Consider the following 72,089-nt stretch of genomic DNA (forward strand, 5'->3'; position numbering starts at 1 on the left):
CCTAGGTCACGTGTTCATGGCCTCATGGCCGATAGTAGAGAGATACTGTTACACTGAAATGTCTCATGGCTGATACTGTTACACTGAAATGTCCTGGCATGGGGGGCTTGTTGTGGGGAAGGGAGCTGTGGCCCAGTGGTAACGGGCTTGCCTAGCACACACAAGACCGTGGATCCATCTCCAGAACTATCCAAAGGACACGGGTCTTTGAAGATGGGAGATCTTTGAAGATGGAGGATATCCCACAGCCAGTGTGTGGGTTCACCCTGGATGTCCTTGCTCCCGGGGCAGTGACTCAGCACCTGTCCCTTAGGGACTCAGTCTTTCTCGGGCTGGAGGCCGAGGCTTGGTAGGAAGAAAGTGTTGGGGTGCTGACTCACTGGCTGGGATTGCGAGGTGAGATCTACAGCTGATCTTCCGTTTATCTCCCAGTGCAAGCCTGCCTTCCATGCACCCCACGCCCCCAGTTCGTCAGCTTGAGTTTGGGACACACACAGCAAGGACCAATTTGTTTCTTGTTGGCGTCTCCCTGGGCAGACACGGAGCTCCCTGCCCTCCCCTCTGCTAATCCGACAGTGGTTTAATCCATCCTCTCTTAACCAGCCTCAAGGGTAACCGTGTCTCTTCCACTGTAGACTTCTTTCCTGTTTATTCTTTCCCAACGATGCTGCACCATGGTTCATCCTTTGCATCTAGGGTTGGGGGAGGGAGCGGTGCATCTTCCGTGGCGGGAAGGATCGGGCCCCTCGTGTGGTGAGAAGAAAGGAGGGAAGAAATGATTACAGACACTACCAAGATGCGTCTGCAGTGTGGGAAGCCGAGGCTCTTCCCTCCTCAAGGCTCTTGCAATTTTCCTTTTTAATGTTTTTTAGCATGTCTTCTTCCCACCCACCAGCATCATTAAAGGTGATCCTATCAACAGATGACACCGTTTTACTCTGAAAAAAACCCTTATCTTTAGATTCTCTTACGTTTAAAAAGCACAGCTTTCAAAAAATGTAGTTTATGAATTGGGTATATTGGAGCGTTTCTTTTATTCCACAACTCCAATGCCTGGGGGGCAGTGAGGTCATAAGTTTGGGGCCAACTGGAGCAACGTAATAGTGTACAAATACAAAAAAAAAAGCTGCAATCCAGCTTGGGCTACACAGTGTGAGCCCTGCCTTTCTGTCTCTCACACACAGATAGGTAGTTACAGGCACTGTGTGATATTTGGTGCTGGTCTTTAAATATCTCATAACTCAGTGGTATAGGTGATATAGACTGTGGTGTGGTAAATGTTTACGGTATACAGATTTAAGGAGTTCTGTGGAAATACAGGAAAGATCTGATTGGGAGTGCAACGAGATTCCCGGAAGAAGTGGCATCCCAGCTGAGCCACGCAGGTGAAGACTAAGGGGCAGACAGAACAAAGGGAGGTGGAGGGGTACCAGGATGGGGGGGGGGAATAGGAGGCTGTGAGTCATTCTGAAGAGACAGAGGGGGTAAGTGGTAAGAGCAGACCACGGGAATCCTTCTTGAACACTTCAAGGAAGCAAAGAAAAGGAGCGACACCCTGGATGTGGACTTTAGAAGCTTCTCACCGGCTATTGGCTCTACAGAGTATGCAGGGCACACTAGCAGGTAACAGTCGGGGGGGAGGGGACTACATCGGGTGGTATCCACTGGATTTAAGTACGGCCACGGACACCAAAAGCCAGTGCCTGGACCAGTGTGCCCATCGTGTGTGGGTAAAGCCATCCAACCTCTTTCCCATACGGTTGGAACCATGATCTCCCCCTTTTCCCTAGTTCTAACCATCCGGGAAGTAGGCCACCGAGTCTACATGCCTCGGCACACCCCAGGACACAGACCTGCAATTTCATTTCCTTCTTGTTCTTGAGACCTTGAAGCTCCCCGGTGTCTTACCTCTGGTTGGTCGTCGCTGGGGAGCACGGAGTGATAACTCGGCCCTGGGTCGTCTTGCTTTGGACCAGGCACACCAGTCACGTGTCTGCCACTGTGCTGTCTTTAGAGAGGCCACAAACAATCCCACTCAGCATCATGCGACTCACACCTTCACCTTTCAGTCCTGTCTGCCCACTGCCTGATGGCCTCTAGCTCCATTTGACCAAGGAATCTCGGGGCATTGTGATGATAACCAGACACCTGCAAGGAGTCTGAGATGCCGTGGAAGTCATATCATCATGCAACTTAACATTTCGGTAAGCGTCTTCATGGTAAGTACCCATTTGCACAAAGGGAAAAGTATTAAAGAGAAAAGTCTCTGCTCTGGGGGAGATGGAAGAGACGCTTCCGGGCACACACTGATCTTTCTCAGTTGTTTGGAGATCTTGCGGTGGGGACCTTTAAATGATAATGACGAGGTAGTCAGTAGGTACGTCAGATGAGAACGGTGCGGTGGCTTAAGGTTTCACTCCTACAGTTCTGCATTCGGACTAACTGACAACAGATTCTCCCTGGGCAGCTGTGTCGTCAGATATCTAGGCTTCACTGATTCCAGATGTCTTGGCCGCTGTTCTGTTGCTGGGAAGAGACACTACAGCTAGGGGAACCCTTGTAAGGGGAGACATTTAATTGCTTGGAGTTTCAGAAGTCAGTCCGTCATCACCAAGGCAGGGAGCATGGTGGCACACTCGGCACCAGAGCAGTAGCTGAATGATTTACATCCTGATCTCCGCAGGCAGGCAGGCAGGCAGGCAGGCAGGCCAAGAGAGCAAGAGAAGAGAGGGCAAGACACACACACACACACACAAGTACACATGCACACTCTCATATGCACACACACGCACATGCACACGCATACTCACACACACACTCACATGCACAAGCACACACGCGCGTGCACACACACGTTGGGAGAGGTACTGGGCCTGGGTGTAGGCTTTTGAAACCTCAAAGTCCACACTCAGTTATACATTTCCCCCAATAAGTCCACACCTCTCAATCCTTTTAACCCTTTCAAACAGTTCTACTGCCTGGGGACTAAGCATATAAACACAAACCTATGGGCATGGTGGAGGCGGGGTCATGTCTTATTCTCACCACCACACCAGAAGCCCGTGAGACCTGGAGCCAAATCCAGAGGGAAAATTGGAGGCTGAGGGTGTGTAGCTTGGAGGTGGGATGCTTGTCTGGCACGTGAAAGTCCCCCTGGCTCTGTCCCAGCACTGAAGAGGAGAGAGAGGAGAGAAAGCAGCAATGAGTTAGGTGTCTTTTCTAAGACAGATCTGAGAACCCATCTTCTTACAGTAGGACAAAACTTGTCACCATGGCTTGGATTCATGGGTGATCCTCTGCGGCAAAAATCACTCCATCTTCTGAGGTGACCTTTGCGGAATCATAAAATTGATCTTGTTTGACATCTGCGTCAGAACGCCAGCCCTTTACCTGGGGGATAAAGCTGGAGAGACAGGAACTGCCCTGTGCCTAGGTGGACGGAGGCTCGTGAGAGTTCCTGAACGTGACTCAGCCTCAGGAAGAACCCTGAGCATGCTGTGGTCACCCCTCATGGGCCCATTGTTCCTGGCATCTCTCTCAACAGTGCTCTTATCCTGCGGTGGGCTGTTGACAACAAAATGGCGGACCCCAAATGCACTGTGTGTAGACCCGTTCTTCTGTACATCATTTTATTTTATTTTATTTGGTATCTATGGGAATCGGTGCAAGGTAAAGCATACACAGGGGCCGTTTCTAACTAGGAAGGATATATATGGTTTTGTGAGCTTCAAAAGCTAAGTGATTCCTTAAAAGCAAACGGTTTTTGTTTTGGCTGAGATGGGGGTCTTCCTGTTTAGCTAAGGCTTGCTTCAAACTCAGGAATCTTCTGCATCACTCTTCTGAGTATTAGAATTCCAGATGTGTACTCAGCCACTCAGCTCCCACAGTTGAAGGTACCAAGAAAAGTTTGACGTGTGTGTAATACATGTATATGTATATGTATATGTATGACTATAGATAGCCTCAAGGAACGCACTTTCTAGCTCTAATGGTTTGACAAAGCCATCTTTGGGAATACTTGATAACCCAAGGAGTCAGAGCACTGATACAATGATTTTCAACTGAGACTTCCACGCTAAAACGTTTGATTTTGAGTCCATGACCTGCAAGCTGACTGATTTTTTTTTTTTTTAGCAAGATCCTTGCTTGACCTTTCTCTGTGCCTCGGGGTTCTCAGCTCTAGTACTAAGCAAGTATTAAGTAGAGGGGCAGGAAGTTGTGCGGCTGCATGGAGGGGAGGCACACGCGGCTTTCAAAAGAGTCCGTCCCCAGGCTTGGTCTCTGGCCCTTCCTGGGTTTGGTGCTTTGAGATAAATCCTTACAACCTCCCTGATTTCCTCACTTGTAATACAGCAGTTCCCGGGCCATCCCATGACACCATGCATGAGAAAGCTCTTTGCCAGTTGCTGAAGAGTCATAGATAGTGGTTTATTTTAATTTATTTTGGTTTTTCGAGACAGGGTTTCTCTGTGGCTTTGGAGGCTGTCCTGGAACTCACTCTGTAGACCAGGCTGGCCTCGATCAAACTCACAGAGACCCGCCTGCCTCTGCCTCCCGAGTGCTGGATTTAAAGGTGTGCGCCACCTAATTGACTGCTTCGGTAAAGCACCTTGGTAGTGCGTCCCTGAAGGAACCGCGCATTGCGTTCTCTGCTCTCGGCAATCGCTGATTGGACTCGGGTGGGGTGAGTGGGGAGATATCTCAGTTGGAAAAGAGCTTGCCTTGTGAGCAGGAGGACATGGCCCTGGAAACACACTTGAGAGAGCCAGGAGGAAGTGAGCATGCGCAGCATAAGGGCAGCCCCAATAGACGTGGCGCTATGAAAAGCGGGGAAAGCCCACGGGGTCTCAACCTTACACAATGGACTACGGGAAACCAAGGAATGATGGGAGGAGGAGAAAGTAGTCTTCTCCAGGGAAGATCATGCCAATCGGTTATGTAGTACCAAATGGTAAACTTTGAAAACACATGTGCAAGCAACAGCATACAGTAGAGCAAGCTATATTTAATATATATACATATATATATGCATGTATGTATGTGTGTGTATCTAGATATGTGCCTACAATGACAATTTAATGAGAAAATAAGTCATAAAATTCAAAAGAGATCTGTTGGGGAAGTCTTGTGCATTTGTCAATAAAGCACTGTCTGGCCTATAGGGAATCTAGATATGAAGGACTAGGAGTCCAGGAGGACTCTGGGAAGGAGAAACACAGAGAGTCAAGATGTAACGCCATGGGGATAGGAAGCCCGGAACCATTCTCCTGTAAGAGAAATACTTAGATTAACAATTATGGGGGCAATTACTTAAGTCAGAGCTAGCCAGTAAGAAAAAAAGCAAGGCCAACAGCTTCATAATTAATATAGCCTCCTGTGTGTTTATTTGGGGACTACAAGGTGGCTGAGCCCAGGCGACTGGCGGGGGATAAACCAAAGCGGCTGGCAAGGAAAAGCTGCCCATAACAGAGATCAAGTTGGGGAGTCTGGGAGGCTTTGGGAGGGAAGGAAGGGAAGGGAGGAATGCAATTACATTAGGATCCCAAAAGTTAAAGAAGAATTTAGAAGGTTAAACAGAGAAAGTATTGAAAGAATTTATTACACTTAGAGAATAAAAAAAACAACAGAAAATTGAAAATATCTAATAAAAAGAAAGGCAGGAACAGAGGCATGTGCTTGCAATACCAGTGCTACCGAGCTCAAAGGCAATGAGAAGCTGTGTTTAAAAAAGGAAAAAAGGCAGAGGGTGTCTGAGGAAATACACCGAAGATTGGCTGCTGGCTTTTGTAGAAAGAGAGGGGGGCGGGGGAAGAAGGAAGAAAGGAGGGAACAAGCTTGGATTCAGGCCAGTATTTTGTCTATAGAACGTCTTTAGATCGTTAGCATGCTTATTTGTTTCAACAAATACACACTGCCTACCGTCTACCAGGTGAAGCTTAAAACTGTCGGGCTGTGGTCAGGAGGCAGAGTCAGGCAGATCTCTGTGAGTTCGAGACCAGCCTGGTCTACAAGAGGTAGTTCCAGGACAGCGTCCAAAGCCACAGAGAAACCCTGTCTCAAAACAAAAACAAACAAACAACAAAACAAAACAAAAAACCAGAAAACTGTCTTTGTGAAGTTCATTTTCAGCAGGGTGTCCAGAGAAGAGCCTCGGTTGAGGCACTGTGGAGATCAGATTGGCCCGTGGGCCTGTCTGGGGGGGACTGCCTCCATCACTAATTGATGCAAGCAGCATCCTTAGGTAGGTGGTCTTGGGATGTTTAGGAACACTAGCTGACGCAGGAGCCTGGGAAGAGCCCAGCAACAACGCTCCTCCATGGCGTCTCAAGCTCCTGCCCAAACTTCCCTCAATGAAGGACCATGACCCAGAAGTGTAAGACAAGCAGCTCCCTTCCTTCTCTGAATTGCTTTTGGTCATATTGGTTGTCACAGCAACGGAGGTCAAATTAGAACACTGGGGACCAGGGAGGTAGGCGCCGATAAAATGAAGCAGAGTACTAACATCTGACAAGCCCTGTGAGAAAACCAAAGTCAGAATCTGCTCTGTTTTCATCGATCTTCATTTTTTTTTTTTCGACAAATCTGGAGAGCCACGAGGGAAATGGAAGTTAATTTGGAGATTAATTGGGTTTGCTGAGTTTTGAAGCTGTTCTTTTTAAACTTCTGGATCTCTTAGGAAACAACAAAAATGAAACAAAATATGCCAGCAGAAAATCAGAGACGCTCTTTACCATAATAGTAATAATTTTGTAGGAAACTAGTCCACTTAAAACTGATAAATACACAGATGCAGAACAAATTGTACAGACCTTTGCTGAGACACCATGGAGTGCACTTATTTTTCTGACTTCATTTTCCATTTTCAAAATGTTCCCAATCATTGGGGCACATGGAGCTCTGAGGATTAGGAGAGGATGACTGTCCTTCTTAGGCCATGTCTGTGGTCCCTCTGGCATGATTTCCTCTAAAAAAAATATTCAGTTGCATGATTAGATATAAAATTCATCTGTAGCACATCTAAATATATTAAACAAGCTGTTTTTTAAATGAAAATATATCTGAGTTGTTTTCCAAAATAAACAACAACAAAACCCAGCAAAATGTAAATATGTAGGATAAAGAGAAATTCTCTCTCTCCTACCCACTTGATGCCTCTTTATGTTTTAGATTTTCCTTAGAAATATTTTCTTATTTGTAATTATGAGTATGGTACGTGTCCATGCGCAGGCTTGCGCACATGAGGGCAGGTGCTCGTGGATGCCGAAGAGTACTTAACTCCCTGAAGATCTGTGAACTTCCCGGTGTGACAGTGAGCACCAGCCTGAGGTCCTCTGCAAGAGCAGCAAGCACTCTGAACCCCTGAGCTGTCTCTCTAGACCCTCTTTTGGTTTGACTTTGTGGTGCCCATTTTAATCTGCCTTTTCAGAAGTATTAACTGACCTTCTCGGGTCTGGGCAATGATGTTAACAAGGTGGATCGTGTGTACGAATTCTGCAACCAAGTAGTTCTTACAACAACCAACTTACTCATCTCTGGAAAGGTGAAAGACCCTCTCCTACACTGGTTGCATTTTGTTAACTTCGTTATTTTAGTTACCTGGGTTTAATTCCCCAGTGTTTTTTCAATTGAAAGATTATTATTTTGAATCTTAATGCAGTGTAGCTAGCTGCCTAACATTTTCACATCCATTCATTATTTAGTTCAACATTATTGAGCATCCATCCATGTTGGGTAGCAGTCAAGACATTTCTCTGATGTCAGCTCGTCGTGGGAACTTTACTGAAGGAGAACCATGGTGGGTTAAAAGAATTGCAAAGGAGTTTGACCCTCTAGTTTGTGGCTTTCCCATCCGTGTTTTACAGAGTGGTTAATCAGAACCACTTGCCAGAGGAAAGCCTAGGACGCTCATTCAGTGGGCATCCTAGCCTCAAGTACCTGTCTCATCCACACGGGGTCCCGAGGAGGAAGATGGAAGCAGGCGACCAGGATGGGCCACTGTAGTGTGTGATCCTATCCATGGACCCTAAAAGGATTTCCTGAATTTATGTGATTCACACACTGCCTGATAGTATGTTTAACCCGGGAGGAGACATTCAAAATGATACATCGCTGAAGTTTAAACAATGAAAGTAGTGTCTGTTGCTATTACCGTCTTTGGCCAACCTGGAATGGCTACATTGATATTCTGAGATGTTTTCCCACGGCTGCTGGGATCCTAGGGATGACTGCTGGTTGGTGTTTGCGTAGCAACTACTGCCCGTGGGCAGGAAGCACTGCAGCTTGTTTGCCTGAAAACACAGGTTAAACAGTAGCCAGAGAGGAGGCAAGCGCCTCGTTTCAACATCTGTGCAGGACAGGTACAGCCCCCGGGTTTGGGAATGGACTTACCTACTGGACTAGCCTGCCGTGCTCAGAGCGAATTGTGCATACAACAAAGAAGGATCGGACAGGGTGGGGTGTTTTTCAAAGCATGTGCTTGCATTCAATAGGTTCGTGCTTGCAATTCGAGATTTGGATAGCAGCATCCTTCTGGGGGCGGGGGGTCATCCTGATTTCCGGAAGCAAAGGAATTGCTGATACTATGCTTGCCGTTTCTCATCTCTGTTTGTGAGCACTTGCTGCTTGTGTATTTTCTTGTTGTTTTGAGACAATCTTGCTATGTTACCCCCCCCCCCCATAGACTGGTACTCACTAAGTAGCCCAGGATGGCTTTTGAACTCCAAAGACTCTTCTTGAGTCTCTTCCATGTTGGGAACATGGATGTACCACCATGCTTGGCTTTCTCTATATAATTTATATTATTAAAATGTTGATTTTGGCCGGGCGGTGGTGGCGCACACCTTTAATCCCAGCACTCGGGAGGCAGAGGCAGATGGATCTCTGCGAGTTCGAGGCCCAGCTGGACTGACAGCCTCCAAAACAATACAGAGAAACCCTGTCTGGTAAAACCAAAAAAAATGTTGATTTCATTTTTTAGGAACAAATATCTATTAAAATGATAAACGTGCTTGACGAGCTACACATGCCCCAAATCTTCCAACTGAAATTCTTACTCCCGCTCACCCTTCTTCTGAATAGTTAATTCAGAGCCAGAGGACTCATGAAATACACGGGGAGAAAATGATGTCTTGAGAAAAAGTAGCTCACCCTGGGTCACTGCTTTAGATAATGGAGTTTAACTGTGTCACAGACAGAGGTATAATGGCATAGCCCCAATTAAATTAAGGTGACAGTTCCCCTTTGAAGGAATGATTATGAAAACACTAATTACTCCTCATTTCCCCCGGCTATATTTTCCCACAATCCCTTAAAAGTTTGTTTTGTAGATATTGCTTGTTTTCTTTCTTGTGTGTATGGGGACATTTTGCCCCCAGGAGGTTCCTTCCAGATCTATTTATGTGGTCAAGAAGACTAGGTCCTGTGTAAGCACCAGATCTGGATAAAATCAGAACTGGATTTCTCAAGAATAAGAGACATTTCCCTTATTGTCTAGGATTGGAGACAACAAGTCACAATCTCTTAAACACTAAAAATGTGTTTGTTTCTACCTAAAAGGAGGAAAAAATATAAAAATTAATGCAGTCAGCATATTTAAAAATTCCTGGCAGTCTATAATTTAGTAAGGATATTTTCACTGTGCTCTCCACATGCCATGTATCCAAACATTTGCAAACCTTGCCTTTGCTCATATCTTCCCAATTGTCCATCCATCCATCTATCCATCCATCCCTCCACATATCTATCTATCTATCTATCTATCTATCTATCTGTCTGTCTGTCTGTCTGTCTGTCTGTCTGTCTATCTATCTATCTATCATCTATCAATCATCTATTTATCCATTTGTATGTTTATCTTTGTGTTTTATGTCTGTGCATGTGTGTATGCATCTACACACGCATGTGTCATCAAGACCTTGACCTCAAATGCCATTCCTAAATCGCTTCTCCACTTTGTCATTTATTTATGTTTGAGACAAGTTCTGTTAACTTACCTGGAATCCACTAAGTCAACTATTCTGCCTGGCCAGCAAGTACCCCTAGGGGCACTGCTTTCTCTGCCTTCCCAGCCCTGGAATTATAAGTGCATTTTGACAACCAGACCTCGATGTGGGTGCTGGGAATCGAAATCGGGTCTTTGTGCTTCACCAACGGAGCTAGCTCCCTCGTCTCTCGTTTGTCTTAACTGATACCACTTGTGGGCGGCTGCTCTGCTTCCAACAGATGCCGCTTTTGAGGCAGCCGCGGTTAGAATGTCAATTCCGACTCCCTTTACGGAGAGAGTGAAGAGGGGCGCAGAGCACGCCGTTGGGTCCCGTGGGATGAGTGAGGGTTGCAAAGCATGTGACAAATGTGTGTGGGAGTGTGCACACAGGTATGGAGGGAGAGGCGGAAGCGACCTGTATCCCAGGTAATGGTAGTGCCATCGGCAGAATGTTGCTTGTGGGTACTGGCACATCGGGAGACTGTATGGTTACCTAAACCGGGGCACAGGCAACGGAAAGCTGTATTCTTCGCGCTAATGGACTCGCTGACATTAAACGCCGGCAGCATTCTCCCGGGAGACATTCTACTTGTGTGGTGACCAGGTTGAGCAAATGGCACTACCAGCGACGGATTCAGTCAGCCAAACTGGTCCAGCCCAGCGGGCCAGAGGACCAGGCGTACATGTGGGAGGTTTGCCCAGACAGTTGGGAGCAGTGCACCTCGTGTAAACTGGCTCGGCCGCGGGTCTTCTCTCTGAAGTTGGCCACGCCTACTGCACGGGTTCTGGCCTGGCAGACTGACTGAACATCTGAAACCTCTTTTCTCCGTCTGCTGAGGTAGAGAAATCCTGAGCCAGAAATACGGAGTGTAGATCCAAGACACCGGCTTGGCTGTCACCATATAGGTATTTCCACAGGTCAGCCCCCCCCTCCTGTTGTTGGTGAATCCAGCCACCACAGAGCACTCCTGTTCCTGAGCCAGCTTCTACTGGTCTAGACCTGGAAGATGAGTGCCCCCTTCCTCCCGAGCTCCCGAGTGGCAAACCTGTGTCAGAACGACAGGACTCCTTGGCTTCAGGACGGATCGCTTTTTAACTTGTACATAAAGTACACAGTACCTGGTCTCCTATTTATTCTTTTATACCAGCCCCTAAATATAAGAGCCTAGAAAAGACACAGGGAAGGCAGGGCCAGGTTATGGAAAGGATTGTCCTTTGGCAACTGATCCTTGGGTTACTGCTTTTACTTTGGTTTTGTTTCCCTTTGAATCTGACAGCACAGGGTAGTGGCTTGGAAGAAAATGGCCCCCAATGGAAATGGCACTAGTAGGAGGTGTGGCCCTGTTGAAGTAGACGTGGTCTTGTTGAAGGAAAGTATGTTACTGCAGAGGTGGGCTTTGAGGTCTCGTATATACTGAGGCCACACCCAGGGTGACAGACTACTACCTGTGACCTGTGCAAGATGTAGAACTCTCAGCTACCTCTCCAGCACCATGTCTGCGCGCATGCCACCATGTCCCATCATGATGGTAACAGACTGAATTTATGAACTATAAGTCACCCAGTTAAATGTTTTCCTTTATAAGAGCTGCCATGGTCATGGTGTCTCTTCACAGCAGCAGAAACCCTAAGACAGAGGTTGGTACCAGAGACTGAGGTATTTGTGTGAGAGGCCAGACCATGCTTTTGTTTGAAGGAATATGGATTTTGGGACTGTAGAATAGCCGGGCATTGGTGGCGCACGCCTTTAATCCCAGCACTCGGGAGGCAGAGACAGGTGGATCTCTGTGAGTTCGAGGCTAGCCTGGTCTACAAGAGCTAGTTCCAGGACAGCCGCCAAAGTCACAGAGAAACCCTGTCTCGAAAAACCAAAAAGAAAAAAAAAAAGGCACTTGATGCCTTAAGTGCTGCTTAATGGTTCATCCTAGAGAAGTATGGAAGACAGAAGTGCTGAGGATGATTTGAACTGTTGGGGCTGGCTCCAGAGGTTTCAGAGGAGAAGAATTTCAGTATGCTGTTTAGAGATCGGTCTTGCGATATTTTGCTGAAGACTGTGGCTGCTTTTTACCCTTGTCTGAAGGAGTCTATCTGAAGCCAAAGTGAAAAGATTTGGATTAATTGTGTTGGCAGAGGAAATCTCAAACTCTGTCATGTGGTTATTAGTGTTCATGCTTACAAAGATTTATAATGAAAAGGAGCAAGCTAAGAAAGGAAAAATACAGAGTGTACAATTTGAGGAGAAAAGGGGCACCAGAAAGTGGAATGGAGCTAAGCCCTGTGTTCAAGGAGACAAACAGATTAAGAGATGGAATAAAGGGAGTGGTGATCTCAGGGCAAGATCCCATTCAGCTGGAGCTTCAGACTTGTGAAAAGGAATTAAAGAAAAGTTTAGAACCTGGTGTGAAGGTGCAAACCTTTAATCCCAGGACCCTGGAAGCAGAGGCAGGCAGATCTGAGTTTGAGGTCAGTCCTGTCTATAGAAAGAGTTCCAGAACAGCCAAGCTCAAGTAGTTAAAGAAACCATGGAAAACAGAAAGCTGGTGAAGATATGATTGAACAAGGGGCCAGGTTCCAGCCCTAGCAAGTAGTGGATTGTGGCAGCTTTGGCCATGTGGTTCTGGCATCCCTCGGTAAGATAAGACCTTATAGAAATGTGTATATTAGTAGTTATGGGCTAATACTTAAGACAGAACTAGCTAGGGCTCTCATGAAACCCTGGACATTGGCTGACAGCATTGTAACTAATAGGGTCTCTGTGTGTTATTTGGGGTTGATACGGCTCTGGGACCAGACTGGCAGGAAGAATGCTGGTTACAGGAGTGTGTTTATTTTTCTGCTGCAGGATGTAGCTCAGTTGTAATGCACTTGACCAGTGTAGATGACATACTGGGTTCAACCCCAGGGGCAGAAAACAGTTTTTAGTGTTCAATGCTGTTAGGACGGAGGGATGAGGGTCAGCCAAATCTGCCCATGATGCCAAATGCCGGCTTGAAGCATGACCCCAGATCAAGGAGGATGTGTGTGTGTGGACATCAGGACAGCACACCCTCACTTGGAGAATTAGTGTGGGAAAATAGTAGGCTTAGATGGCTTTTTATGATCACATAAATTACATTGTACACATACAATGGTCAGAAGGTTGTCTCCAGTGACCCACCCTGTAAGCTCAAAGGAGATAAGGGCAATAATCCAAAGGAGAATTTATGGATGAGATATTTCTAAGTTTTAAAAGATACCTTTAAAAGGTACTTACACACCTTTTAAGAAGATTCATGTGCTCACCTGCTTGTGTGTGTGTGGTGTGTGTGTGTATGTGTGTGTGTGTGGTGTGTGTGTGGGTGTGTGTGTTCATGCACAAGTGCATGTGCTTAGGTGCATCTCAACTGACTACTTGAGTTTGTGCTACTTCACTGAACTTTTAGTAAGTTAAGTGCAACCTAACTGCAGTTAGACAGAAACAAAGAAATGAGGCCCAAACTGCTCATCATTCCTAGTAAGCAGGAGGCAGCAGGAGGCATCCTGTCCTGGCGGCTCTACGTCTCTTGAAGCAGTGATCTCTTTCCATGACCGCATATTGATTCTTAATATATCAGGGTTGCTTCTCCCTTTGACAGTGAGCTTGGAAGCATCGAAGGAAGTCATACACAGTCTGCATTTTCCTCGCAACTCAGCTGAAAATCACACAGCTGGCTTGAGACACAGCCACCACATAGACCGCTCTGTCACTCTGGAAGTCTTTCCCCTACCAGCAAAATTGTCTTTTAGACATAAGAAAAACTAATGTCATACTCAGTAAATACAATGACCTTGGAGTGACATATGAACGAGAAAGAGTGGAATATGATTGCATCTGGGGCAGAAATATTATTTAAAACGTGGCTCAAACATACATATTAGCCATCAGTAAAGGGAACAGCCTGGAATGAGAAAATGGAAAATGTGTTTCCAACTCAAATAAAAATAGCTAAAAGAACTCCCAAACCCCATCTGTGTGATTAGACCCTTGGCTCCCTGAAACCTAACAAGGAAACAAGAACCTCTGAAATGAGTGTCTTGCAAAGCATGGCCCCGGGAATTGGACTTAGCTGGAAATTAGACCTGTGGCTGAAGGGTATTATTGCTCATGGGCTGGCTCACTAGAAGCCAAAGAATTATCAAAGCTATCCAACATGCTTCTTTCCGGATAATCAAAATTCCCCTCCCTTCTTGCAACTTTCGAAGTACTGCTTATGCAGTCTCATGCAGGGATCCCACAACGCTGGGATTGCTTCCTTTAGTCTAGGTGAGATAGTTTGACCGCTCATTTACTCACGCATGCACGGACCATCATTTGTGCCTCCACGCATCAGTATGGCCACACTTACACGGATTCCACGTTTATGGAGCACCAACCTTGGCCAGGGGCTCTGCTAGCATGCGGGAAAGAAGCAGGCATGGCGTGCGTCTATGTTGCTCTACATGTTACGTTGATTTATTTAATCATTTCCTGCTCTTTATGGCTGATGAGAATCCATATTTAAAAATCAGTGGGGGCAAAGGCACCTCTCTACCCCCCACACCTCAACTAGATGATGGGGGTTGGTGGCAAGTGGGGGTAGCGGGAAGAGAGGAGGGAGGGGTAACTGGGATTGGAATGTAAAAAATAAATTAATAAGAAAAAGAATACATGGAAAAGGAAAAAAATCAATGGGGGTAAAAATATTACTAGGACTGAAATCCTATGAAAGCCAAAAGGCCTTTTTCAATATCCCTATAGGAATTAGAAAGTCAGTCTGTCTCCAGTCTGGACTTTTAAGAATCAATCCCTTCTCTGATGCTGAAGTCTAGGGACACCTTCCTGTTCCATCCAAAGAATTTCTGTAGTTTCTAGACCCAGTAGACACAGGCTGAGTCAACACTGCCAAGTGTGTGAATGCCAATATTTAGTACATGAGACTCGACTCACAGACTCAACATCTGAGGGAGTTGATCGTTAGACTGAAGTCTGGCGTTCTCTTCATTACCTAGGTGTACTGAAGGGCAGAGGAGCGTGGGAGAAAACGTGTAGGCATTACCTACCTGGCAGCTGGCACGTTGACAAACTGTTCAAGTCTTAGAGAACTGGTCAGTAAGGCAGACATGACATCGTTGTTGTGTAGTCTGTCCCCTTCTCCTTGTGAATGGGCACGAGATCTTAGGGTTGGCAGAGCGCTTGGTGGTTTTCTCCTGGTGGAGAGAGCATACGCTGTCATTTCCTGTACTTATTTTAAGGAAATATTCAAGCTTGCACAGATCGTTGGCACCTTGTATCTTGGTCTATCCTGTGGTTCTGCAGAAGACTTTCTGACTCTGGGAAACTTGTAAAGAGCAGAAATTTGCCTGTGGCAGTTCTAGTGGCTGTGAAGCCTAAGACTGAGGTGGCATCTCAGGTGAGGGACTCGTGAATGCGCCATCTCGGAACTGGAGACAGGAGGGTCAGAGAATGTGCAGCCTGCACCCAAGAGAGAGGATCAAGAGAAGATATGGGGTCTAGGAGAAGGGAGGGGGGGTCTAGGAGAAGGGAGGGGTTCTAGGAGAAGGGAGGGGGGTCTAGGAGAAGGGAGGGGGTCTAGGAGAAGGGACGGGGTCTAGGGCGTGTTTCCCCTAGGGACCCAGCCTTGCCATTTTCAACACACTCATGGTTGACACACTTATGAGAACAACTCCGTGTGACTTAGTCATGTTGTCAAAGCCTGCCTCTCGGTGCTGTTGCTTTGGGGATTAGGTTTTCAACATAGGAACTATGGAGGGTACACGCAAACCACAGTGCCTATTTCCTATGGTTTTTTTTTATTCTGTATGTAAAATGTATCTTTATTATTATCTACTCTTAAATCAAAACTCACACGTATTCGTGTCTTCGAACTAGAAGTCCTTCAGAGCTTAGCTGAAAGTCTCAGCAGTTTTCTCTGATGCCAGTTGACAATTGGTTAGTGCTCGCTGTTTATTCTAGTTCTTTGTTATGTCTCTTAAGTTTCAGTTTTCTGTGGAGGATGAGAAGTTAGGGCTTTCACCACTCCCAGAACACACACAGACACCTCTACACACTCAGGCACACCCACCCCCCACACAGATATACACAAACACACACATACACACAGATATACAGACAGACACATATACATATGCATACACACACATTCGCACACACAAACACACACACAGATCATCCATGCACACACAAAACACACAGAGACACATATATACACTCATGCATGCAGTGCATGTTTGCACTCACACACATGCTTACAAGATACACACACAGACACATATGCACATGTATGCACACGTTTACACACAAAACACACAGATACATACATGCATGCATGTACACACACGTTTGGACTCACACACATATGCACGCACAGATACACACAGACACATATACACATGCATGCACACATTTACACACAAACACACACTGATACATACATGCATTCATACACACATGTTTGCACTCACACACATGCATGCACAGATATACACACATACACATGAATGCACACGCACACATGCATGCATGCATGCATACACACACACACACACACACACACTCAGGCGGAGACTGGTTCTGAATTTTACATGATCCCTTCAGAGTTCTTTGCTGTCACGCCCTGTGTTTGCGGCAGAGATATTATACCGGGATCTCCATGTCATCTTTGTGAATTTCTTTGCCTGCTCTTCTTTGATTACTTGTTTTCTGGATACAATAACTTAAAAAAATTAATTAGACTCCCTTGTTCCAGATGCTCCTTTTCTCCAACGGCCTCCTGAGAAAAGGCACAAAGAGGAATGCCTGAAGTCCTCCTTTCCCAGTCCCCCCTCATAAATGAGGGTGAGGCTGCCCATAGCAAGCTAGGTTGGGAACTGTGTCCCACTGAGAGCTACAGTGGCATCTATCGATTATTTATCTTTGCTCTTCTGCAGGTTATTGAGAACTCTTCTGCTACCCTGCGTATTGATCATTTGGTTTTGCCCTCAGAAGGCTTCATGAGTCGACTTTTGTTGCTAGTGTTCTGAAACGTAAGAACAGTGTGTGGGGGCAGAAGTCTTGTCTGCTTTTTCTGTTTGTGCTTACAAATATTGTTACTGTAGAAACTCCTGCGTTTCCGTTTTGTAAATCTTACTTGCACCATTCCCCAGATGTTTTTCCCTCTCTGTTTTTTTTCTAACTCAGGTTTCCATTACTTGATTCTGAAACATATAAATTAACATCCTGCTTTTAATGTTTTTTTTTTTTTGAGCCCAGGTTGGAAGTAGCTGAAGCCGGCCTCAAACCCGTTCTGTAGCCAGGGCTAACCCTGAACTTCCAATCTTCCTGTCTCTACCTCCCAAGCGCTGCATTCACTGGATCTGTGTGTAAGGTGTCTTCCCGCCAGCTGCCTGGGTCCTGCTGCTGTTTTAGCCCCCAAGTAACACACGAGACACTATATTAATTACGAAGCTGTTGGCCGTTTGCTATGGTTTCTTAATGGCCATCTCTGACTTAATTATTAACCCATGATTACTAATATATGTTTTTATAAGGTCTTACCTTACTGAGAACGCAGACTTGTGTCCTCTCTTCCCGGGAACCACATGGAGACCACACTCCTCATTGACATTTCTCAGAATCCTCCTAGACTCCTAGTCCCACCTATCTTGTTTCCCTATTGGCCAACAGTGCTTTATTTACACCAACCGGACATACACACAGAAGGACCTCCCCATCATCTGCGCATGTTAGAAATGTACTCTACCAACTGAGTTGCATATGGAGGCTCTCAAAATATTTTTTTCTCCCTACTAGTTGTCTATTTGTATTTTGCTCATTCCTTCTAGAATGTTCCCTGAGCCCTATTTTCCAATCCATATATTTTGATATTTTCTTATCTTTTATTACAAATGTTGTCTGAGATTACTTTCTGGGCATATTACGCCAAATGGTACAGCTAGGTCGCGTGGTAGATTTACTTTTAGCTTTTTGAGAGTTCTCCCCACTGATTTCTGTAGGGGCTGCACCGATTTTCAATCCCAGCAGTCCTGAATGCGGCACACCTGGCACCGTATCCTCGGCGTTCGTTGTCGGTTGTTTTCTGGATTTTAGACATTCCGACTGGGGTAAGTGGAAATTCTAAAGAGCTTTAATTTGGATTTTCTTAACTGACAAGGCTACTGAACAGTTTTAAAGATATTTAGCAGGCATTTTTTTTAAACTTCTTCTTTTGAGAACTCTCTGTTGATATCCTTAGCCTGTTTTTAAACGGAGTCATTTGTTTCCTGGACTGTTTCTGTGTTCTTTATGTATTCCGTATATTAACCCTACTACTAGAAGTACAGCTGTCAAAGATTCTTTCCCACTCTTAGGGTTTCCTTTGAACTCGGTTGATTGTTTCCTTTGCTGAGTAGATGCATTTTAGCTTGCGAGGTCCCACTTGTCAGTTGTTGGTCTTAATTTTTGAAGGAAGGGAATCCTATCAGAAAGTCCTTTCTTGCAGCTGTATCTTCAGGATATTGCCTATATTTTCTTCTAATAGTTTTAGTGTTTTGTTTTCAGATTGTGGTCTTTGATCCATTTGGGCACAGTGATAAATACGTGTCTAATTTCAGCCACCTCATGTGGAAATCCAGTTTTCATGGTGCTGCCTATTGAGGGTGCTGTGTTTTTAATTTTCTACCATCAGAATGGTCCTCTCTAGGGACTTTCCTTTTTATGTTGCGAATATCGTGATGACTCCTAATTTTTTCTCAAAGTATTTGTGTTTTTTCTTTAATTCCAAACCCCGTATTTTTCTACTTCCAGCATTTCAGATCTCCTGAAATGCCCACTTGTCTTTTGTATGAGCTGGCCTTAACCCGGAAGATGTCTGTTGAGGGGGGAATTGCTTCTGGAAAACATTCTGAGTGTCAGTGCCTCTTGAATACAAATATTTACAGGTTCCTCGGGAGACAATGCTCTGATATACCTCCCGAGGAGTGTCATTGTCCTTACTAGGTTGTGAGCACCAAGCAGGAAGAAAGGGAGGAAAAATGAAGGGTTTCTCACACCTCGGAATGTTACCTTCCTCAGTTTCTCTGTGTTCACTCTGCTCATGACCTTGGGGCCACTGTGACCCTTTTCACAAGGGTTCTGTGTGTCTCTGCTCTATGCTCACACACTTTATGTGGTGCCATGTATGGCTTTTCCCTGGGGAGAGGAAAACAAACATTGATTCACAGATGGATCACCCATGGCAGAACAAAGATACGACTCGACCCAAACCTAGCCCGGCTGGCCAGTGAGTATATTGGGCTACTTACAGAAACATGGTTGGAGAGATCCTCATAGTACTATGGATGACTTGGGCAGATACAGATGTAGGCATAGATATGGGGATGCATATGGATATGGATATGGATATAGATACATATCATGTAGATATAGACATATATGAGCTAATGTTGGTGTTGCTTCTACGCACCTGTGAGTAGGGATGATCATTCCGGATCAAGTACCCTATGAGACGGATATTAAGCATGATCAGGTCACCATTTGAGGCATGGTGCTGAGTTTTCTCTGTGCCTAAATGCTTTTTTCTCCCTCACCCACTTTAGTTTTCCGCTAGTTTGAGAAGGAAGGAACATGATCATGGTGTTTTGCAGAACTGGAGGGGACATGTGGGGTTTTAGAACCCTTGCACAGACATTAAACCATTCCTCTCATCACACTTACTTCAAAAGCACACGGTGCTGCTATTCCTGACGCTTCTTGGCATCGCCAGCTGCTGGCTGAGTGACTGACAACACATCTAGCCTGTGTCTAACGTTGCAGCTTGTCTCTGGTCTTCTATGTTAAGGACTAATAGTTTACAACCTCTATAGTGTTTTGAGACAGAAGGGACAGGAAACCCAAGCTCAAACGTACCCTTTTACCCCAAGTCCAACTGAATAAAGGGTTGATGTTCTCGTATTCCTTTGAGGGTAAAGGGTCTCAAGCTGTTTACAAAAAGAAAAACAAAACAGAAGCTCCATTTCTGAGCTAATGCCGAACGATCTGCAAAGGCCTCCGTAACAGCTTTTCAGGACCACAAATAACAACATGTAGCTCCACCAAGCCAGGAAACACAGAGCTAAGTCGTGGGCCAAGATTGTCCCCAGGGTTAGGAAGAGATCAGATGAGACAATATCACCATGTACTGTGTAACCATTGGCTTACCATGTTACAGGGCTCGGCCAACTACTACAAATTTGGTAATTCTGTGACTCCTGACAGTTCACTGGCTTTTATAAAATATGTGTGTTTTTCTCTTGGAAAAGTTCCCAAGTCTCAAGGCAACCCGAGGAGACCGTGTGGATTGGAGCCATTGCCTGTAGGTTTCGAGACTGGTTAGAATGCGTCTGGCAATTGAGAAATTGCTAATCTTGTTCCAGCTTCACAAAGCCTCACAGTTCACACCATGCATGCTGCTAAATTCAGGTTTGCAGCTCCGAAAGGTAAGGAGGCCCCACAGCATGCCTAACTGCAAAGAGCAAAATGGCGTTTCTAGGCAAATCGCTTAACAAGAATGTGCGCTGGGCACGTAAAAAGCCTGGCTGATTCCCCTCATTCTGTGTCCCACGGACCTAGCTGTGGTGGCGTGCGGGATGGCTGGTTACTCTGGGTTGGGGAAGTTCTCCATATTGGCAATTTCCAACACACACACACACACACACACACACACACACACACACACACACGCACGCACGCACGCACGCACGCACGCACGCGCGCACGCACGCACTTCTGTCACACTGTGGCTCTAACCCTCCAAAGGAGAAAGCACACTCCAAACTATTGGCCCAGACGCTTAACACGCCTTTGTTCACGAACTCATAGGTGACTCGGTGGCTTACTCTCAGGTCTGTTTCTTTGCCAGATTTCCTAATTCCACTTCCAGGAGAACAACTTCCCAGCGGAGTCAGGAGAGAGAGAGGCGTCGCCATCCTCTTAGAAAATAACTTTCCGGGTGAAACTGAGAAGATGGATGATGTCATTAGGACAAAAGCTGTGCTTTGAGTGGGGGGGGGATGGAGACGTGAGCTGTGTGACTGTGGCAGCGGGAGTCAGGCATGCTTAAGTGGCTAGCCTCTGCCACACCAGCTCTGCGTGGCTGCCTTTGGACCACTGACCTCTAAACTCACCATCGTCTAGAAAAGCGGGGTGCTAAGACGCAGCGTCCTGTAAGGGACAAAGGAGGCTGTGACCTTATGCTGGCTCATCACCCTGTAGGGGTTTGCTCGGGTGCACTGTTGCTGTGGATGGCTTGTCTGGCTGAGGATAGCTGGGAGTCGCCGGCGAGGCTGCATGAGACACGGCCCCCGCACAGGACGACCCTGTGTCTTCTTTCTGGGGAAATGTCAGGGCTGTCTCCTGAGACGGCAGAGAGTGACTCAGTGAACCTGAGGAGGACGATGCAGTGTTGACATCAAATATTTACCGAGCACACACAGGGCAGGCGACGCAGATGGATTCATCTCTAGGATGAGGCAAAGCGCTTAAACCTCATCTGAGCATGTGCACGCTGTCAGCCAATCACTAACGAGGAGGTGCCTTAGGAAACCGGCATTATCTCCTTGGTGCCTGCCAGGCTGGAATCCTATCCCGCCACTTTCTCTCCCCTTGCTTTACACCCACACAGTTCATTGGCAAAGCGCTGTTATCTCCAGATCTCTGAGATAAACAGTTACAGTGATGGGGGGATCTTGGCTCCGGCAGGGGCGTGTTTCATCAAATCCACACACACTCAGCAAGCATATTGCGTGGAAAGACCCCCAAATTCACTGCTGGCTTGGAGCCTTTGCTCTTGTCTAGGCGTTTTTAATTCCAAAGAATAATATGCCTTTCTCTCTCTCTGTCTCTCTGTCTCTGTCTCTGTCTCTGTCTCTGTCTCTGTCTCTGTCTCTGTCTCTCTCTCTCTCTCTCTCTCTCTCTCCTGTGTGTGCATGTGTGTGAGTATATATGTTAATACATACTTGACTACACTTGTATCTGTCCCAAGAATGGAACAAATAAACTCGTGTTTTCGCTTTTTAATAATACTAATCCCACCCACACCAAATATCATTTTGGATTCCATCACATCCTGTGAGCAATACTCACTAACTCTGGAACTATTAGGCGCACCTTAGCATAGACTTTCTTTTGTTGTCGTTGCTGCTGTTTTGTATTTCTGTCTCCCTCGCAAGTGCGGGGACATTGGGTAATCATCCAAGACCAGTGCTTTCTCCATTTCCACGATGCCAGCTCAATGTCGCCCTTGCTTTCTTCCTAGCGGGATGCTGGTTGCAGGGCTATGCATAGCCACTCTGAAGAGCGAGGGCAGAGGAAGCCAGTTCTCACCGGCTCCACCGCACTGCTTCTCGGTGGCAAGCATCCCCCAGGTCTCTAAGTAGCACAAGGGATGACCGGGACGCGGGCTGATTCATTTGTAAACTCAAGAACTGGGTGAATGTGAGCATTTCTTTATTTAAGCCAGTGGGGGTGTGGAAATCGTTCCAGACTGTAGAAGTGGAACCACTTTCTAGATGCTGTTTGACTGGTTACTTTATACTCACCCACAGTTACAGCGCTGGGTGGGAGGGGGGGTGGGGGGAGAAAGCGGTTATGAAAATAGAGCTAGGGACCACTGCCAAGAGGAACATGCATTCCGCAAGCCAACTCAGATGGTCTCCATACATTTTGAAGTTAGAAACCTCACCGATCCACATATGGGAAACATTCCTCTACGTACCGGAAGCTGGGGTAGTATAAGAGAGGATGCACGGGGCACCTGGAGCACTGTGGGTACCGCCCATGCGTCCTGCGTCTTCCTGACTTCCCCGGGTACCAGCAGAGGAACGGACCATAGTGGTGAAACTCAGTCTGATGTCCAACACTCTTTTATGAGTGCCTCTGCCCTCTCCTCGTTTCCTACCAAATGCTCCAAGACAGGCGCATGTGCTGTGTTCCACAGCAGGGGCCCCTTATCTTTTTCCTGGACTCGGAGGAAATTTTTTCTTTTTCTTTTTCGACCAGCCAGTGAGGACGTTTTTATTTCTCTCCTCTCTCTTTCATGTTTATTTTCATTTTTTGAAGACACAGACTTGTAGCCCAGGATGGCCCAGTGTTTGTTATCTGCTAGTCTACACAGGTCTCAAGCTGGTGATGATGGTCTTCCCGCATCTGGAGTTCTGGGATCAATCTGGCCAGTGTGGCATTTTGGCCTTACCCATGCCAATTACCAGTGTCAATCACTCTGTGACCATTGGGCGACTTGGCTGTTGTGTCCCAGAACAGACACATCCTGGGCATTCTGGGCAGCCACTCCTGAGTGGAATGGAAGGCGTTATGGCCTTCCTGGTGATGGAGATGCAGAACATAGCTTTGGAGTCTGAACGGAAGAAAGCCCTCTACAAAGCCTGCACCTGGCTCTGCTGTCACCGTCATTCCTGCAGATAGAAAAGCCCTTCTGTCTAGAACTTTCTCCGAAGCTCTTTCCCTTGCCAGCAACCAATCAGGTGAGGGCCTTGACCAAGAGCCACCTTTCTGTACCTGACGCTCGCTGGCAAGTTGTGTTCATAAGCCGTCAGACTGATGGCGTTCTGAATGAGCATACGCTTTCACACTCAGAGCTGGGACAGAGTACCGGGAAGCAGGTGGCACTCTGCTCACAGAGGACAGGAGTTGTCACCAGAAGCCTTTTTATTCTTTTTGGGGTGGCATGTGGGCAGCCTCGTGCCACTATAATGAACTTGGAGGGAAGAAAGGTTTATTTTGGCGCGCGACCTTAGACATCCTGCTGCTTTGGGCCTGTGGCGGCACAGGACATGAAGCCTGGAGCAGTCAGAGGCACAGAGAGAGGAAAGGAAGTCGAGGTTCGGTGCTCTTTTTAAAGGCACACCCCCGTTAGGAAGCTCTCCTACACCAAGCTCCCCCTCCTCCCGGTAGAGACATGGGCTGGGAACAACCACTCAGTAAGCAGCTCTTTGGAGGGTGACAGCCAAGACCCAGCCATCTTTCTTTTGGTTTCAAGTTTAACTTCACGTGGGAGTCCCATAAGGGAGGGGTACAGCATCAGGACCCTTGTGTTATCATCCGTATCAGGCCTTCCTTCGCCGCAGGATGCAGTCCTGGGTCCTCAGCACTGTTTCGCAGCGTGGGTGTGGACCCAGGCTGCCCCTGCGGCTTCCTGGTTGTTGACACTCCTTTCTCCGACTGTACAGGGCTCCATTCTGATTAGCCACGCCCACTCTACTCCCCTGTAGCCTCCACTGTGCTCTTCGCGAGTATGTTAGGTTAGAACTGTCCTCGCCGTGTAGAGTGGGTAAACAAAACAAAAAACACGGAAACCGAGAGAAGGGCGAGTGCTGGGAGATACAGCATCGGCTTTTTTTTTTTTTTTTTGGTTTTTCGAGACAGGGTTTCTCTGTATTGTTTTGGAGGCTGTCCTGGAGCTCACAGAGATCCGCCTGCCTCTGCCTCCCGAGTGCTGGGACTAAAGGCATGCGCCACCAACGCCCGGCTCAGCATCGGCTTTTAGGGCCATCGCCTGCTAAGGATCACTGACATGGTGAGTCTGGCCCAGGAGGGTAGGGGAAAAGGGAAGAGCCCTTGGTCCTGAAGGGACGTAACCGGGACTTCTTTGGATGTCAGCAAGACCAAAGACAAGATTCGACACCTCCCCCTTTTCTCAGAACAGCTGTAACGTTTCTCAAGGCAAACTAGAAAGGTTTCTATAACAGAGAAACAAAATGGAAGTTTGCATTTAAATTACATTTAAAGCAACCACTTTCTACTGTTATTTTTTTACACCATTAGCAATAATTACGTGTGGTTATAATATGCGTGCATTGTCATTAAACTAGAAAGCTGGAGTTTTATTTTCTTATTCTCTGTGTGCGCATGCGTGCATGCGTGTGTGTGTGTGTGTGTGTGTGTGTGTGTGTGTGTGTGTGTGTGGTGTTTTCCATTCAATATTGTATATACAGGATTGCTAGTTTTCTCCTTTCTGCTCAGCAAGAATGAGGACATTTAAGCTCTTGCCTGCCTGGGTCTCAGCTCCCAGCTCCCTCTGCCTCTGCTCTCCACCTGCCTCCAGGACCAAGAGCCCTGGAAGCCATAGTAACTGGTAGTAACCGAGGGATCTTAGCTCTCCGCAGGGAGTGGCTCACATCACCAAGAACATGAGTCACTCTGTGATCCTGGGAGGAGCCTCTCCTTGAGGCTCTGGGCGTTTTGCACAGCAATGTAAGAAGGATCCTATTGAGTACTAGGAAGCTGTGGCAGGGTCCGTGCAAGGGATCCTGGTTCTGGTCACAGATGCTCCAGAACAAACTGCCACCAGGGTGCATTTTCAGGAGGAGAGGTAAACATATGGATGCTGCTTTTACGTGAAGGGTGCTTGGAATAGCAGGCGATAGATGGAAAGAGTTCTAGCATGCATTCCCCCCTCTAAGTAAGCAGCCTCCCCAGAAGGCACTGGCACAGTTGGCTTGGGGGCCATTTCTCTACTATCATGAAGAGAGTTTCTGATGGATTTGCATTTCAGATGCTTCTGTCTCCTTGTTAAATTGATGAACACACACCATGTACCAAGAAGCATCTTACTAAATGCCATCCTCAAGCGCACTCAGGAGACTGCTGCTGGAGCTTGTATTGAAATGTCGGAGGTAGGGCAGGTGCCAAGGACAGTTTCCAGGCCAGTTCTGGGTCTTAGTTATTTTTCCTTGGTTCTTCTCATGCAGTTATCTCTGGGTAGACCGCCTATAACTCCTCCATTTGCTCAGAACCATGTGTGTTGCTTTTTCACGAGAGGAAAAAAAATCCCAAATTTTTACTTTCTGAAGATGGTATAGTCTCTCTTTATAGTATTTTATAGTATATGTAGTATTTTATGTAGCTAATAATGATGTATTATTAGATGCAACTGCATTCTTTTTAGGAAAAACAACATACTAAACCTTTTGAGACTTTTTTTGGTTAGGATACAAGATAGATAGATAGATAGATAGATAGATAGATAGATAGATAGATAATAGATAGTTAGGGAGAATTTCTCAGAAACCAAACCAACAAGAAAAATTTTAGAAGAGATAAACATTATGTCGTGTTTCTGACACGTCCTGATTATACTTAAGGCAGACCATCTGTCCCTGATGACGGTGGAGCTGGATGGATGAGGCCATCAGGAATGTATCTCTTTGTAAAATTTCTGAAACATTGAATTTGTTCCCCAGTAGTCCAACCTCATAGCAAATCTGCTACCCAGATGTAAATTTAGAAGCATCAGAGTTCTTGGCTCCCTGAAGGAAGAATTTCAATTTACAAGAAGCATTATAGATTCTAACAAGAGAAGAATGGCTTGAAATCTAAATTACCCCAAACAAACCAGGACGGCACATAAGGGAAGCAAATGAAGAAATCGGTAGCATGGGAAGGTGAGTGTGGGTTGCTGATGCTACCTCTGGGGAGAAAAATTCAGAGGCTGCATGCAAAACCAGAAGACACCAGAAAATGGTGCACCCAGCATTTTTGCTAAGCATTGCTTGCAATGCAAACAGATTCACATTTGGCATGACATTCATCAAAGGGGCATGCATGTGTGCGTGCGTGCGTGCGTGCGTGCGTGTGTGCGTGTGTGTGTGCACGCACGCTCGCACGCGTGCTGTATGCATATGTGTGCATGGGTTCATTTGCATGTGTGTCATCAGTCCTCTTACAAAGAGACAGATGGTTGTAAGGGGGGTTGTCAAGCAGGACTGAAGTAATAAATCATGATAAAAATCCCCAGGGCAATGAAAATGGAGTAACGGGATGAGAGATTTCAACCAGGAGAGCTTGGAGAAAGAGCTCATAAACAAATGCAGAAGAGAGAAAACAGAGTGAGCCCAGCCTCCACGTAAGAGATGAGTACTGACAGCAGGCAAGCACCAGGGGTCTGTGCATGGCGGCGTGTGCCTCTAACCCCAGTACAGGGGAGGCCGGGCCCAGGGGACCGGACCGCAATCAATTCTACGCCTGCTCCACCTAGTGGGTTCCAGGCCTGTGTATCCAGACACTCACAAACCAAACCAAACAACAAAGCAGCTTCTCCTACGCAAAACCTCAAAGGGTAAGAGGAACGGAGGGGAATGGAGGACACACAGAGGGCGTGGCCATGTCTCTGCCTGTTGTTACTCCTTGTTCAAGTAGGGCTGGTTGTCAGCCCTCAAACGGGCCGGATAACCCACATCTCCCCGGGGGAGACTCCCGGCTGTGGTTGCCCCCAAAGTATCAGACAGTGTCCCCCCAGGAGGCTCTGGAGTCCACACAGAAGACTCTATGCATTCCATGTATACCAGCCCTCTGAATGTGCTTGAATGTAGTGCCTTGGTAATCAAAAGGCCTGGCCAAAGCGAATCTGACGTATTCACAATAGGCCTAATCGCCATTGTACATGTGGCAATTATCCCTAAATAGGGCTTATAAATCACTACATTGCATTTACACTGCTGAACCAAGCTTGTAATTTTCCATTTCATTAGACTTATCATTGTCACGATAGGATAGTATAATGAACGCCATATACCCATCGCCTAGAATTTTAAAATGTTCACACTTTGACACGTGGACTTTACTATTTTTTAAAATGTAGTATGTAAAACAGTCTTCAGGAGTCGTGGCAATGTTTTTCCTGAAGGCATGAGCAGCATCTCTAGAACTAATATTTTCCTACATGCTCATGCTCATATGGCCCTCCCAGCACACACGACAGATCAACACCAACCTCGCTTAGCACCTTGGACATTCTGATATCGCCACTTGTACCTCAAATGCCTTATGACTTGTTTATTCGAAGCACCTTCCAGCCAGCGCTCATTTATTTGACTATTTATGGTTTGGTACGTACGTACGTATATCTGGCGATTGGACCTAGAGCCTTACGCATGCCTGACCACCGAGCTGCCTCTCTGCACCCGCTCTCCAAATTATTGTTGTCCCTTTAGCCCTAGTTGAAGAATCTAACGGGACTCACATGGAAAAACCACTGTCTTCTAGGTTTGCCCAACTGTTTGCTCATGGAGACATTGAACACCGGTCTCTAACCCCTACATTTATTGTAAACAAAGAGTTAGATAAAACTCAGTTTACTTTTTTTCTTTTTGGAAAACTACTCAGCTGATGTTTCTCTGCATCGTGGAAGATGGCACAGGGGCCTCCTAAGTGGTCCTCACAGAGAGGAGGGTGGCTCAGTTGGGTATTTGGGCTTCGTAGCTAGCCCTGCAATAATAGCCTGAAAAAACCTGCCCACCATACGGGACTTTTGTTCTCACAGCAGAACTAAGGCCTGAGCCATGGTCTCCCCATCTCATGGTCCCTCCAGCCTCCTGGTGTTGAGTGAAGCCTTTTCCTTGCTTTGGTTCTTCCCCACCAGTCGCCTGGGCTCTGCCACGTTGTAGTCCCCAAATAACACACAAGACGCTGTATTAATTATGAAGCTGTTGGCCTTGCTTGTTTCTTACTGGCTATCTGTGACTTAAATATTTAACCCATAATTGTTAATCTAAGTATTTCTCTTACCAGGGAAAGGGTCCGGACTTCTTACTCCTATGGCGGCTACATGGTAACTCCCTGTGTTTCTCATTCCCAGAGTCCTCCTGGACTCCTAGTCCCACCTATCTTGCTTCCCTATTGGCCAACAGTGCTTTATTGACATATACACAGGACTTCCCCACCACCCTGGCCTGCCTTTCCTGGGCTCTTCTCCACTGGGTTAAACGGTTATTCTGGGTCCTGTGTGTGCGCCACGGGACTGTCAAAAATATCTCACACACCCCTTTATTTTATTATTATTATTTATTTTTTGTTTTTGTTTTTCGAGACAGGGTTTCTCTGTATTGTTTTGGAGGCTGTCCTGGAACTCGCTTTGTAGACCAGGCTGGCCTCGAACTCACGGGGATCCGCTTGCCTCTGCCTCCCGAGTGCTGGGATTAAAGGCCTGTGCCACCAACAGCTGGCTTTCACACACCCCTTTATAAAAGACCTAGAGGGTTTCCTCCACGCTTACATCCCAGGAGGACTCATAAGAGCTGTCCATCAGGAGATGATCCCAGGATGGACACCAACTCTGCTAGCCCCTTGCCCTTTGACCCTCCGCATGACAAACTCCCTGCAGGGGTTTTTGTTTTAAGTGCCCGCCCGTGTGGATAACGATTGAGGGCAGGAGGAGAGTGAAAACCTTCCGGGACTTGGAGAGGTGGCCGGTCAACCTAGCGAGTGATTTTGGAGACTCTTTCTTGAGGCTTGAAGGTGTCTGAGGGGAGAGGCTCCAGTACGAGGGTCCATAATCCCGGCGGACTAGTTTTGGGATTTGTGTTCCTTTGGTTGCCATTGAGGCTTGCTTCCTCGTCACTAACGGGAGATGACAAGGTCTCACCGTGATGTGGCTTGTCAGTAAGCCAGTGTGAAGGTGTTCAGTGCAGAGCAAGGGCCTTGGGGGGGGGGGATGGCCAGCGCATTCAGGTGGCTGTGCTGCTGCCACGCCTTGATTTCTTCAATTAAATCCCCACAGGGGCCTTTCTCATTGCCTGCCTGCCTGCCTCCCCCCCTCTCCCTCCCTCCCTTCCTTCCTCCATCCTCCATCTCTCCCTCTCTCCTTCTCTCCCTCCCTTGCTCCCTCCTCTTTCTCTCTCTCTCTCTCTCTCTCTCTCTCTCTCTCTCTCTCTCTCTCTCTCTCTCTCTCTCTCTCTCTCTGTCTCTCTCTCTGGCCTCCAGCCTCTGCTACTGAAGCTCTAGAATTGACCTTTCTTTTTCCTCTGCCTGCTGTGTGGAGTCCCAGGGCTTTGAGGTGGCTCTCCATCTCTGAGCGGGCTTGCATTCACTTCCTGTATCCCTCAGGTTTAAGGTCACACGGTTTTACAGGAGACGGACTGATGTCGATGGTCCTGATGACCAGCCCAGAAGGAGGTGTGGAGACGGCACAGGAGCAGAGGGGTCACTGCCAGAAAGGACATTCGCCATGGGGCACTGAGTGGCTTCGGCCCTGGCAGAGGGCGAGTCCCCCGGAGGAGGCTCTTTTCTCCGCAGAACCCACCACCAGGCTGCTTGGCCAGTGAGCACCTTCTAGAGAAGAGCTCTGGGGCTCTCAGAACCCAGAGTGGCCTGTCAAAGCATAGGGCACCATGCTCTCTACAAAGAGAAAGATGGAGGGGCGGAGTCTTCCAATTGAGATTTTACTCCAGGGTAGTGCTGAGCGCTTTATTGATCCGCCCACAAAAGGGAGCAGAGAAAACACTGCACACTTGCTTCAGCTTTCAGACAGTCTTCTTAACTCCCATTTTTAACTTCTTAGTTCAGAAGAATCTCATCAGAGCAGGAGACCTCCTTATGCTGGATCAGGTTCTGTAACATCATAGACTAGCTAGAAAAGACAAGTCCAACACTTACTATTCTGCTTAGACTCTATCTGTCTGTCTGTCTGTCTATCTATTTCCAAGCTTAGATCCCATCTGTCTGTCTGCCTGTCTATCTGTCTAACCATCCATTAATCCATCCATCTATCCATCTATCTAGGGACAGGGATAAGGAAATTTAGGATAAAAGGAAGAGAAAGAGAAACGAATCTTTCTTCTTCTCCTTCCTCTGGAAGACAGACACACTTCTAACCCTCCATCCTTTGTGGGTAAGTTCTTATTCTGGTAAATAAAAATATTATATTTCATCTTGTATTGACCTCCATCATCATATCTATCTATCTATCTATCTATCTATCTATCTATCTATCTATCATCCATCTATATCCCAGCTTAGATGTCATGTATGTATGTATATATCAATTAATATCCCAGCTTAGATCCCATGTATGTATGGTATGTATACATGTATTTATGTATCTTCTAATATCCCAGCTTATATCCCGTGTATGTATGCATGTTGTATGTATGTATGAATACATGTATGTATGCCTGCATCTACTTTTGAACAGGGTAGCCAGGTTGACCTTCACACTCACTTCAGCCTGCCTTCCCTGGCCTCCCAAGTGCTGGTGTTACAGACGTGAGCCACCACACTTGCTTCTGGGAATTTTAGAAGCCTCTTGAATCACCAGACATCACCCAGTTTCCAAGGAGCAGGCAGAGAGGGACAGTGAGATGTTGAGGGGCTTCCCCCGCCTTTGGAAGATTAGAACGGAAGACATCTATCTTCACCACATGATAAATTACCAGCCGGAACCATTTTGTCCTTGGTCTTTCAGGACAACCCTACCTCTGCTGTCTACTCACAGGGTTCCGTGGAGTAGGGGAGATGGAAGACAGCAGTAGTGTAAGCTCCACGCTTCTCTCACAATGGACTTTGATGGTCACCCTGATCGAAAGTCATTTTTTTATTTTACATTTCGATGAAGTAATTTTATTTAGGTTTTGTCAATATTTAAAAGCAGTGCCTGCCCATCTCCTCGGGGATTTTGATCGCCCAGTCTGTTGACTCCCGGATGCCTGGTGGTTGTGACATCATCACTGACTTCCCGGTTCTCTTGGCATCACAACAAACACAGCACTGGGCCTGTGGGAAGGGATCAACCCTTGCTGGATTGAACAGACGCAGCTGGGCCTTAATATGCAATGAAAGATTCTGTATCTCTCATTACCTGGGTACTTTCTATGTGCTGGGCACACACAGAACTACAATTTCTTTACACGTGTGATTTCCCACATTTCCTACAAGTGTTTTATCAATAGCAATATGGGGTCCCCATCCCAATCCCCACTTAAACCCAAGGAAAATGGACGTTACTGTCTTCCCTCTAACAGGAAGAAAAGGTCCCAAGATCTTACTATAAGCCGACCAACCCTAAGCCCCAGATGTTAAAACATCAGCAGAAGTGAAAAGAGAAAGGGAGAGAGAGAGAGAGAGAGAGAGAGAGAGAGAGAGAGAGAGAGAGAGAGAGAGAGAGAGAGAGAGAGAGAGAGGAGAGGAACAAGGGGATAATGGTATCTTAAAGGGACTGGGTGTGTGGGGGAATAAATGTTAATAGTATCTTTAAGAGGTTTATAATTTCACCAAGAAAAACACACACAATACAACCTCATGGAAAACTCGCACAGACGTTGTAAAACAGAACGCAGCAGATTGCCTAAGGTGGGAAGTCTGGTTCGACCTGTAAGTACTAGGTTGCCTAAGGTGGGAACCCTGACTGGGGAGGGCCAGGGCTGGGGCAGGCAGATGAAGAGCTTGCCCCCCCCCCCCGGGAAGGGTACCCGGGCAGTGAGTATGAGGAGGAGTGCTGAAGCAGCTAGCTGCACTCTTTGTGGCTGGTACTGTAAAGGGGGCCAGCAGCGGGTGGGTGGGTGGTGGGGGCGACGGTAGACGCACATTGCCGGACGACGGTGGCGCCTGGCTTTGTCCAGGTGCAGAGAACCTGGCTGGGGAGCGGTGGAGACTAAAAACAGAGAAGGGTCCATGGGTTGGCGACAGCTGCGTGGGATGTGGGATCTTAGCACACTCGGGGGTGGGGGGGACGTGAGGTTTGTGCACTAGTGGTCTCTGTTCGTCCCCGAGGTAGCGTGCTGAAGAAGGGGCTCTTGAGACAGCAGTGGGCTGGACCATTCCTGGCAGGGGGGGGGAAGAGCCTTCTTGTCTTTGGAGGAACCGAGGAAGGAGGGGCTGTCTCCCCCTCCCCCCCCAGGTCGACATCCCCAGTGTGTTGGAGAGCTCCACGGAGAAGGCACAGGCGTTGGCCAAGGCCAAGGCCGGAGTTAGATGTGGGCAAATATTTGCTTTGCCTCAGCTGGAGGAGATGGATGTCTAATGAAGAGGCAGCATGACTCATGTCACAGAGTGTACCGACAATTCAGGAAAAAGCCACTCTGGAAACTGCCAGAGTGCCAGGCAATGCCGCCTGATGGACTCTTAACGGTACAGACACGTACACGCATGCCCACTCACACGTTCGTGGGCACTGACGCACACAGACGCACGGATGTACTCACACGCACAGATACACAGATCTTTCAAGTGTATGTATACGCATGTGTCCTTTGACGCGTCGATATGTCACTTCGGCTAGCCAGAGCTCTCCCGGGTGTGCCTGGGTCAGCAAACACAGTTAATTCAGAGCCCTTACAGACCCAGCTTTCCTATACGCAGGGCGGGCAGAGTGCTGGCTTGTGATTAGAAGGGGCTGCGGACTGACCGAGATATGTTCTAAGACAGTCGCAGTGACAGCTACAGTGCAGAGGCCCTGCTTCCAAGACGTCTATGACAGCCCCCCCCCTGCCCTCCTGGTGTGGGATCCTGTGTGATGCCTCCTCTCGAGGATGGGTGGGAATTGGGGGGGTGTTTTTAACTCACAGGTGGCGAGGTATCACTTCTGTAATTCTGTCCAGACACTATGTACAGACACTCACCAGCTTGCAGGTAGAGACATTCTTTGCTGCTTTTGAAGAAGGGTACCGTGCCGTGGACATGCAGGAACGCGGGTGGTGGTGACAGGGTGGACCGCACTGACCTTGCATGGAGTGGTTCCCTGCTGACAGCTAACAAGAAAAAACGGTTCCTTGGTCCCAAAATCGTGAGCAGACGAATTCTGCCAACAGCGTAAGATGGCTTCTAGACTTGAGGCTGGCATGGTTAGAAAGCTCCTTGACTCAGCCCGTGGGTCTCAGACTCACAGACCCCACAGAATTGCACAAGAGGGAACGTAGGGCTTGGAGACACCCGAGATAGCAGACATGGTGTTTTAAGCCACTAAGTTGTGGCAGTTTGCTATGTAAGTGAGTGGCAGCTAACAGCTTTCCGGTGACAGTCTCCCACAGAACTTCCGTAGAGCTGCGGTGACATGCTGGGGTCCAGACGCTCTTCCTAACGGTGTGGAAAGTGGTAAGCCTGTGTGAGGGAAGTCCCACATAGTCACTAGCTGGCTGTGTGGATGCGACTTAGGTAAAGACGTTTCTATTCTCCGGGGCCCAGCTCATTCTTTTTCAACTTTGACACGGTTGTCCGAGTCTGTGTCTGAGTTTCCTTCCGATTTTCATAACAGATTCTGATTCACGCAAGTCCTATGTCGATAGATTTAATGCTTGTGGAGCATTTACTGACCGGAACATGTTGAATATTTTCCTGTCCCATCTCATTTCCGCTTCAGAGAGGATCATGCTTTCCGGGTTTTTTATTATTATTATTATTATTATTATTATTATTAGAGTTGCTTGTAAAGATAAGGAAATCAAGGGTATCCTGCTCTGCTAACTTGAGCTGGTCCACATGGCTGGAAAGTTGGAGATCAGAGAATCCTGTTAGTTCCTTTCACTATGCTATGCAAGGCCAGAGCCCAGGGGAAGTCCATTCAATTCTTTAACTGGGACCAATCGGGAAAACAGAGATAGAAGCCTCAGAAAGGAGCTCTCGGAGTTGCCGTAATCAAGTGGAGAGCCACATGAGTGGTAATTCAGTCTGACAGCCAGGACCAAATAGATTCCCAGTGACAGCTTTGACAAAGTCGAATTGCCAGGCAAGTTCATCAGGGGCTATTTCAGAGTGGAGAGAAAGGAAGAAATAAGGAACCCGGGACTCCTTTCCACATGCCTGAAACACCGAGGGCTGAAATTGCTTTTCTTCTGGTGGGCCAAATTTGTCTCCTGAGCTACAAATATCTTTCTGCGATTGTGCTGGTGGTCCTGATAGCAGACTCAACACACCCTCAAGCTGAACTCATTGTCTGCACCCAGGCATACATTCCTTCTGGGTTCTCTGTCCTGGTTAAATGACATCCACTTGCAACATTTTAACACTGAACTCATTGTCTGCACCCAGGCATACATTCCTTCTGGGTTCTCTGTCCTGGTTAAATGACATCCACCCGTAACATTTTAGATAGTTTATCTTTGCATGGAAACACCTGGATCTGTTAGCTCCCTCCTGAGACGTGGCATGCAAGTGTTTGCCTCCTCAGTGGAAGTCGGATTTCTCTTACTGTCTCTGTTGGACTCTTCCTACAGGTGCCTAACTAATGTGACCTCCCCTCCTGTTCTCCTCTCCAAGGTTTTCAACACTGACTCCAGAGCAACTCTAAAAACGACAAATGAAGCCAGGTGGTGGTGGCCCACGCCTTTAATCCCAGCACTCGGGAGGCAGAGGCAGGCGGATCTCTGTGAGTTCGAGGCCGGGCTGGACCGACAGCCTCCAAAACAATACAGAGAAACCCTGTTTCGTAAAATCAAAAAAAAATACAAATGACTGATACATTTGAAAGCCCTTGAGGACTCTCAGGTCACTAGCGGGACACATCTCAAATAGCCCCACGTGTCTGGGAAGCCACATCCTTCCTGGCTTATAAATCCTGTCTGGAGCTGTATCTCCTCTGCTTCCTCTCAGTTCCTGAATTCCAATACTGTTTATTCCAGTCTCCGCCATCATACCCGCTTAGGTTACTCCCTGCAATGCCCTTCTGGTTTTTTTTTTTTTGTCTGCCTACTCGTCAATATTAGGCCCACTAAAATGTCTCATCTCCCACAAAGCCCTTTGGTGTATCGCACTTGCTCAGAGTAGAATTCAGACGGCTCGCCAAGAGCTGTCAGTCACGAAGAAAGCCACGCGCCTCACCCCTTTCTTGGGTGTGCAGCAGAGTGGTAAGAAAGGCCATTGCCAACGCACTTGACCTTTGCCCTGGTCTGCACGTATTCACATCCACGGACGCTGAGATACAATTCTCTGATTACGAAGGTTTGCGTTACTCACCTTCGAATTCTCGGTCGCCAACACCATAGCCCACGTACCGTCAGCTAGGAACTAAACTTTCCTGGACATCTGGTAGAATGAGGGGTTGGGTGACATCTTCAGCACTCTGTGTGTGAAAGGACTAGGCCACGGGGCACGCAATGCATTTAGAACTACGGTCCAGAAGGGACAGGCTTTGTGCCTTCTAGGTGACCCACACCCAGGACACCAATGAAAACAGGCTGACTGAGAGCCATGTGCTAACGGTGGTAGGCAGTACAGAAAAACACAGCCGATTCCTCCCAACTGCTTTCGGTACACACGAGGTATTTTTGCTCTTGACGGAAAATCTCAGTGGGCTTGGATCCAGCCGCATGGAGTAGACTTTATTTTTTTGTCAACGGAGGAGAGGCTTGGCTACTTCGGCACGATCTGAAACATGCCTGTGGAAGATAAATCGGTGCGTGGTAGCTAAAATATCCAAGTCTAGATCAGTAGGAAAACTCCATCCTCTCTTATTTATGTATTAGGGGATACGCTTGCCATGCAGCAGCAGGTCTTCCAACTGAGCAGCTAAGTACATAGTTTCACAGACCAGAGATCCCAGACTCTCTGGGAAATTCCAGTTCAGGCATGTCACAATAAGCACAGGGAGTTTTACAGCCATTCTAGCTCTTCCTGTTATTTCTGGGCCACTTTGGGGTATGTACGAATGTGTGCGTGTGCGTGTGTATATGTGTGTGTGTGTGAGTGTGCACATGCACCCTCCCCCCAGCCCCCTTCCCCCTTCCCCTCCCCCCTCCCCTGCCCCTGTGCATATGTATGTGCATGTGGGTGGATTGGTGTTTGTTTTAACATCCCCAACCTGGTTTTATCTAGAAATTCTGTTGCTATATGCCATCGTCTGGTGTGTAGAGTACATTGTGGGAAGGTAAGCTTCAGAAATACAGGGCATATACAGGTCCTTTATTCCTGATCCGTAGTTGCCTCTTCAAAGTCGCATTGTTAGACGTATTGCTACCAGAAATGGGATTTACTACACGGCTCTTGTTTTGAGCCCGGGGATCAAAGGACTAGACACAGCTCTCCTCAAGCAGCTCTCCTGGGAACACGTCTTCTCCTGCTCTTCTACAGTGGGCACTTGGGGAACCCGGGAGCAGCCCAAGTTCCAGCCTTACAGGACGAGCACTCACTTTCAGACGTGGCCAGCATCCTTTGTGTTCACGGGCAGATGCCCGTGGTGCTGTTTTCAGTAGCGCTGACAGGCCGGCCGTGCTGGCCGTACTTGGGCCAGCGTAACTGGGTTCTTTGGGAGAGACTCCAGTAAGTATGCTCGAAAAACAGATACGGTCGGTGGCTTTGGGTACATGGCAGAGAGAAGTTTGCACGCTGAAACAAAGTGCTGTTCAGACTTGTAGACGTCATCACGCTCCCACTGGGACAAATGAACCCCGGGAGGTGCCATCGTGGTCTGCGGCGTGGGAGCCGGGGCGGTGACACTGAGTACAGCCAGAGTCCTCGGCACACATGAAGGCGCTGTTCCAAAGAGGCAAGGTAGCTTCCAGCGAAGCAGAGAAGCCTCTGTGTTCGGAGGTTACAATGCTGAATGCTAGCTGTGTTACCTCCAAACAGCACCACGCTGGCAAATCCCACTCATTTAACCACAGGTTTAGGAAAAAAAAAAAAAAGAAGAAGCAGATCTCATAAATCCTTATAAATGTTGCATAGTCACCAGTATTCTCAACGTGCCAGGGGCGTTTGGGACTGGGAGACGGAAGAGTTAGGAGTTTAACCTGGTACCGATTAGCTGGAAGAATTTGAATGAGTCATTCAAATTCTCTGGGCTTCTTGTCTTCTTATCCACGAACAAAGGTCTGTGTGCGGGTGTGCTGTGGGATCCTCTCCACTTGGACGCTAGTCTCCTTCCCTGTGTAGTCCATACTCTGTGTTCATCATTGCTTGCATCAACACAGAGCAAACCTCCTGCTCTAAGCCCTGGGAGAGCAATACGATAAAGCTTATAGTTTATCCATATCGAAGACAAACTCCATGAGAGGAAGGGCTGTGCCTTCCCTATCTGAATTCGGAATGTCCAGCAAGGGTTTTTGTTTTGTTTTGTTTTTAAAGTTTGAATAAATTAGCACATGGTTGAATAATTTCTAGTTAGGGTGATGGCTGAGACCCATTGCCCAGCCATTTCCTGAGTCCTCTTACAAAAGAGGAGGGGGCCATGACACTAGTTTTCTTCAACTGGATATGAACTCAAGGGGCTTTGCGTGCTTCTCACGACGTGTGGATGTCCCTTCTCAACCCTATTGAGAGGGGTCTGGAGATGATGGCAGAGTTCTTGGGTCCACAAACGATGTCTGTGTGCAACAGAATTCCAGTTTTCCATTTACATCAAAGTTTGAAGAACGAGAAAATTCCTTGACACAAAACTGGGAACTGATTACTGTGGAAGTCCTTTCCTCCAGTGAATATCTGGAGAATAAAAGATCAAAAACCAAAGCAGGGAAGTGTGCCGGGAGGGCTGGGGGTACAAGCCTGGTCAAGTCTTACACTCACTTCTAAGAGAAGCAATTGAACTCGATGGGCTCTGGAAAAGTTAAATGTATTTTTAATGGTGACGTAAAAATGGCTCCTATCGGTATGATGCCCTGCAGTGTTCTGAGGCATGCATATAATTCATTGCATAGTGTTAGAGTCAGGTTAAAATCCCTTCCCAAACATTTATCACTTCTTTGTGATGAGAACAGGCAAAATCTTTCTTTCCCTTCTTCCCCTTCTTCCTCTTCCTCCCCTTCTTCCCCTCCTCCTCCTCCTTTTTCTTCTTCTAAAATGAGCTATATTGCTGTTGTCTCCAGCCACCCTACTGGGCAACAGCAATTTTAGTGACGCCCTTGTGATACGGAAAATGCAACCCAGCATTGTGATGCTCAGACTCCTAATCTTGCTTTAGCGACCAGAGAACCACAGTTGAGGAAAACTAAACATCTTCCTCCCTAGAAGTGGGATGAATCAGTTGTCGGTGAGCTCCAAAGCCTGTGTTTTTCTCTGGAACAGCCACGCCTGGCCTCATGCTCATCATAGTGCAGCAGAGTGGGAAACCTTCCTCCTGCCAGACTGGCCTCTGTTGGCCCGGAGGGGACTCCTTTACACTGGGTCACGAAGACACTTGGTGGAGAGTGCTTTGTTCTCTGGGTCAGAGCAGACATCTGGCCTTCAGGCCCAGAGTGTTACAGACTTTTCTCCTGGAGCAGGAAGGTTCCACGGCGGAACTCACATGTTGTGGTCACAGCCTCAGCACCCGAAGCCTGCTCAAGCCTTGAACACAGAACTGTGGGTGACAACCCTGACCTTCCTAGGCGGTGGAGAACAAGTTGGTCACTGTCTCTCCTTCTCCATAGACGGTCCAGGACAGGTGGGAGGGGAGGTATGAACCCTTATGGGGGACCAGAGATGGTTGTGGACCTTTCTTGTGGGGGCAGAGGCTTGGAGTCCTTCTTGTAAGTGTACAGTTACATAATGGCGTGAAGAAGGATGAGTCACCATCACTACAAGTTGACGGGGCACACACACACAACTTAGAATTTACAGGAGGCTCCTCTTGACGGAGTTGTGCGTGCGAATTAGCTGAAAACAAACAGACAAAAACAAAACAAAACAAAAAAACAACAACAACAAAAGTCCAGAATGCCCACTCCAAGCTCACATTCCCAAACTTGGAAGTTTGCCCTGGAGGCAGAACCAGCCGAGGCAAACCCAACAGAATTTGGATTTAGTTCTGGGAGAACTGGTCTTGTCCACTGGGGTCAGACGACAGACAGCCAGGATGAAAGTTGGGAGGCTTCACACTTCAGAAGGTTAGCCTTCCCAGCCTCACTGGCTGTGGAATCAGCAGACACCCGAACTGCCCTCCATCCCCAGCAGGCCGGCTGGCCAGCCCTAGCTGCCTGCAGGGGAGGGAAAGGGCCTGGCGAAAGCCTGAATCTGGAGAGAGAACCACCCAGTGATATTTCAGCATGATGGATTTCTCCCTGGGACCCGCAGGCTCAGAGAAGGCAGGGTTGCAGCCATCAAGGGCAGAGACACTTCCAACACCTAGACCTGGCGGCTGGGCCTGGCTCGGTGGTCTCCCGGAGAGCTGCCCTGCTGAGTTTATTTTGGCAGTCTGTTTTGAATTTACAGCGCTGCCTCTTTAGGAGGGTATTTTGAGATGCTCTGCCAACCTGCAAGGGCTCCAAGTAGCTTTTGTTTCTGTACTCACACAGATGAGGAGCTGAACTAATTGAGAGAGTGACCCAAATTTGTGAGTATCACAAAGTATCACACTTGGCCTGGATTCCTGTAGCTTTCGAACGCCGCTGTGTGCTCCTCCATTTGGAAGTCTTTTCTTTCTTTCTTTCTTTTTCTGGAGCCCTTTTGAAAACGCCCCAGCCACACAGAATCAGCAAATAAGCAATGGGGTCCCCTCTTGAATAGTCCGCAAAGAGGTTCAGGCGCGGAAAGTCTTCTAGTGGCTTTTGTTCATAGAAACACAGCTTGGCAAAACAATTGCTGTTTTCTTCCTTTGTTCAGAAACAGCACAGTTCAGCCTTGCTCCAACATTTCCCTCCAACGGAAATGATTTGGATGTCCCAGGGTCGGTCTACCCAAGGTTGTTGAGAGCAGAGATTTGCTTCGCAGCCTTGAGATAGTTGTGTGTTTTTAACTCCTCCAAGGATAGTTTGCTCACCCAGAGCCCTCCCAGCTATTGTCAGAATTTCCAGGAGAAAAGGAGAGGGGAGTTTTCCCTTTGCCCTCCTGCTTCTCTTGTTGTCCTCACTTATACTAAGACCTGGGAGGAGGCCTTTGAAGTAACAGGCAGAGCGTGCGGACGCTACCCCGGGGGCCTGTGATTGGTCAACTCACCTAAAAATGAGCATTTTCCATTTGGTTTCTAGACCCCCTCTCTCTTTTTTTCCTGTTTTCAGCTTCCAGTCTCCTTTATGACACACGGATGCGACAGAAAGATTTTGATTCCCTCTTTGGGAATTCTGCTTGTCATAAAGAGAAGTTGTGAAAAGGAAAAGGAAATCTATTCCCTGGGTAGAAGTGTAAGCAAGCAGTGGTCAGGCAGTGGGCAGCTTGGGTGTGTGTGTGGGGGGCCGGGGGGAGCACAACACTGGCCTGCTGGGGAGCACAGCCGGCTGCCGGGACAGAAGGCTTCAGGCCCTGGCTTACCAGTGTACCTCCAGCTACAAGTTCCCCGGAGGAGTGCCTGGCTGGGATCCCTCTCTCTGGCTGAACTCACCAGCAGGCTGGATCAGGAGAGCAGCACCCAGGATCGGCTGTGGCTTCTTCGTAGGAATAACCGGGGTGGTTTGTGATTGCAAATGTGTTGAGGGACTGTAGGGTAGGCTAAAGTCAGGATAAAAGGGAAATTTGGAGAGGAAAGGGAGACAAAGGAGAGGAGGAAGGAAGAAAAGGAGGAAGAAGGAAGGAAATAGGAAGGACAAAGGAAGGAAGGAGGAAGAAGGAAGGAAGTAGGAAGGACAAAGGAAGAAAGGAGGAAGAAGGAAGGAAGGAAAGAGGAAGTAGGAAGTAGGAAGGACAAAGGAAGGAAGAAGGAAGGGAGGAAAGAGGAAGTAGGAAGTAGGAAGGAAGGGAGGAGGAAGGAGTGAGGAGGAATGTCCACAGTGCCTCTGGGCTAGCTGGTCTGAGAGCTCAGGCCTCAGAGCGCTCAAGGCTTCTCAGACGATTGCAGACCCTTAGTGAAACGCTGGCCTGCCCTGTTACCTGGCAGCATGCACTCAGGCAGCACCTTGGCCAGCCCAGAGATCTGTGAGAACCACGCGGGTGCAAAGGACCCCTTTAAAGGACTGAGCCCTGCCTGCTTACTCTCTGTCTTACTCTCATCATCTCATCCTCTCTTTACTCTCTTCCTCTCTTACTTCTCTCTCTCTCTCTCTCTCTCTCTCTCTCTCTCTCTCTCTCTCTCTCTCTCTCTTATCTTACCTCCCTCTCTCAGCTCTGCACAGGTTGGTTACCCCTCACCCCCTTTCCCTTCCCTGTCCACCAATAAAACTCCACGTGGGACGCTGACTCACGGTCTGTGTCTCGTTACTGAGTAAGCCTAGACATTTTAACAACACGTAGAGCTCAGAGGTGGTTCCTGAGGTGCACAACTGGTTCCTGCTCCCTTCCCTTCCCCTTCCCTCTGATCCCTTTTCCTTCCCTCCCCTCCTCTTCCTCTCCCTCCTCTTCCTCCCCTCCTCTCTCCTCTCCTTCCTTTCCCTCCCCTTACCCTCTCCTCCTATTCCTTTCCCTCTCCTCCCCTCCCTCCCTTCCCCTCCCTTCCCCTTCCCCTCCCTCCTCTCCCCTCCTCTTCATTTTTCTTCCCCTTCCCCCTTTCTCTTCCATTTCCATTTAGCGGTTGACTTTGTATCTCTCCTCCAGGAAAACGATGATGGGCCGCCATCGTAGGGCTCCGAATCTGAATAATTTCTAGGAAAAGAATGTGGTGTTTAGGCCAACAGCATCAGCCTCTGTAGGAGGAAGTCTGATGCCGCCATTAAACATGTGACTTACTAAGTCTATGCTGCCATTAAACATGTGACTTACTAGAGGCGCATTCAGATGAGGTAATAAAAGGGCGGTTTACCACACCGCTAACCACACCCACTTTAGGCAGGACTAAAGACGTATACGGCTGGACGTAAAGACGTATAGGTACGTAGGCGGAACTACGTCACTAGCCAAGCCCACTTTTGGGCATGGCTAGGGGCGTTACGGGGGAAGGCATAAAAGACAGCGCACAGGAAGTCTCGCTCTCTTTTCCTGGAGTTCGGCTTCCGGTCCAGTCGCTAGCGGAGATCTGCTGGGCTTCTCGGGGTTTGGTATCTTGTGAGTAATTTTCTATATAAAATACTTAGCCTTATTTTCAGTAATTGTGTGTCGCGTATCGTTACAGCGTCAATAAAGCCAACACACAGGAGGCTATATTCATTATGAAGCTGCTGGCCTTGTTTGTCTCTTACTGGCTAGCTCTGCTTTAAGTAATTACCCCATAATTGTTAATCTAAGTATGTCTCTTACCGGAGAATAGTTCCAGGCTTCCTACCCCCAATGGCGTTACATGTTGACCCCTTGTCTTTCTCCTTCCCAGAATCCTCCTGGACTCCTAGCCCCACCTATCTAGATTCCTATTGGCCAGCAGTAATTTATTGACATATACACAGGACTTCCACAACATCTCCTCTTTTCTGTTTAAACAAAAAGAAAGGTCTTAACTTTAACACAGTCAAATTGTATATAACAGAACAGTTATCAAATATGAACATAGTTACAATATTTTAGCAAGATTTAAAGAAAATATCATCCATCCCATCCTTGTGAGTCCAAAGTTCCATATGTAGCTTATCTTTTATCATAACTAAGGAAAACTATAATTATAACTATCTGTCTTCAACTCCATCAAAGACCACAGAAGGATAATATATAAACACTAGGATTGACAGAGACATCTTACTGCCTGGACAGTCACCCGAAGTTCCTCTGTAACGTTGGGGCATCCATCTTCAGCCCATAGGCCACAATGTGTCTGGAACACTTCTCAGCAGAGCAGGAAATTTCAAACTGTCCATCTGCACTGGAAGTCTATCATTCATTTTTCTTTGTCCTGCAGAAAGTCTCGCGGACTCTTCCATGAAGCAGGAACCCTGTAAGACTGAGTTCAGCATTCACTTTCCTGTAGGTCCTGCATGTCCAGATGATACAACAACAGTCAAACAATCTAGGCAAGAGCAGTTTCTTGCCCAAATGGCTAATCTTGCCATGTTGAAAGCAAACTTTATAACGAGTTTCTTCGATGCCCATCTTCCTCTCAGACGTAATTGGTGCTGCCAGGAGCAGACATTTCTCATTGTCAAGACAAACCCTAAACCATTTTAAATGCCATGTTCTGAAGGTCTTTGAGAGGTTTGAAGACTGTCCATCTCAAATATATTTCTGTATATCTAGAAACCTAACTTATGTAACTAGAAATTCTATTATAAGTAACTATCTATAGTCTGTATTCAATTATGCATTACGTTGTAAAAGATCAGTATAAGCACAATACTTAATCAAGAGGAGAAATATAAGCATCACAAAATTGACCTTGAATGGAGCTTCCAATGGGCTACTGCCCTCAGCTCTGAAAAAGCTGACTCTGTTATTACACACCTCTTAGAGGTAATGGCTGTTATGGGTATACCTAAAACAATAAAAACTGACAATGGTCCAGCATATGTCTCCAGTAAATTGGAACAATTCTTCAAATATTATAATATAAAACATGTAACTGGTATACCTTACAATCCCACAGGACAAGCAATAATTGAAAGGTCTAACCGAACCTTAAAGGAGATGCTTCATAAACAGCCAGGGAAAACAAAGACACCTAGACACAGGTTACACAATGCTTTACTAACGTTGAATTTTCTTAATGCTGATGAAAAAGGACAAACTGCAGCAGAAAGACACTGGACTACAGAGAAGACTTCTGAACTGAACCAACCGGTGTATTTTAAGGATGTTATGACCCAAAAGGTCAGAAGGATCGTGAGGCCCCGCTTTCACGGTCTGTATTCGTACTGAAAATCAAGATCAAGCGAGCTTTTGCCCTTCTGCTCCACGGGAGGTTTCTGTCCTCCCTGAGCTCGCCTTAGGACACCTGCGTTACCGTTTGACAGGTGTACCGCCCCAGTCAAACTCCCCACCTGGCACTGTCCCCGGAGCGGGTCGCGCCCGCCCGCGCGCGCGGACGGGCGCTTGGCGCCCAACGTGGGGCAATTCAGATGCCTCCAGTCGAATCAGGTGAAGTCAAGGAAGTGGATCCTCATTCTCTTTCGGAAGCAGTTGAAGATTGCTGTCAGGAAATCCCTTGTTCTCTGGAAAACTCGAACATTACTGTTAACAAAGAAATATTTTAACTTTCATATGTAAGCATACAGAAGAGGTGACAATAGGGAAGATGGAAAACCTGGAGGAAATTAGACTTTTCAGAAAAAGAAATCCATAGATAACAGTCCCTCATTTTTTATTTCTTCTGTCTTATATCAATGGCTCTTTGATATAATACAGAAATTCTGAATTGTATTTAAATAATATGCTTGGGTTTAGAGTAGGAGAGCCAATCCAACTCCAAAGCCAGCTTCAGTTAAATGAATGGGAACTGAGGTATGTGAAGAAATAAAGATAAAGGTGTACTATGAAAAAGCAATATAGAGAGATTTAGACTTTGATACCACACAGTGTGTGTTTGATGGTCCTCAGGGTAGCTATTCATTCTTCTACAGGAATCCATGTGTCCAGTATTCTTTGCTGAGTTTACCTGTGAATACAAAAAACAAAACACTTCTCTTTCCTTTTAGGAGGTTACTTTACCCATGGTGGACTATGAATTTGTAGATGGGATGTTATCTTCCTCCTCCTGAGATGTTTTCTGTTCTGATCGAATTTTAATTAATTTTGATGGAATCCAAACCTTTTCTTCTCCTGTGGAAACAAAAGCATAACCCCTTCCCCAACGTAACACATATCCTGGTTTCCAGACTGAGGTCATAACATCCTTAAAATACACCGGTTGGTTCAGTTCAGAAGTCTTCTCTGTAGTCCAGTGTCTTTCTGCTGCAGTTTGTCCTTTTTCATCAGCATTAAGAAAATTCAACGTTAGTAAAGCATTGTGTAACCTGTGTCTAGGTGTCTTTGTTTTCCCTGGCTGTTTATGAAGCATCTCCTTTAAGGTTCGGTTAGACCTTTCAATTATTGCTTGTCCTGTGGGATTGTAAGGTATACCAGTTACATGTTTTATATTATAATATTTGAAGAATTGTTCCAATTTACTGGAGACATATGCTGGACCATTGTCAGTTTTTATTGTTTTAGGTATACCCATAACAGCCATTACCTCTAAGAGGTGTGTAATAACAGAGTCAGCTTTTTCAGAGCTGAGGGCAGTAGCCCATTGGAAGCCTGAGAACGTGTCTATAGTATGGTGTACATATTTCAAACTGCCAAATTCTGGGAAGTGAAATACATCCATTTGCAAAAGTTCATTTCTGTGAACACCTTTAGGATTACAACCTGCTGGTAATGGAGTTTGATTGTACAATGAGCAACTGGGACAATTTCTTACTATTTCTTTGGCTTGTTGCCAGGTGATAGAAAAATCCTTCTTTAAACCTTTGCTGTTAACATGGTGTTTCTTATGAAATTCTGAAGCTTCCAACACATTACCTACTAATAAACGATCAATTTCATCATTGCCTTGTGCCAGAGGACCTGGCAGACCTGTATGGGATCTGATGTGTGTTATATATATAGGATGAGTCCTGTTTCTGATGATTTCCTGCAATTGTAAAAACAACGAGGTTAATTCTGTATTATCAGGAACAAATTCTGCAGTCTCAATGTGCAGGACAACTCTTTCTGCATACTGAGAATCCGTGACTATATTGAGAGGCTCTGTAAAGTCTTTAAGTACCATGAGAATGGCATATAACTCTGCCTTTTGTACAGAGTTGTAAGGGCTTTGAACTACTTTACTTATATTTCCTGATTTATACCCTGCTTTACCTGATTTGTTTGCATCCGTGTAGAAGGTAAGAACTCCAGAAATAGGTGTTTGCCTCACGATACGTGGAAGAATCCAAATTGTTTTCTTTATGAATTTGATTCTCTCTGTTTTGGGATAGTTATTACTAATACTTCCCAAAAAGTCACTGCAAGCTATTTGCCAATACTCATTATCCTTCCATAAGGAGGAAATTTCCTCATTCGTTAACGGTACAATAATTTCAGCTGGGTCTTTCCCAGTCAGTTGACGAAGCCTTAATTTACCTTTTAATATCAAATCAGATATCTTTTCTATATATGTTTTCAATTTTTTATTCTGTTTATGTGGCAGAAATACCCATTCTAGAATGATGTCGTCCCTCTGCATTAATATTCCTGAGGGGTATTCTCTAGATGGTAAAATAACCAGAATACAGTCCAGATTTGGATCCACACGGTCCACATGTGCTTCTAATATTCTCTTTTCTACCCATTCTAATTCTTTTTCAGCCTCAGCTGATAGTACTCATGGGCTGTTTAGGTCTTTATCTCCTTTTAAAGCCATTTTCAGGTGTTTTAAATCATGCCCTTCTACACCAATAATCGTCTGTAATTGAGAGATTTCTCCTAATAGTTTTTGAAGATCATTAAGAGTCCGGTAACGATCTCTTCTGATCTGTACTTTCTGTGGTCTAATTTTCTGAGCATCTATTTTATAACCTAAATAGTTAATAGAATCTCCTCTTTGTATTTTTTCTGGGGCAATTTGTAATCCCCAGCGAGGCAAAATTTCCTTTACTGCCTCAAACATCTTTTCCAAAGTATCCTTATTTGAATCAGACAATAATATGTCATCCATATAATGATATATTAACGAATGTGGAAATTTTTTACGAATTATTTCTAGAGGTTTATTCACAAAATATTGACACAAAGTTGGACTGTTTAACATACCTTGACGTAGTACCTTCCACTGGAATCTCTGTACCGGACGGGAATTATTATAGGTAGGTACTGTGAAGGCAAACTTTTCTCTGTCGTTTTCTTGTAACGGTATGGTGAAGAAACAATCTTTTAAGTCTATAACTATAATTGGCCAATCCTTAGGAATTAGAGAAGGTAATGGCATCCCAGGTTGTAGAGACCCCATAGGCTGAATTACCTTGTTGATGGCTCTAAGATCAGTAACCATTCTCCACTTACCAGACTTCTTCTTGACAACAAAAACAGGCGAATTCCACGCACTAGTTGATTCCTCAATGTGTCCAGCATCTAGCTGTTCCTGAACTAACTTCTCCAAAGCCTCTAACTTCTCAGATGTCATAGGCCATTGACCCACCCAGACGGGTTCATCTGTCAGCCATTTTAATGGTAGAGCTTTTGGTTGCTCTGTAGGTTTGGCACTAGCATCTTGCTTCTGCACAGCCTGTACGTTTGGCATCTGTTTTCTGTACTGTCTTACTATATTCTTACTACCACTAAGAGCTTGTCTATAATTCCTAGCTGATACAGGAGGAATTTTAATCTGCGTATTCCATTGCTGGAGTAGATCACGACCCCAGAGGTTTATAGCAATATCTGCAACGTATGGCTTTAACCTTCCTCTCTGTCCTTCTGGCCCAATAAAGTCAATCCATCTAACGCTCTGTTTAACTTCAGATAGGGTTCCAATCCCTAAGAATTGAACATTAACCTCTTTTAAAGCCCAGTTTTGTGGCCAGGACTGCTGATTAAGGATAGTGACGTCACTTCCGGTGTCCAGTAATCCGTAAATCACCCTATTATTTACCTTAACCGGAAGTTTGGGTCTATGATATTGTATAGAAGTTTGCCAATATATATGTTTTGTATCTCCTCCTGATGTAATTGATTCATCCTCTGGAGCTAATGTATTATCCAGTGCCGTATTATTTACAATGGGCAGTGGATCTTCTAATTGTCCTGGGAGAGGCTGTCCTCCACTGTCACTGGGAATGACCAGATAATCTTCCTCTTCGGGGCTCCATGGAGCCCCGGAAGCCCGTTTCCCTGCTGTAAAGATCTACCTTGTCTGTATATTGTGGAAAAGCATTCATCAGTCCAATGGCGCCCCTTCCCACACCTCCTGCATAGACCAGGAGGCTTAGGCCTTCTGTTTGATACATTCCTGGTAAAAGCATTATTTCTAGGAATGCGTTGTCTACAGTTCCTACTAAGATGTCCTATTCTACCACAGTTAAAGCATTTTGCATCTTTACGCCTATTTAAATTCTTTGAGATTGCCTTCCCTACCCATGCCTCTATATCATCACAGGTAGGGTATTTGGCATCCTGGTGCCTCCTCAAACCTGTAGAAATAGCTTCACCTACCCAAGCTCCTGTATCCTGACTTTTACATTCCAGGTTCGCTGTATGCAGGACCCATTCCTCCAAAGGCGCTGATCTTATTTTTAATGGCCAAATCACCTGCCTGCATTGAGGATTCGCGTTCTCATACGCCAAAGATTCTATAAGGAGACGCCTGGATTCTGGGTTCGCTACCTGTACCTCTACTGCTCTGGATAATCTCTCTAAAAATTCAGTGAACCTTTCCCTTGGGCCCTGTAATACCTTGGTGTAGGGTTGCATTATCTCTCCTGTTTCACAAACCTTATCCAAGGCATTTAAAGCAGCTGTACGGCACAAAGACAACATGTGCTCGTCATATGCAGATTGAACCTGCGTGTCAGCGTAAGGACCCTCCCCAAGAATCTTGTCTTGGGGTACTTCATGACCGTTCTGCAATTCCTGAATCTCAATTGCTTTTGCTTCTTGCCTCCACAAAGCTCTCCATTGAATTTGGCAAGAATTTTCGAGTACTGCAGAGGCTAATTGGGCCCAGTCTTTTGGGGTTACTTTATTTACAGTAGCCCATGAGGTTAGGAGCTCTCTGACAAAGGGAGAATGAAGACCATACATGACAATGGCCTCCTTAATATTTTTTAGATCCTTCATCTGTATAGGCTCCCAGTGATAAGCAATGGGACCATTTGATTGTTTTTTCGTTGCTGGTTTTTCTGATACAGATACTGGAAAAACCATAGGGGAACGCATAGCAACCTTAGGGAAATCATTCCGGCATTTGAGAAGCTTTGGGAAACTCCTGTCCTGACCTGTTGCCTGTATTTCTGATTCTGAAGTATCAGATTGAGCGTCTTCTAAATCCTGCAGTCTATTCATCATTGTTTCTCTGAGCTCTTGAAGTTCTTGGGACAAATGATTTTCTAAGGATGTCATGGAATCTTTCATTTTCTTACATTCATCATTTACATGTGATTCCAAATTTCTAATATTCTCATCCTTAGCAAGTACCTCAATAGCATGTAAACTGCCTTCAACAAATGATATTCTATCAGTTAGTTTACCATTGCTCTCAGACATGGAACAATTCTTTTCTGCTAGCATTTCAATTTTATGTTCCAGTCTTTGTAATTTGCTAGTGAAATCATCAAACATGGAACCGTGTTTGTCGTTAAATGTTTCCACATTATGTTCCAATTTTTCAATTCTATCTATGGAACACATTTTTCCTGAAAATAATTCAATTTTGTGTTCCGTCTCTTTAAACCTGTTCGTCAGACCTACATTATCATTTTTAATATCCTGAATATTTTCTACCAACCCTTTCTTACTCTCCTGCAATGAATTTTGCATTTCCTGAATCCTTTGTATTAAGATTTCAAAACTATCCTGCGATGACTGCATGACCTGTATAAGTTTATTCCTATTTTTGAGCCATTTCATTAACAAAATTATATTGATTATGAAGCTAATAATCACCATCGTGGGTAGGAAGTACCTTTCAGGTAGGTCCTCAACCCTTTCTAAAATCCCATCCATACAAAAAACAAGAAAATTCTTAACATCCTGCATCATAGTGTTAGCTGTTGACATTGTATAAAGCAGTTACGTTTGTTACCAATGGAGTAATTCAGGCCAAAATCAACAGGCTGCCAGTGAAAGAGCACGTGGCCGGAGTCAGCTGGCCGCCAGTAAAACAGCACGTGGCCGCGAGAGAAACCTTGGAATTCCGCCTAACCTTACCGGCAGGTAGAAGGTGCTGGTTCCTGGCGGCAGGAATCGTGCCTTGCCGAGCGAAGTAGTGAGGAACTTAGCGAAAGGAGAGTCCACGTGTGCCTGGTCGGGCCAAGAGAAGCCGCTTTTCCGGGGCGCCTGGATCCGGATTTCAATCCCGCTCCCGACACCAAACTGTTGGCTTTATTGACGCTGTAACGATACGAGCCTCCCCTGGACCCCTTTTAAAATGCGGGCTCTTAGGCCCCACTTATGCCTAGGAAAGGGAAGTCCAGGAGTCAGAGGCTAACAGCCATGTTCTAGCAAAGCCTTCCATGCAGTTGACCAAGTTTGAGAACCACTGCAGTAGAAGGATCCAGAATAAGAAGCAAGCTGCAGACACACTCGGTCCCTCCACAGAGCTTCTGGAACCCCCAGAAGCAGTCACTACTGGCAAGTCAGACTTTCCAAATGGCATTCTGGGTTCTGCATGAGTTTCTCCAGCAAGCCTTTCTAAACTTATCACGTGCTGCCAAATGGTCAGAATATTAACTCGGTTGGCTAGGGAGCACCACAGATGGAAACACAGCTAGAGGTAGTCCTTAAGACTCTAAGAACATGATTATGCTGGATTATGCAGTAACGTTTGTATGCAAACATATAATGTTCCTACGCCCCACACTCCGGCAGCCTCTCCTCTAAGCCCCGCCCCCTCACATTTGTCCCTCTTCCCCCAGTTTATCTCTACTTTCCTGTCTCTCGTGCAAATAGGAGTTTGTATGTCTGTGAAGCCCAGCAAAGATGATGGTCGATTCAATAGGGAATATAATGTATTTATTTTTGCCAGGACAAGGAACTCACACTCAAAAGGCTGGAGGGCCAGAAGTGCGTCCATCTTCCAGAGGAAGAAGGCAAAGCAGAGAGAGTCATTTCTCTTTCACTTCCTTTTATCTCCCCCTGTGCTAATTTCCTTATCTCTGCCCTTATGGGGGTGAAGAGTTTTGTGGGGCTCACCCCTACAGCCCAGGACCCATAACTGAGAGAAAACAGGCAATGCATAATGATCTCCAGCATTCATTCTTCCTGGATGACAAAAACTCACATTGTGCGTATCAGATGCGTTAGACCTGTTCATCCCTCTGTTGTCGGACGGCCTGGCTGGTTCCAAAACTTAGTGTTTTGTGAACAGATGCTGGACCGTGAGTGTGCAAGTGTCCAACTTGGCCCTTTGGGTGGGTCTGCTTTTCACTCATTTGGTTTTTTTTCTTTTTAATTTGAAACGTATACATTGGGGAGGGGTATGGGGCCTCAATATGTAGCTCTGGCTGGCCTGAAAACTTGTTATGTAGACCAAGCTGGTTTCAAATTCACAGAAATTCTCCTGCCTCTGCCTGCTAGGTGCTGAGATTAAATGTGTGTGACACCACACCTAGCTTTTTAAAAATGAAATAGAATCACTTCCTCCTCCTATGCCCTTTTCTCAAATTAGCAGGTTTTCTTTGATTATTAATGGTATACACATATTTGTAAGTGTTGTACAGATATCTCACCTACTGAGTATGCTTTTATTTGTGATATATGGTTTCAGGGCTGACTACTTTGTATTGGATAATCAACTGGGGGTTGGTGGTCCTTTTTTTTCTTTTTAGGAAATAGAGGCAATTTTTAAAAATTCCAGGTGATGACTTAGGTAAGACCTTTTTAGAGGTTCTTTTTTTTTTTTTTTTAACAGAGTCATTTTCAAACAGGTCTCGGGAGGGACTTGAGATGACACCGTTTTTTGTAAGATCCCAGAAGATGTGGCTCTGAGTTGCAGGTCTCTGGAGTCTCTCCAGCTGTAATCCTTCCCAGCCTGTGTTTAGCCAAAGTCGCTGTGTCCATGAGCAGGGACGTGTATGTACTAGACTTTGTGGGACAGCCTCTCTTCCCATCTTCCCCACGCCAGAGCCTGGGCCTTCCCCGAGGCCAGGTGTGATGCTTCCTCCTCCTCCTCCTCCTCCTCCTCCTCCTCCTCCTCCTCCTCCTCCTCCTCCTCCTCCTCCTCCTCCCCCAGACAGAGCCTGTTTGCCTGATTTACGTCACTCTCTCCCTATCTGGGTTCACTTGGCCAGTGCTCTGGCTCTCAGCCGTATTTGCCTGTTTGTGTTCCTGGGGTCAGAGCAAGTATCCCGTTCTTTCTCAGTCACCCCCTGCCTCCTCGCATCTCACACAACCCGTGGTACCCAGAAGTAGCCAATGCGTATACTGATCTTGCTGAGTTGAGGGGGATTGAGTGCAGGCACAACCATCTGACCGGTTTTCCAAGTACTGTAAGCAACTCCAGCATCACAAACCCCCACCGGCAACAGTACAAATACCACAGGCGGGACGGGTTGCCGGTTTCAATGATTTGGTGACCGAAGAGTCTGCGTCACACATACTGAAATCCACAAAGACAAACGATGCTGAATTTCATACTCCCTGGCACCTGTCGGCCATGCCATGAGTATTTGTGGGTTGACCATTGATAGGAACATTTCCAGACAAAAGGTCTAAAGTCTTCTTTCGTTATTTATTTATTTATTTATTTATTTATTTATTTATTTATTTATTGAGACAGGGTTTCTTTGTGGCTTTGGAAGCTGTCCTGGAACTCACTCTGTAGACTCACAGAGATCCGCCTGCCTCTGCCTCCCGAGTGCTGGGATTAAAGGCATGCACCATCACTGCACGGTTTTATTTTATTTTTATTTATTTTATTTTATTATATATTATGAATAATCTTTGTGGAAGCTTAACTGTCAGTTTCCTGCACCCATTACAAGGTGCTTTCATTTCTTTTTTTTTTTTTTCCTGCTTAAGCATGGTCTCCATGAGGCTGGGTAACTCATTTAAGGGACTCGGGCCAGACCAGAGGCAAGAAAAGGATCTACACTCAGACCACGCAGAGTCCCGACCCCCTACCCTCATCGCCATGTGAACAAACCCTTAATGAATAGTTCAGTGACTTAAAGAGGTCCGCACTTCTGCATAGGACACGTGTGTATTTCCCCTTTCTAATGAATATGCTGTTGCCTGCTTACCTCTACTTGGTGACAGAACCTCGTGGGGATGGTTAACACTGTGGTCTTTTCCCCAGGAAGGGAGGGTAGAGAGGACGAAGGAGGATAAGGCCATGAAAGGACGAAGCCTGCGCCAAGCATGCTTTGTGTGTTTGCTGTCCCTCTAAAAGTGACCCAGGGCACACACACAGGCATCGCTCACCAGGGACAAAGGCTCATGGAGGTACAACGTCCAGCACAGACGCTTCAGTCAATGACTGGAGAAATCCGTCAACCCCATGGCCCACCCTCTCTTCCTTTTTTATATATATATTTTTTCGAGACAGGGTTCCTCTGTGGCTTTGGAGTCTGTCCTGGAACTCGCTCTTGTAGACCAGGCTGGCCTCGAACTCACAAAGATCCACCTGCCTCTGCCTCCCGAGTGCTGGGATTATCACCCTCTCTTCTTAGTCATCAGCATCCTGACCTCCCAGGCTTCTTGGTTTCCTCAGGCTCTAGACCTTTGTGCTTGTGAAGCATCTCTCTGGAGCGTCTCTCTGGAGCGTCTCTCTGGAGTGTCTCTCTGGAGCGTCTCTCTGGAGCGTCTCTCTGGAGCGTCTCCCTGGAGTGTCTCTCTGGAGTGTCTCTCTGGAGTGTCTCTCTGGAGCGTCTCTCTAGAGAGCCTGTGTCCTTTTGCCTCTCGGCCTCTGCATTTGCATGTGACCTCTGGTCCCTGTTCTTCCCCCTTTGTTCAGAAGGACTGTCGATTTGTCACCATGGCAGACAGCCATTTCAGGTTAGTGAGTGAGTAACTGTTGGTAGATGTCCCCACGAGGGAAATGTACCTGAAAAGCAAATTGACAAACTAAATGGAAAATAAATGATGATTCAATGAATTTTCGATTGGTGTGGAGTTATTTCAAAAGGTGGCCCATATATATATATATATATATATATATATATATATATATACATAAAAGGAGAGCTGACTTCTTTCCTTCTTACCTAGCCCCTGCTTTTCCAGCCAAGGAAACGAATGATCATCGTGTCTGTAAGGCAGGAGACTCTTGGCCTAACCCAGCCCTTAAAACTGTGACTTTGGTTCTGAGTTGTCTCTGGCTCACCTAACGATGAAACTAAACATGAAGATTGAGCGCAGAGAGGCTGAGATCCCAGTCAACACATGGTATGAGAACCAAGACGCTGGACACAGAACCAGAGATGCTCGGGCCTAACGTGGAGAAGTAGAACTCTGTGCTGCCGCCGCCACCGCCGCGAAGGAGAGTTGAAATGGAGCGATGGAGTCGACGCTACCACACAAGGGAGTTGTCATGGAAACACTCCTTGGAGAGCAGGCAATTGGATTTTTGAAAACAGATTAAAGTGCGTCTTGACGGAGGGAAAGAGGTTAAAAAAAAAAAAAAAGATGAAGTCAGACACTGAAGACAGAGATGGAGTGGAGCCACGTGGCCCTTGTGTGGACGAAAGAACTCATCACTGTTATGAGACAGAACACGACAGGCTCTTGAGGCCGATCTGTCCAGCCAGGATGCCCTTGAGCAAATGTGCTAGGATTTACCCTTTTGCTACATCCTAGTGCTCGTGACTCAGCCGGCAGAACAATGTGATGGGTGGGTGGACCCTCTTAAAGAACACTTCCAAGAAGAATAGGTAGTGTGTCCATATCTTGCTTTTTAGCAGAAATCATTCTCACTCAAATATTAAGAGGAGAGGCCGGTGGAGCGAAAGTCGCCGCTGTGATATTTTGGTCTGGTTTCTGCGGTCCGTTCTGGATGTGGACACGAGGTCTGCCCAGGCATCCTAATGGTCGATCCCCCCCCCGCTTTCTTCCTGAAGCAGATTCTGGCATTAAACCATCACACGGACTTAACAACACTGGCACGCATTGTGCACTCGGATTGGTTTCCCATAAATTACCTCTTAAAGAAGGGTCTGTAGTCCTAGATGTACACATGTGGCTATGAATGTCTTTCCAGAGAGGAAAAGCAGAGAGTGAGCCAGGGAGAAGAAAGAACTCTTTCAACCTCACAGAGGAGCTCTGAGGGAGATGTGAAACAGAGCATAGGTGTGTGGGAGTCAGACCCCCCCTGAAATACAAGAGCAAGAGCATCGGCGTGGCAGTGAACGCCCTCTTAGAAACACACTGTGAGTGAGGGGACAGCAAAACAGACGGCCACAACTCAGCACGTCGCTGGCAGGCAGAGGGCAGGCCACGTCAGGAATCTTGAGGTCTGCCATTGATTGCTTTTGACTAAAGGGAAGCTCCTGTGTTAAACAATGCAGCATGGGAGCTTTTGCGACCCTGGTGATAACAGGGAGCTTGGCTAACAAGGACTGGGGGGGGGGGCGAAATGGTAGGACAGAAAAAAAATGATTCAAGGAGTTGAAATGGCCATTGGCTTAACGCTCTAAGCCACAGCAAGCTTGGCTACAGGGAGGGGCCCGTGTAAGGATGTCAAGTTCAGTCTAGCAGTGAACAGAAAAGAGTTTAGAAGTCAGGAAGCTATGAGGCTGGATCCAGGGTGTAGTAGCAAACTCAGATCATGCTTTGTCGTCTGAAAATGGGGGATGCGGATTTAGAGATTAACAGTGCTTGCAGCCAAAGGTGAGCAAAGAACTAGAAGTTTCCAGGCAGTAGTGAGCATCAAAGCTGGGTAATAGCAACCCTTTGCTTCCAGACGGTCCGTCCAATTCACAGCGCAGCTCCATAGCGATCAAAGGCTGAGGTTTGAGTTCCCATCTACGACAGGCCAGTAAAACTTAAGGAAGCACTCCCGGCCCTCCACCCCCACCCCCACCCCCAGTCTCAGCCTAGTGGGCTGGAACCCACCACTAGGATTTAACGCTTGCAGAAGATGCAAAGTCCAACCCAAGAACGGAAGCACACATCACGGAATCCTACAGGCCTGCAGATAGACAGATTGACAGAGGTTCAAACGGGCCGTGTCTTAGCACCTTGAAGAGACCTCGGCTTAAACTTGTTTCCCAGTCGCCACACGCTGGACTTGGTGAAAGAGGAAGGGCAGCAAGGCGTTGGACTCGTGGGGCATGCACTGCTGGCCATGGTACCCGAAAGCAAGCGCTTGAGTGAAGATTGGGCTCATAGTTTCAGAGGATCTCAGTCCATCAATGACTGAGTGGTGAGGACAGAGGAGCAGTTCAGATCACGGTGGCTGAAGCCGCCATTGTGGCAGACCAGCCTACAGAGATAGCAAAGGGTGACGATGGTCAAAGGCCAACTCCCAGTGATCCACTCCTACCTGCTAAGCCCCAGCTCCAGGAAGTCCCGCGGGCTCTGTGAACAGAGATCCACCTGCTGGGAAGGAAGTATTTAGAGCATGAACCTGGGGGAGACATTTCAGACTGTAGCCTGACAGGAAGGCCAGAAAACAGAGGCCTGGAAGAGCTGCGTTCTTGTTTTTGTTTTTTTAAATTCGGGACAGCTTATGAGTATGACTTGCTGATTTACAGAATTTTGAAATTAATAAAATTCAACAAAACAACTGAATAAACCAGAGGGGGGATGGCAGGACGGTGGTGACCTCCGAGCTTGCTGCAGCTTGTGGGGGATGGTCTGCTGGAGTCCTGGAGGCCATCTGTGGCAGCCCGTGCCCTGCAGCCACAGGAACAATGAGTGCCTGTCTACCACCAACTCTCCCTAGAGGGTTTTCCTTGGCAGAATCTAAGCAGGAACGCTGGCAGGGTTTCTGGGAAATTTAATTTCCAGATGTTGCAGGCCCAGTGAGTCAGAGAGGACACAGAAGGGGCCTAAGTGAAAGACATCAATCGCAGGGTGATTTCAGGGGAGGTGGGATTCTTGAATGTGGGTCAGGGTGGAAAGGGAGCTTGGTGAGGCTGAGTCTGAGAGGAAGGATGGAGGGGAAGCCAAGGCTAAGGAGTCTGTGGCAGTAGCCTAACCCTAACCCTAACCCTAACCCTAACCCCTAACCCTAACCCTAACCCTAACCCTAACCCCTAACCCTAACCCTAACCCCTAACCCTAACCCTAACCCCTAACCCTAACCCTAACCCTAGCCCTAACCCCTAACCCTAACCCTAACCCTAACCCCTAACCCTAACCCCTAACCCTAACCCTAACCCCTAACCCTAACCCTAACCCTAACCCTAACTCCTGTCTGCCTGCCTGCCTGCCTGCCTGCCTGTCTGTCTGTCTGTCTGTTTGTCTGCCTGCCTGCCTGTCTGTCTGTCTGCCTGCCTGCCTGCCTGCCTGCCTGTGGGTCCCCGAAGTCATGGCAACACTCCTGTAGATGGAGGAGTGTAGATGGGATGAACCAGGCAGAGTGACAGGTACTTGAAATGTCACAACCTCCAAACGTGACAGGATGCTCCCTGTTTTCAAACTTTCAGCAAGGCATACGTAGGAAATCAAGGTACCGTTGACTGGGGGCAAAGACAGCCAGAAGAAAGAACTTAACAGCAACCTTTTGACGACCAGTTTGGAAGCGGTCCTGTGAGCCAAGCATTCTTCCAGACCAGACATAAATGAAAGCAGTTAGGATGTGGGCAACGGTATTGGAACTGCAAGCTAGAAATTAGAGGGAGAAACACGGGAGTCAAACAAGGAGCAGATGGGACTTGACAGTGATGTGAGCAGCAGGCTGTAGGTAAGGGGAACCGAGATCCCACAACCTGTATCCTGGGTAACCTGGTGACCTGACAACATGAACTGATAACAGATGCGGAGCCTGGTGGCTCTGCCTTGGATGCGCTTGGTGTTAGGATGCATAACTACAGACCATCCGTCCATGGATGATCAAGACAACGGCGTGAAGGTGCGGACGGCTGTCTCCACTCCTGCTGAACCTTTACATGCGAAGGGAAGCAGTCACACTCTACACATGTGGGTTTGGAGACGCCAGAAAGGACCCAAAATCAGCCAAAAATAGGTGTCTTCCAGTCTTATTTCCTAATGGAGTTTGATGCCCGAGGTCCAACACTTAGCACTTCAAACTGCCTTAAATGTTTGTGCTACTCGAAGTATGGAGCACTGGGACTGTTGCTTTGTCACACACCCTGAAGACAATCGGAGCATTTATACATACTGGTGGCTGCCATGCACCCTTAGCTCCAAGCGTGCCGGTTATGTCATGTTTCCTGTGGAGATGTCAGCAAATATCACCTCAACCGGGGCATCGTTGACGGACCACAAAAATGATTCTACCCAGTTACGACTCGATGAACCAACGGATGTGTTGGGGTTACAGCAGAAGCACGGGCAAGGGGTGGTAAGCCTATAACCAAAGCATGGGCAAGGGGCTGCTCACAGGAACGTGGGTGGCTTAAAGGTAGCTCTACCACCAGGACGTCAGCGTGAGCAATGCCTCTGCAAAGCCGCGTCCCTGGGACTTGGAGGCAGCCCCACGGGAGGGTGTCCTCTTCCACAACAATTACTTACGTCTTGGACAACCCAGAGCTGGGTCTGTCCCTCCCAACTTCAGCTGTCAACTTGACACAGCCCAGAGTCATCCTCTAAGAGAGGAGGCTCAACTGGGGAACTGGACAGATCAGATTGGCCTGAGGCCATATCTGTGAGGAAGTGTCTTGATTGTGGATTATTGTCAGAGGGTGCCGTCCCCCGTGGGCAGTGCCATTCCTTGGCAGGCCGTCCTGGGCTGTATAAAAAAGCAAGTCAGTATGCAGTGTTCCTCCGTGGTAGTTTGTGCTCTAGGCACCTCACCTGGAGTTCCTGCGTGCGGCTTCCGGCAGCGATGAACTCTCACCTGGAAGGGTAAGATGAAATAAACACTTTTCTCATGGTGTTTATCACAGCCACACAAAGGAAGCCAGAGAAGGGGGCTCTGCCTGGCAAGTCTTGTCACTGCTGAGTTTCATGAGTTTGTAGGGCCTTGTAAGTCTTGCTAGCTTCTGGCATCTCACGAGTCTCCGCCCTTCCTCATTGATCCAGGAGGGCACGCTTTGGGTCTGAGGAAACAGCCACACAGCGGCGCCCCTCGAGGAGTCCAAACTAGAAGGATCGCCGGGTGGTGCACGAAGAAGGGATGGTCGGAGAGACACGCCACGCGGCATCCGTGAGTCTGGAGAGGCCTGCTGTGACTTCAGTCTTCTGTCTTCACAGGCTTCCCCTCCTGCTTTGCCGTTTTCCCCTTTTATTTCTCTAACAACTTGATTGTTGAAACCTCAGGAAACTCTAAGCCTGTTTCTTCCATCAGAATGAAAGGAGCTCATTGATGAAATCACGAGTCCATTAAGATCGACTGGAACATCTCCATTAAGCCACGATTTGCATCATAAAACAGATTAAGATGAAAAATGGAAGCACTCTCTGGGAGAGGAAATGTACAAAAGAATCCTTTCAGGCTCTCTGAAGAAAGGCGGAATAACACTCCGCCAAGCACCAAAAGATGACAAGGGACCAGACAAGGGTATTGACCGAGCCAAGCAAGACTGAAGACCTGAACCCAGATAAGTGATGTGACTCAGGGCTTGGCTTTAGGCTGAAGCCAGAGAACACGCAGCAGAGCTGTAGACAAACACGGCGAGCTGCCTGACGAGCAAGGGCTCCCACGGTAGTGCGAAGCACACGGGGGTCGTCATCCCTACGTTAATGGAGTTGCCGAGAACCATCCTACCGCCTGGCTAAAAGCTTGGGCTTATGTTATGGGTGGCTCTGAGTGGATGACAATGTTGTTCAACTCCACCTTCCTCAAAAAGTTCCAGCAAACAGTCCTGTGACAAGAGCTATACTGTGTGCAGATCTCAGGAATCTAGATTGCTTCAGGTGATCAAAGAATACTGACACAAACCCTGAATTAGCAGTGCCCGGAGCTCTCCAGAGTTCCGGGAGAGTGCAGGTGTGTGTGTGTGCAGGCGAGTGCGCCTGTGCGTGTGTGTGTGTGTGTGTGTGTGTGCATGCTTGTGTGTGTGTGTGTGTGTGAGAGAGAGAGTAAAAATCCTTGTCTCTATCTCTCTCAAACTGGTTTTGTTTTTTTGTGCATTATATTTACTTAGACAAGCTCCTAAACTGTTGGCCTAAAAGAGAGACTGGCTCAAAGGATTGGGACGTCTGGGGGAATTGGCTGTTTGAGGGAAACACTGCAGAGAAACGAGCAAGAGAATGATTGGCAGTCATGTTCCCCCGGAGGGACCTCTTCGCTGGTGTGTGAGAGGCAGTCTGTCCCAGCTCCCAGGAACCCATGGTGCCATCTCTTCAGAATTTTCCACTCAGCGACTCCAGAGGAGGTTGAAATTGGCCACAATGGGAACGCCTACACCGTCAAAACTGGCGGATGTCACAAATCAGGGCTGTCCTTTTTTTTTTTCTTCTGTCCTCAGCTTGTTCTCCCCACCGCTAGGAAGTATATTATTAAATATTTATCAGTATTCTCATGGAATTCAATCAAAGGATAACTTGTCCAGCAAAGCAGCAGCAGCAGCCTTCTGAGGCCCCAACCGATGGTTCTGTGAGTACAGGAATTAGTCAAATCAGTGGCTCCACGGAACTCTGCCGCCTTTGGAAAAAGGGAAAGAAATTCATGGAAAACACACCTGTGTGATGGGGCCACCCTGTGAGCTACCTGAGAGTCAATATTCATGGAACTGCATGGTGGGTGTCCTTCAGAAGTGGCAGAGAGACCTTCAGCACAAGGTAGGGGCTATTAGACATGGTGCAGGCCTCCTTCCCATTTGACCAGGGACTTCAGAGAAAGGCTGAGGTCCAGAAAGCTGGGTCTCGGAAGGTCTAATTTGCAGGACATTTTGATAGTTAGCTGGTTAAATTCTACTAGCAGCTGAGCTCAGACAAAGGACAGTTGAGCTCTGGGGTGCACTGTGAGCGAGCCAGCCAGGGACTCTGAACCCTGTGCTACAGGGTACCGGTGATGCGGCAGGGCTGTTACTGGGTACCACTGATGCTCTTAGGCCTGCTGGATTGACAGCTCTACCCGTGACGTCAGAGGCTGCCTCTGAGCTGCACAGGACAGAGGAGTCTCGTCTGCCCCCTTCTTATCTTCTAGGGATCTTCTGAAAAGACACATGATTAATACTACTGTGACTTTTGACAGGAGATTGGAAGAAGCTGTGACACACAGATTACGGGGTATAAACCAGTGCACACTACGGATGTCAATATCCGGCAAACTAAAACTAGAACGACCATGTGACCCAACCACACCATGTCTGGGCTATTTGCCTGAAGGGCTGGAAGTCAGCACACCACAGATACATATCTGCGTCTCCCTCTGGACCGTTGTGCTGTTCAGAACAGCCAAGGTTTGAAGCAAGCACGACATCCATCAGCTGATGAGCAGGATTAAAACCGTGGCATGCGTCCACGGTGATGCTCTCGTCAGCCAGCCACGCCTAGAACGGAGCTGTGTCATTTGCTGGAACGTGGATGCAGCTGGAGATAGCCGTGTGCCGTGAAGTAAGTCAGAAAGACACACGCCACCTGTCCACTCACTTGCAAATCCTTGAGTACGCATACATACATGAAGCTGGGTGTGTGAAAGCAAAAGGAAGAGTTGGAGAAGGAAATGAGTGGAGTGGGGACCCAGAAGCAGGCTGGGGAGTTTGGGGGAGTGAATGCGACCACAGAACTCGATACACATGAAAGAAATTATCTTTACGACATAATAACTATATATATGTATATGAAATGAATATATACTGAGGGGGAAAATGCTGACTCGGAAGGACAGCAGAAGGCAGAGGAAGGAAAAGTATTTACTCCGCTCTGCGGGAGGAAGTTGATTTGTTTGGAGGAGTCCGGGGACAGCCCTGCCTTTGTCTGATAAAGCCCTCTCTCTAAGGCCCCCATGTTTAAGATGTAGAGGACTGACCCAGGGGATCAGCCTGCAGTCCCCTCGGGCCCGAGGAGTGTGCTTCCCGGTTTAACTGGCCGCCTGGCCATGGTATGTCATTGTCATAGAACAGCAGCCCAGTACGAGGGTGCCTCGACAGTGCTCGTCCATCTCAACCCCGAGACACAAGCCTGGAGGAATGCCTTCCCAAAGAAGGCCAAGTGCAGCGGGGCTTTGCAGAGGTCAGCGCGCTCCTCTGAAGGCTTCATCCCGGGAGTCACGCTGCTTCTGAGGAGGCGCTGCTCACGTCCACGTTTAGAGACATGTTTTGCGGGTGTCGGGGTGACTTCAAGTCTGTGAAAGGAACGTGATGCGAACACTAAGCAACTAGAAGGAAACTACTGGCGGGCACACACGCCTGGCGGCCTCTGCCGGTCTGGCCTCAGCCCCTGGATCCTGAATCATGGAGGCCCTGGAGGTTCCTACAGTTGATTCCGGAGCCATCGAGAAGCAGGAGGCCACCGTCAACCAAGAAATACTGTCATGGTGAGGCAGCAAGATAAGCAAGCGACACCTGTGCCCCTGATGTGGACCCGGGTCACAGCCGGAGCACATAGGTCGAGGGAGAGAGGCAGGCAGGTCCTACTGTGCGCTCTGGAGAGAGGCAGGCAGGTCCTACTCTGTTTACCTGGTTGGTGGGCAAGAGCCTGTCCTCAGACCTTGGAGCTGAAAAACGGGGCCTGGGACTTATCACCCCCCTGCTACACGGTAGGTGGCAAGTGGGCCTTATAGCCTCATCTCTCTCTTTAATCCTCCCCACTTGTTTAGAAAAGCACCCTTTGATGTCACTCTGATGACGTCCATCGTCCTCCGGAAACCTGCTACGACAGGGGCGCCTCCTCCGTCACAGGCCCGATTCACAGAACACTCCGTGTTCAGCGGCTCTCCGAGAGGAGGATTCCAAATCTGCCTTTAGCCCTAAATAGCTACAATATCGGAGTAGCAGCAGCAGCGGCCCCTCACAAAGCCTTTATAGGAAGCGTCACACCGGGGGATGGCGTGACACAAGGAGCCACAGGTGAGAGCCCACACCAGCTCGTGTGCGCCGTGGAGCAGCTGCCCGCTTCCTTGAGGGAGTTGTACGGAAACATTTCAGCGTGTTTATCTGTCTGCCCAGCCCTATTTAGTGAAAAAATGACTGCTCTTTGCTTCTTGCTACCACGCGCTAGGGTGATACTATGGCAACCAGGCTGCATTATAAAAAAGGGGGGGAGGGGGGGTGGGGGCAGGTGCTGCTTAGCAACTTGAAGATCTTTAAAAGGCAAGTACTCATTTTTAACAGTCACAGTTTTTAAAATGCCAGATTTGAGGAGCTCGGGGGAAAAAAAAGAAGGAACATTGAATATTAGAGACAGCAGTAGAGGGACTAAGTAAGGGAGGCGGTGACGCTTCTCTCAGAGCGGTTACGCACACCATCATGGCGGCTGCGGGATCACAACTGGGTCTCTGTTCACACAGGGGAATGAAGCCATCAGGGTTGGCCAGCTAGTGTGTGTGTGTGTGTGTGTGTGTGTGTGTGTGTGTGTGTGTGTGTGTGTGCGTGGCGGGTGGGGCGGGGCTGGCCTCCAGGTAGCAGCCTGATTTCAAGTGGCCTTCTCTTTATAACAGCATCTCATCAAGAAGCAGGGTGTCACCTGGGAATGGGAGGAAGAAAAAGAAGAAATGAAACAGTATAGATGGCCAAGAAGGTGATAAAAGTCGACCATCTGTTCCTCAGGTAGAAACTCAGAAAGGGGGAAAAAAGAATACCTGTAAATGTACTACCATGTTCAAATGTCTTCTGCAGGGTTCATTTGGTCACTCTTGGGTAACAAACACAGCGGACAGGATGGAGTCCTGTGTGTTGCAGGCTGGAGGAGCCTGGTTTTTGGAATGCTTGGAATTTGGAGGAGTTTTTGAGCAGCGGGAAGACCAGGCACGGGTGGGCAGTGGTCGCGTAAGGGGAAGAGCGCTGCCCTTTCCTGATGTGGATAGAAACCTCGAAGGAAAACAGATTCCTCAAGACAGATGAGTACGTCCATTCAACCAAGACCGCAGGAAGCAGCGAAGATGGTGAAGTCCCTCTCCCCTCCCCTCACTGGTTACTGTCCTTTCCCAGCTGCTCTGCCATTCCAGCCCTCTGTCCCCAGAAATAGAGCGATCCCCGGTGAAAACACTGCTCGTAGCTGGAGGGATGGTCCTGTTGAGCTTTACCGGAATGTTCAATAGCAGGCAAACATCACACTAAGAAAAACATGTCAGATTGAAGGATGTTCTCCGAGGCAGACAACATAATGGGTCACTGTCTATTACGCACCCTCCTTAATTAACATCGCTTAAGACACACCATTCAAACAGACCCTAGGTCTGAATCACAGGAGGCTCAAGGGTCTGAGATTTTATCTACTTGAGACTCTGCAGGGGAGAGCAGAGGGGAGGCAGGGAGAGGAGGAAGGTGGGCAGCTCCTCAGTTGTCTTTCACCATTCAATCCACAACACCCCAGAGAGCCCACTAGGTCACGGCCACCGAGTGGCCATCCCAGGCTGCTCTCCGTAGTGCCCCTGGCGTAGAGAGAATGGCTAGGAACACAGGGCTTTGGCTGCCTGGTTCCGGCGCCTGTCTTCCAGGGGAGGTCACTACCGCCTTCTTAGTTAATAACTTGCTCGGTCCGGGCTTAGAGGCCCAGTGGTCATGCATATGTTGTGTGATCTTCTCAATGTTCCCACTCGATGCTAACTGTCCGCATGCCACGAGAAACAGTAAACAGCCTCCGCCTGACTCAGAGGGTCTCATGATACCAGAGTCCACCCAGCCTTCCTTTCAAAGAGCCAGTGTTTCTGAGGGTCTCGGTAGAGGAGTCTGTTCTTCTTACTGCCGACGTGATGAATAAGGAGTGGCTGTCTGGGTCCTGGTTAGAATTTCGCTCTCTCAAATGCTGTCTAGTATCCCTATCTCCATCCCTATGCTGTGCTCTGAGACCACTGATTCTCTCGGGGCCTTCGCGTGGACTTCCCATCCCCATCTCCATTCAGACCACCCTCAGATTGCTATGGGCACTTACTGCATCAGGGGAATATCACATCATCAACCTGGTCCTCTGCTGTTATTCATAGCCACGAATAGCGTGTGCAGTTAGTGTCTTAGCATTTTACAGTGCACACACACACACACACACACACACACACATACACATGAGAGAGAGAGAGAGAGAGAGAGACAGAGAGAGACAGAGAGAGACAGAGAGACAGAGAGAGACAGAGAGAGACAGAGAGAGGGAGAGACAGAGGACAGAAACAGAGACAGAGACAGAGAGATATAGAGATAGAGAGAGAGACAGAGAGAGACAGAGAGAGGGGTTGGCAGGGAGGGAAGGGGGAACGGAAGGAGAGTCTCTTTAAGTATCAGAGGGAAGAAGTATTCAGTTGCAACACCCCAGCTTGAACCTAGCCGGCAACTAACTGGTAAGACAAGAGTTCAGTTTGAGATAAGACCCCCCCCCAACCTACAATTCCCTGCTCTTCAGGGGAAGCAGGAACTCTGGTGTCAGGGAATCTTACACATTGATCTTACACCTGTTTCCCAGATTTCAAGGACACAGAAACCATCTGGGGAGCCCGTGGCACTGCAGGTTGGGGCGCAGCAGTTCTGTGGTGAAGATCAAACACTCCCCACCTGTTCCTGGATCAGCCGCTTAAGGGAAAACTAAATTGTGTAATGTCTTTCAGACCAAGAAGGTCTTCCAATACCCATTAGCTTTCCTCCCATTCCCTAGCAATTATAAAAGTGCTACAGCTACAACAGGAGTTTACTGAATCATGTCCAGTACGTCTGAACCAAAGGGTGGGATTAAAAAAAAAAAACAGAAAAGAACAAAGAAAGAAAAGAAAAGAAAAGAAAGGCTCACACCCCCTCCCATTCATCCCAGCTTCAGTCCAGCCCTGGCTTTGAAAGCCTCTACCTCTTCAGTGACTTGTAACACAGCCATCAACCGGAAATTGGGCACAGTGACTAGAGGGTGATGAAGGGATGAACCGGTGATAAAAATACAAGGTGTCCGGCATGGACTGATAGAGCAAGAATGTAATTACTGTTCCTTTAAAAGTGAACAGAAGCAGAGCAAAAAGAAAAAGAAGAAAAAAACAACAACCAAACAAAACCCAAAGCGAGCACGCATCAGCTGCCACAGCACTGTGTGCTCGCTTAAACGAGACAGGAAAAAAACGATCCCGCAGACAGGAACACGATGCTCAAGGCCTCCTTAGCTGCTCCCGAAGGGGCCCTAATGGCTCCAGGCTCACAGACCGGCTACGCAGCGGCGCCGCCGGCGAGCTCTGCTGCCCCCTGCTGGGCGGAACGCCGCGCTCGCGCCAGCCCGTCTGCCAGGCTGGGGTTCTCTGGGGACCCCCGCGCCCCCGCAGGCATCCAGCAGGTTATGCAACACCGGGCTGCAACCAGCATGCTTCGGGAGAGGACACCATCCATTCCCACGGGGCTCCTACTGAACCAGTGTTAAGGGGAAGGCGCAGACCAGAAAACAGCAGCACCAAATAGTTCAACGTCGGAGGCTCTGGGCGTCCTGGCTGCCTTTTGTCCATGCAGAACCCTGAAGCTAGGAGAGTCCTTCTTTGGGTCAAAGGACCCCAGGCTCAGAGTGCGTGTGCGGAAGGGGAGTAGACTAACCGGGGGATGGGGATGTGGTGTGGAAATGGACAGCCGGATACTGTCTTCCTGTGGCATCGTTCAGCTCCTTCGAGATTGTAGGTGTTCGATCTGACCTTCAAGGTTTTAAACTCCAGCTGATGGTAAACCGTATCCAATGGGCTGGTCTTCCATAACAGGACGCACAGGGTAGGCTTCAGAGAGAGAGAGAGAGAGAGAGAGACGCACGGAGATGGAGGAGAGGGTCCTTTAGGGTCCAGAGACTATTCGCGTTTTGATATATCCAGGGCGAGCCCAGATCTGGGACCATTTACTGTCAGCTCTAGAGAAATTTTCCTTCAGTCTGGACCCATCAACCCTTTGGAGTTTTTCTTTGGCTGCCTTCTGGAGTGGAGGAGTGGCCAGTTCTCATTCCTCCCATCCCGGTGTTGATTAATGCTGTTCTCCAGCGCATAAAATATTTCAGAGATCTTTTTTTCCTTTCACAGGGAGTTACGAGGCATCTCTGCCTCTCCGGCAGTTTAACTGGAACTTTCAAAATGAAACAAAACAAAACAAAACAAAAAACCGGCATGAGCTGAAAGTCACCTTAGAGATCCCGAGGCACCGCGCTCCTATTTTATAGAAGACGGTTTGGGCTTTTCGACCAAATCAGAGAGGATCTCTGGGGACCAGGAGATGACAGTGCATCTTTTTCCAGTCTTTGGACCTCTCATCCACCGGCCTGGAGCCGCGAGGAACGCTGAGTCAGCACGCAGCCAGTGCAGGGCTAGAAAGTCTGGGCCCGAGGATCATATTCACCAGCTACTGGCAAGCATATGCTGGCACCTCTTCCAGACTCTTCTCCGTAGGCACACGGCGCCGGAGACTCTGCTCATGAGGGACAGGGCACATGATGCGAGTCAAGAAAGCCCAAAGATGCCTCGTCGTCAGAACCTCTCGGGCAGGGTTTCTAGATGTACAAGCCCGTGCCAGCCGCGATTGAATGCGAGCATGTTAAGCCTCGATGGACCACTGCCGGTCTGCAGTGCCCAGGACAAGAACTCACAGGCTTTCGGGGAAACACTGTGTGTGTGTGTGTGTGTGTGTGTGTGTGTGTGTGTGTGTGTGTGTGTGTGTGTGTTAGTTAGACACAGCTGAGATACATTCAGGGAGACCATGTATCTGTCAGAGTTCCCAGAACTGGATTGAGTTCACCATGAATGAACTATTGAAAAGTGGAGCTCGGAGAGCCAGCAATTGATTCATGGGTTTAAAAACAAAAGAGTCCTCTCCACACATGTATAACCTTAATGACCTGACCTATCCCAAACCCGTGTAAAAAGCCAGATGGTGGCATCTCCTTGGGTGACAGCCATCAGATAAATGTCTGTTACGACTCACAATAAGCCCCTTTCTACATTGCTGCCATCGTGTTAAAGGGCTGCTCGGGGCAGGACACTCCCCTCCTGCCTCCTGATGGGTTTGGAGGAACCTACCCTGGGTTTGCAGGGCTGTGACTTGGAGTCTGACCTCCTGGGGGATGATTGGGAGCCAGGACTGAGTCAAACATCATTTTAGCAAGCTGATCTACAAATCCTCAACAGGAAGGGCTGCTTACCTAGAGAGGCCATAGGAGCTCTGCGCTCCCTTTAACTTGGTGGTTTCCTGACAGTGAATTGGCAAGTCTAAAGGAAGCATGTTTGATTTTATTATGTATTTATTTAATTGGTCTGTGTGTGTGTGTGTGTGTGTGCAGTTAGCGTTAGAACTGGACTGGATCATAGGACACCCAGCCAGATGGTATCTGGAGAGTTGGAGAGTTGATTGGTGTGAAGAAAAAGCCCACACATTTGGTGTCAGAAATGTTGTAAGTGAAAACATTTTGGAGGTGGGAACTCAACCCTCTAATTCTGTGACATTCCAGCCCAGAAGAGCTAGGCCATCACCCGCAGGGTCAGCCTGCTTTGTTCTGCAATGGGTGGGTGAGACACAGCTCTCTAGTTTCACTGTGGTGGCTGGTCTGGCTGGGTCTCATTGCAGAGGATGTCCTCGGTTGTTGGCGGGGTTAGACTTTGTGAACAAGCACAAGGCAGCTGGTAGTTTGTCATCAGCTAATTTTGTCCCCAGCTGAACCGTACAGCTGGGGGCTCTGACTCCTAGTTCTCACTCAAAACAGAAGACATTGGTGAGAACGGTGTCTGTTGTCCAAGCTGGAAACAAAGCTCAGTGGACACAACACACACAGGCAAGGCTGCCTTGCTTCCGCTTCTGACTTCTTAAGTGTCCCGTGATCTCAATGGCTTTTATCAGAGAGCGGTTAGGGTGGGTCAGTACTAGGACAAGAATCCAGAACGATGTGGACATTCCCGCTATCTGTCATGGGTTTGATCCCAGGAACACATAAGAGAAATCTGAGGTTACAAGGATGCACGCCCTACATCCCAGCAGGACTGGATGTGTAACCCCATCGTGGTCAGCTAAGGGATGCAAGCTACTTCTGCTTCATGCCAGGACGCATGGTTGAATTTCTCTCTCAGGTTTTCCATCGCTGGACCTCAGGGATGCTCACACCCTCCGTTTGGATCTTCATTTGGGATAGCATCAGTGTACTAAATGCCGTGCTAAGATCTGCTTGCAACCGCTGCTGGATAGCGCTGCAGGTGCTGTGGAGTCTGACAGATCCTCACAATGGTAAATATAGCTTAACCCAAGGCCTAACAATTCCACCCCTGGATATACACCTAAGAGGAATGAAAACACAATCCCACAAAGACCAACACACGAGTGCTTATGCCAGCATTAATTTTTAGTAGAAAGTTTAAGAAAACCAGAAAAAACCCAGATGTTTACAAAATGATGATGAGATAAAACATATTTATAAAATAAAATATTGTTTGGCTGTAGCCATATGAATACTTATTCAAGTGAAACATGACTGAAGCTTGAAAACATGTTAAGTGAAAGAAGCCAGTGGTAAAATTCTACTTATTGTCCCACTTATACACAGTGTACAGAGACATCAAGTGGGTTAGTGATTGACTGGGAACATGTGTGTGTGTGTGTGTGTGTGTGTGTGTTAACAAAAAGGTTTCCTTGGGTTAATGGAAAAGACATGAATGTATTGTGTTGTCGTTGGTAGCCACTAGATTATAAACTTTGTTTTTTTTTTTTTTTTTTTTTGGTTTTTACGAGACAGGGTTTCTCTGTTTTGGAGGCTGTCGGTCCAGCCTGGCCTCGAACTCACAGAGATCCGCCTGCCTCTGCCTCCCGAGTGCTGGGATTAAAGGCGTGGGCCACCGATGCCCGGCTAGATTATAAACTTTAAAAGAATGAAGAAAACTAAATTTTCTGGAATTAAAACGAAAAGGGTAAAACTTGGATCTCAGAAGTCTTACTCTCTGGCAGTTCTTACTGTTTGAGAGGCACTTTTTTTGGAGTGGATTCCAGACTCCCACACCCGGTCTCTGGAATGTATTTAGCTCTAGGGGTCCATATGCAACATTAAAGAAAAACACACCTTTCTGAGTCTGTGTCTCCTACCTAAAATATTTGTCAAATAACAGCCACTTTCGGAATGCTTGGTTACTATTAAGAGTGTGTTTGTTTTTCCTGTTATAATTCGTGTATGAAGTGTTTCCTCAAAGGCTCACGTGTAGTGGCTTGATTCCTAGCTATTGGATCCAGTCATCTCTCCTTTAGAGGTGAATGGGTTAGAAACATGCTAACATCATTCACACAGAATTGGCAATTGGGAGGAGGACGTTGGCTGGAGGAAGTATGCACTAGGACTGTGCCTGTGAAGGGTGTATCTTGAGAACTCCCCTCACCATAATTTGGAATTTTGCCATAGTGGGCACCCCAGTGTGTGCTTGCATGCGTGCGTGCGTGCATGTGTGTGTGATATTTCAAGGACAGGAAGTAAATCTACTTGAGCTGTGCTATACAGATCTACCCCAGCCCTATTCTTTTTGGTACTGGCAGACGTTTGAAACTTTGATGGCGTTGCTTTATCCATGGAGTACAAAAAATAAAAAATAAAAAAAAATGGAAGAGGCAAAGAGTAAAGAAACATGAGATCATAAAGTAAGAACCCCTAATCCAGTTCCTTATTTCCCATTTTAAAGCATCTTTTTTTTTGAAACCACAGTGTCAGGAAGGTAGGAGACTGTTTGGATAGATTTCAGCGTGCAGTGGGCTAAGATCAGAGGACGGTTGGAGGTATCCATTAAAAGAAGAATAAGGGGAACAAAGAACTCCTGGACTAAAAAGATGCCATGGGAAAAATGCTCATTGTCAATGTTGACCTGAGACGAAACAAAAAAACCCTGACGGATGTGAGCCGATAGGCTCAGAATTTCTGTAAAAGCTCGCAATGGTTTGAACGGAAAACGGACCCCACAGGCTCACAGGGAGTGGCACTCTAAGGAGGCGTGGCCTTTGTCGGATGAAGTGTGTCACGGGGGTGGGCTTTGGGGTATCAATGTTCAAGCCAGTGTCATCCTCTTGCCTCAGCTACCACCCCAGCACCGTGTCTGCCTGCACGCCACCAGGCTTCCTGCCATGAGGATAATGGGCTAAACCTCTGAACTGTAAGCCAGCCCCCAGGTCAGTGCTTTCCTTAATAAGAGTCGCCATGGTCATGGTGTCTCCAAGCAGCACCAGCACAGTAACTAGGACAGAGTCCTGTCAAAAACTAGAAAGCAATCTTTTTACCAGTTGTAAAAATTTACTGCAGCCCACAACACCATTTGCTATCGGAAGACCTGATGCATAGTATAACCCACAGAAGAAAACGTATTTGTGAGTATGGAAGGTTTTCTTTTGATAATATTTAAAAACCATGACTTCTTATAAAAATGAGAAGAAGAGATACTTTTCAAAACCACACAGAACATTTTTCCCCCAAGCCAATAGACAGCAGTATATTTGATGGTACAAATTACAAACATTACTGTTAAAATCATGAGTAGGAAGCACACTCTCGTGATTAATTAGCAATATTATAGAAGATATGGATAGTTTAGTTAATATTCATGAAGACTGGCTGGCAATGGAAAAAGAAGAACATGTTACAATTACCTGCAGAATATGCAAAATATCAAAATAATATATATTGCTGTTTTGTGGACGCGCAGGAAAGATAGCAGATTAAGTGCACACAGAGTAAATGTATAAAGTCACATCTTTATATACATTCATCACCAGAAATTTAAAATAAAGACCAAGGCCCTATTAATACTGCCAACAAAGTCATAAACCATGCATGGCTAATATATGACAGCATTAATGTAAGTTCTGCATGACTCGA

General features: G+C 47.2%; 2 long non-coding RNA genes across 2 annotated transcripts; one reads left to right on the forward strand and one right to left on the reverse strand.

Moving 5' to 3' along the window:
* Positions 1–30,196: 30,196 nt before the first annotated feature.
* Positions 30,197–41,155, reverse strand: LOC121137155. The gene is made up of 5 exons (XR_005874397.1): positions 40,963–41,155; positions 33,362–33,490; positions 32,945–33,042; positions 31,238–31,517; positions 30,197–30,375 (listed from the first exon to the last, which is right to left on the reverse strand). It is a non-coding gene; the product is annotated as an uncharacterized LOC121137155 (long non-coding RNA).
* Positions 41,156–62,743: 21,588 nt separating this feature from the next.
* LOC121140328 lies at positions 62,744–69,700 on the forward strand. Its single transcript, XR_005877110.1, has 3 exons — positions 62,744–63,178; positions 63,769–63,877; positions 67,288–69,700. It is a non-coding gene; the product is annotated as an uncharacterized LOC121140328 (long non-coding RNA).
* The last annotated feature ends 2,389 nt before the right edge of the window (positions 69,701–72,089 follow it).

This window comes from Mesocricetus auratus, unplaced genomic scaffold (assembly GCF_017639785.1).
Source record: "Mesocricetus auratus isolate SY011 unplaced genomic scaffold, BCM_Maur_2.0 Super-Scaffold_2245, whole genome shotgun sequence".
NCBI lineage: Eukaryota > Metazoa > Chordata > Mammalia > Rodentia > Cricetidae > Mesocricetus > Mesocricetus auratus.